Below are 72,089 nucleotides of genomic sequence, written 5' to 3'. Positions count from 1 at the left end.
TACAACAGGCTGTTCAGTACAAAGGCTTGGAGTGGAAAATACCAGTTATTCCCCTTTAAAATGCAACACTTCAAGTCTCTATACTCACTTTCTGGTTTGACTGTCAGCAGTGCTCCATTTGTGAAGTGTTCCCCACCTTTACTGACGAATGCCCAAACGTTTCCTGCCTTTATTCAAATTTTAATAAAAACAATTCAATCCAATGAAAATTCACCAAATGAGGAATATAAATCCTCCTGCACTGGCACTCAATTTTTGTAATTCATCAGCAAACAACAGGGTTTTGCTAAACATTTCAGCTTCCAGACAGAAAACTCAGAAGTGTCCTAGAGTGATAAGTCCCTCAATTTGCTCTTCTATATACTTATTTCAAGTATTTACTCATCAGCATTCAACTCAGCATCACAGGAAGCACTGGAAAACACATTAGAGAAGTAAAAAAGCAGGAGTGGCAAATAGAAAGAAAAAATTGTTTCGTGACTAAATTGTGCTTCTCTTTTTCTCTAACTGTGCTCTCTCATATGAATCAGAAGAGTCCCTCAGCACTGGTTTCAATTCTTCATATACTTTTATCTGTTTATATTTCCTTTTTCATTGATAAGGTTTCTGAAAATTCAGTAATATAATAGGTCTTTTTCTTATGAAAAAGATCACTTTCTGATTGATACATATTACAGTTTCCTCCTTTATGTATTACAGATCTTTCCTCTGGAGGACAGATTCGTTAAAGAATCTGCTCAGAAAACAATGGCTGTGGCTGAAAAATGGGCTGTTCCTTGCTTTAGGAGTAGAAGAGTGCTAATCACAAAAATAATATTTATAATAAAAACTGAAAAAGTATGGCTGCCTGGAGATCTATTTCATTATGACATGCCAAACAGATGGTAATGGTATGGTAATCGTAACACTCCTTGTCCAAATACTCCAAATATTCATGCATCTCACTAGTTGATTACTCTAAACAGAACATTTATGGTAATTTGTACATAAAACTAATGGATGATGCACTGGACTAGGAGGTGAACTGGATCAAGAAGTGTTTATTCATACCAACCATCATCTAGGCAAAGGACATAGTTGTTCTGTATTTCCTGAGCAGTAATGGGGATATGATGTCCTACTTTTGGTCTGCGTTCTGTAGACCACTGTCAGGCAGGGCTGAGCCATATTGGCTGTTTGGAGAGCACCAAGAACAAAGTGGGTGTTCCTCTAAGAGGAATCTAATGAATCTAATGAATGAATGATAAAAGCACGAGCAGTACAAGCTTGCTACTGAATTTTATGTTTGCCAATTAAAACTGTATTTTGGGGGGAAAGAAATGGAAAATATCTCTTTTTGCAGCTTAAAAGGAACAAAAAAAATGAAATAAGGCTACTCTACTCATCTCTCTTGAAGGAAAAATCACTTCTTTCACTCCCGTATCCTGTTGCTTATTAATGTAAGTAATTTGCATAGCAGCTGTTGTTCTATAGCCAGTCCTTTTTAGTCCAACTCAGGAAAGCTGCTGTCAGCTCTCAGCTTCATATGCAATAAAAGGATTTTTCATGAGGTCAAGGCAGAGACTCACATCAGGACGTATGTGTGCTTTCTGTGGATGAGTACTCACACTGTATTCATAGCACTGCCAGTTTTTATTGCTTCAATGAGTTTCCTCTTCTTTAAGACACATCTGCATGCAACCGATAATGAAATAAAACTTCCTCCAAAATAATTTCATGATGCTGTTTTATCTAACAAGAAAATTTAATTTTAAAAAAAAAGGCAAATGAAAATCCCACTTTTGCATTGCAGATAGAGAAAATGTTTGCTTGCTGATTTCTCAATAAAATTGCTAGTGTTTTTCTTTGAGCTTCATCTTCCTTTCAGTGGCCCCTTCAGTTGCAGAAAGCCATTCAGGTATGATACTGGACACAATATCAGGCATTGTGAGCTGCAAGTTAAAAAGTGGATTTATTCCAAACCTGTGGACACATCCAGCAGACTGCTTTGACCAGTGCTTCTTATTCTGCAGAAAGACATCTTCCAAATTTTACAGCTTCCATTTTCTTGGACATTTCCCCTTTCCTTCCATGTCCTGGAGAGGCAAATATGAAGCCTTCTCTTCCTACAGATTCTGGTACTTCTCTTGGAAAGAAATTCTTACCTTCATCACCACCACAGCCTGATGAAAGGAATAGTCAATTCCAGCTCCCAAATGGGATCCCACTCACTATCCCTGCAGCCAAGAATGGAAGGAAAAATGGCACATATTTTTCTTGAGAAGCAAAAAGAAATGATGAAATACTTCAACAACCAGAAGGAAAAGGATATTGAGACAAAGAGGTGGGAGTGATGAACGGCACAGTACAGCAGACATCTCAAACCTGCATGGCTGCTTCATACTGCAGGCCCAGCATGTGCTTGGTGCTTCTTGTGAAATATGAAATGTCTTGGGATCTCTTATTGCTGAAGAGTCTGTCTGCCGAGGGGAAAAGACTGGTTTGCTTCTCACAGCTCTGTGCATTACCTGAGGTGCCAATTGAGAATAAGAACTGGCCATTCAGAATCCGCTCTGCTCAGAGCTGCACAGCACCCATGTCTGAGAGGCATGCTTTTCTGCTGCATGGAGCAAAGCTGAGCAGGAGACAAAGAGGAATGTGCAAGACATGGTGAATCGGGAACACACATGAAGCAGGCACCTTCACTACGTGCTATAGTATAGGTACACATTATTCTCCTTGACTCCCAGTTTCCCAGTGATGAAAGAAAATAATCAGAAAATCAGAAGTTTCTGAAACTACGTTTCATTGATGCATTTATTTTTAATACATAAAATATAGATGAAATCAGAATATATGAAAATTGTATTAAGTTTCATTATTTTATTTATTTTTAATAGGTAAAATGCAGAGTGAGAAGTTTTCTGTCTTCTCTGGATTACACAGGTCACCTTCAGTTTTGCACAAGGCCGTCCTGGCTCCTCAGTTTATTTGGCACTGCTGTTATCATTGCTTGCTTGACTCAGCTATTCTATTTTTGGAGTCTTTTGGAGTCTTTTGGAGTGCAAATCTTTGCTTATACAATCTACCTGAACTTGGAGGCACAGAAGGTCATCCACTCTCATGCAAGGAGAAAGTACAGAAGATTTCAGATGTGGAAAACAAGGAAATTCATTACCAAACTGTAACTGTTATGTAAAGAAGAGAAAACACTGTATAATGAATTCATAATCATTACATTAATGGACCATGCTTCAACCAGTGTATCTATCCAGAGGTAGCTGAAAGCATCATTTGACCTAGCACTCGTATTTCCATGGGAATGAAAAACACCGTAAAATATTCTCTCCTCTCGTGCACTAAGTGTGGTTGTGGAGCTCTTGGAGGCAGAGAAAGGGCACAGAGGATCAAGAGGATGATGAGCAGCTCAGATCAAAGCCTGGCTGCCAGCCTCCAGCTTCCATTACAGATGCAGAACAGAGGCATCCCCTACCAATTAGCCACTTCCACAAGGCAGATTAATTATTATTCTCCTGAGCTTAGAGGCTAGAAAAGGTGTATACAGGTGCATCATGGGTCAGAAGCATCCTGTTACGGTTTCAAGTTCCCAGGAAAGACAGTACTCTTTGACCTCTGAGTTCAGATTACTCTTTCCATAAATTCAGCCTCCAGCTATCAACACTGACATGTACACTTTGGAGAAAGTATAATGGCAAAATCACTACTATGCTAGGCAACTTGTTGTCTGGAGGAAAACACATTGCTTCTTGTCTTCTAATATAGTCACACTGTACCTAAAAGTGTAACAACTGACTACTCTAAATGTATTAAAACTCTATTAGACATTAAAATTGTCCTGCCCCTTTCAGAGTGTAGAGTTCAAAAAAACATTCTCCTCCTCAGCTGAAGGAAAAGGTTGATCATGCTTCTTTTTATTTTTATAAAAGTGGATGTCATCAATTTCAACACATTTTGTGGAGTGTAGAGGAGGGAAGTAGGGGTCAAGAAACAATCCATCATTTGGGACAGAAGAAATATTAAACATTTTAGATGTGCAGGACAGTACAATATTCTGCAATTCTTACTGCCTCGATACAGAAACTGAAATAATTTGAGACCAAATGTAGCAATGACATGTCTTTGTGTGGGCAGGAAGAGTACTCCTTCTGAGGGACAACACAGAGACTCATAGGGATGCTGTATATCACCTATATGCTGGATATTGAGCTGCCCTGTAAAAAACACAGTTCCACATTTATCAGGTGAGTCAAACCTTAAGCAAAGCCTTTGTCTAAATATCAGTTGGAAAGCATTGCAAAGGGCAGTCAAAAATGGAGAAAGCAAACAAATACAACTTTTGATCATCTGACATGATGTTTGATCTGGCTGAGCAGTCTGGATAGCCTGCTTGCAGTTGGAGAGAAATGGAAGCTTTTGTTAAAGAGAACGGCATCATCCTACCTGCAGAACTTCAACATCATCAAAAATGTACCCCTGCTCCTTCTCGTATTTTGCTTTTCTAAGTAGCAGATGATTAAAACCTCCTCCTCTTTTCAATGAGGTCTGAGTGGGATGCTGCAGAAGTTGCTGAACACTGCTTGACTGATGCGTACCCCCTCACTGGGGATAACTGGCTGTTGGCTCATAGGTGGTGGACTTGCTTGCTTCAAAATAAGGAAAATCTGTTGAGATTTTGAACATCAAAAATGTTAATATTTCATTTTATCAAGTACCTGCTTTGCCTATAGCAATGAACTACATTTATTCACCAGGATGGCATTAAGCAAACTACAGTGTGTCCTGCAGACACTGAGCTCCTTGGCCTCCTGCAAAGGGACTTCCTCCACTCCAGCACAGCAGCCAGTGAGCCCTTAGGTTGAGCATGCTAATTGCAAGAGCCATGGATGGCATCTCAGGGTTTGCAGTGGGAATTTCTTAGTCCAGGAGAGGGGGAACATAGGAGTCGTCAAGGATCTGCCTCCAGAACCACTGCATTTCAAAGGAGGCTGAAATCCACCGATTTTATCCATTGAAAATGGAGCCAGGCACTTCTCAGTGACATTCAATGATAAGACAAGGGGCAACGGGTGCAAGCTACAACACAGGAGGTTTCACATAAATATGAGAAAAAAACTTCTTCACAGTAAGGGTAACAGAACACTGGAACAAGCTGCCCAGAGAGGTCTTGGGGTCTCCTTCTCTGGAGACATTCAAAACCCACCTGGATGTGCTCCTGTGTGACCTCATCTAGGTGTTCCTGCTCCAGCAGTGGGATTGGACCAGATGACCTTCCGAGATCTCTTCCAATCCTTGACATTCTGTGATTCTGCGATTCCCCACATACGTTTCACCAGAAAATTGCTGAAAGTAGCATTTCTATGAAGTATCCCACCTTGGAAACTCCTACCCAAACTGCACCTCCTAATGAAAGCTGATGTTTCAGTTGAGTTCTGGCCAGCTCCTGTTCAGCTTTAGCAATTTCTGGGTCAGTCTGGTGTCTAAGAGTCCAAGGCAACAGGGACAAAGTCCTCACCCTCAATCAGCCTGACCTGTTTGCTAGTTTATTTGTTACTTTTTTGCTTAATAACCCAATACAATCCATTATTCCTGGGAGGAAAAGCAAAAAACCTGAAAGTAGGATAGGAAATGCTTCTAATTTGTTCATGAAACACTTTGTCTAACAGATCAAACTACCCTAATCTGAGGCTCTGCTGTCTCCAATATCCAATGGCATATTTGGTTTATTTGCATGCTCAAGCACTGCAGCTGTCCTTTATTTCTATGTTTTTGGAGACAAGGAGTCACCTGTAACCCTTGGACATTTTGGATAAAGGTTCTGCAGTGTTTATCTATACAATAAGACCAAAGAGAAAAGAGATTACAGAGGGAAGAGGCCCATCTATTGGCCAGAAGAGAAAATGAAAATTAGACCAAACATTTTCTGAATCTTAAGAACATCCTATACACTATGAAAAAATATAAGCAAAAGAAAAATATCAGAAATCACCTGAATGACAATCAAATCTGATGGGAGGTGGGGTCAGTAGAGGCTTTGCCTGTACTGATGTAATCACAGAATTGTCACAGAATTGTAGGGGCTAGAAGGGATCTCTGGGGATCATTAAGTTCACCTCCCTGCTAAAGCAGTTTCCCTACAGTAAGTTGAATAAGAGTGACATCAGTGTTGAAGTGCATCACTTCATGTCAATGTGTATCACAGTGATTTCATGTTTTAATAACCTCAGCAGTTCTGCTTAACCCTGGCAGTGCACAGCTGCTGAGATATCACACTGAGCTATGATGCCCTGCTCCAGTGCACCACCGATTGGCAAGATCTTTTTCATCCAGAGATCTTCATGGTTAAACTGAAGGACAAAGGAGAGAGATTTTGTGTTTGAATTTTTTATCTATATTGATTAAGGATAATAATTGCAGAGTTCAGTCATTTTTCAACTTCATGTTTGTATATCAAGGCCAAGAAGCAAAATCTGAGATATTGAGTAAGGGACCATCTTTGCTGTCATTTCATTTATTGTGCATGCATCTGGGATTGTTACTACAGGAAATACTCTATAGGAACAGTCACATTTTGTATTCTGTTGTTTACCTTGAAGTTTAATTTAGGAAATTTTGTTTAGAGCAGAGCCATGATCTTATGCACCTCCTCATCATTCTGACCCTCAAGTAAGTTGCTTTCAGTAGCTTGATGATACAAGTAAAATCTATTAATCCATAGTGTATTCTGCAAGACTTAGTAGAGAGAAATCTTTGTTTTCTGTGTAAATGCCTTTATTTGAGTGAGTAAAACTCTTTAGTTTGAGCAGGTTGTTTCTGGGTTTAAACCAGAGCAGTAATTCCTAGGGTGGGCTATTCTGTATACTGTTACCTTTCTCTGCCTCCAGCTAGCTCTCCAGAAAGTTCTCTGTGTAAGAACATACAAGGTCAGTCTACAACATAAAACAGAAGTCTAGAGAAAAGCACAAAACAGAACCATCATACATGTTATGTCTTAGAGCTCTTCTACACTCATTTGTCCCTTATTTGTAGCGAAGTCACACGGTTTCTGTGCATTTAGTAAACCCCAGTGGATTTCTCTTCTATGTAGCTGTCAAATTATTCCATGTAAACTTTGAGCATCCATAACAGCTTGTTGCAAGTGGTGCACATAAGTCTCTACTTTCAGAGTGGTTTTGTTTTTGCTTCGTGAAAAGAGATTAAAAGTAAAATTATTTCATCTCTATACAGTGCATAAATTCTTCTGCCCCTACAACCAGATGAAAGCCCTGGGGTGTAGTTGTAGTGCTCTAGTAGAGTTCATTGCAATTACAAAGTTCCATTCTGGCATAATCTTCCTTTCATTTCAGACAAAAGAAACAACCACAAACATTTGCCAAAATAAAACCATTCAAACAAACAAACAAAAAAAAAAAAACAAAAAACCAACCACCCAACGAATATGGAGCAGGTAAAGTAAATTGAAATGTAGAATGCTGTGTGTATTGTGTGAGAGAATGGAAATAGAGGAAGAAAACAAATGCCACTGAAATGCCATCTGGCCATCTGCTGACCCTCAATGGGAAGCAGTTAGGCCTATGGCAGAAGAGAAGGATAAGAAGGAAAAAGACCTGGAGAAGCCCACTGCATATCACTGTGTGTTGTAACCTAGTTGCCTTTTACAGACCTTGAACATGGCTCTGCCTTGCAGAGGAGTGCCTGTTGCAGACAGTGCCCATCAGCTGCAGAATGCATCCAAAGATCCTGTTTTACACAAGGGATCTGCATTGCCAGGGAGACCAGATACGTGATATGGAGGAGAACTGAAGTAAACTGTTTATTTTCCATCCATGAGAAACACAGCAGGATAAGTCAGTTTCTAACACTTACCTGAACAGTAAACTTGGTCACAAAAATGCAGTTGAAACATTTTTCTTTGCAAAAATTGCTCATTCACCAAAATCTGAACATGTTATTGTGATGGTGAAGAAATCCTCCAGCTCCTAAAGTGTTTTCTTTTAGAAAAATTATAAAACAGGGCTCACAGCAGCCTGCTTAGTGCTGCCTAGTACAGTGATGCTCAGAACAGGAGGTTGTGCATTATGGATCTCTGACCTCTTCCTAAGCAGCAAGGAACAAAATGTTTTCAAAGATAATGTAACAGAAATGCGTATGCAGAAGAATGCCTTAAAAGGACCTAAATATGTATGTAAACAGAGGGTTGACCTCTAGTTTTCCATGAAAATTGCCACAGCTGTTTCCTCCAGAAGGCTTATTAAAATTGCATTTTTCTTGGAGAAAGATTACGCTTGCTCTTATCCTGATCATATGGTATCAGGTGACATAAGTTGATACAAAATGCAATGTTTGGATCAATATCATGATAATAATGCTGAGAGAGCTGGAAAAAAGAAAAAAAAAAAGAAAAAAGAAAGGATAACAGCATCACTCCCCACAGAAATGTTGATCCAGTGACCATCTGTCTTACTTCAGTTAAGTGCTTCACCACTGAAGCTTGGCATTAGACAAGTCAGCCCGTAAATTAAATAACTGAAGTCACACTACAATTTTTGGCTACAGTGGTCTATATTTTTAAGCTGTCAACATATAAAATGTCATATGTATTTCTTTTTGGGTAGACAGTGAGCACGTGCCAAATCCTGCCTACTCATCTTCAGCACAAGCATAGACATGTAGTAACTATAGCCTCGGTTTCTATTAGACACTCAAATTGAAATAAATACTCTTCAGAGTTTAAAAGCGTGCATTAAATACATTTTAAAATGTTTGCTTACTGGCTGGGATGAACAATGTCTGACTAAAGACGTGCAATATTCATGCTGAAATACAAAAAGGTGTCAGTGAGAAACAAAGTCACGAGGCATGCTGGAGTGCTGTGTCCACATTCTGCACTCAGACAGCAACAAAGGCAAGAGAACCCATTAAGTACTTTAAAATATCACAATAAGAGGTTCATTTTTACAGGCCATTAGGATGCCATTAGCCTCATCTCTTTGTTTCCAGGCTGCCCTCAGACTGAAAAGCAAATGTCTAATTGGATGCTTTCATTAGAACAAAAAAAAATAATAGTAATGTAATTTTAACAAAGACAACACAGTGGATGGCTGCCCACTCAACTGGAAGGCTGACGAGAAGCTCACATGACATTCAAACGTGTTTCAGACAGATTTAAAGCATATGCTGCACAGAGTAATATTTTGCACAAACAAACATTGCAGTGATGTGACGAAGGTTCTATTGTTGATTTTAGAGTAGTGGTAACTGTCAACATGTTTTACACTCTCATTGTCAGCGTAAGGAAGCTAATTCTAAATACAGGAGATAAGTTTACGTTATTTTCCTAGATGAAAACATTTCCATGTTGATCAGTTCAGTGCCACCAGAGAATGGCCTAAATCACATGCGAAAATAAAAGATTAAAAGCTTGCTGCTGGAGACACCAAAGTCTGAGGCTCTGGTCCAGCAAAGAACATAAGCAGTTGATTAAAAAGGAGATCACGTTTAAGCCTTCTCATCTTCAGCAACCAGCACAGGTCTGTGCCTGGTGGGATCCAAGTGTGCTTCTGCAGTTCAGCACACACATAAAGCCCTCATTTGCAAAGCTTGGGGAGTCCCTTCCCACGAGTCTTATGCAACTGTGCAGAAGTCCTTGCTGCCAAGCCTTCTGTGCTATTCTTACCCCACACTAGTAGATGTTAACCAGCTACCCAAGCATCACCTGCATCTTCATGTGCTGTGAACATATGTGATTAGACTTAATGGTGAGCTTGTTAACAGATAGAGAGGGGATTTTGTGTGTTATCAAAGTGTGGCTGTGGCAAGATCTCAGAGACCAAGCATGAGACTTAAAGTAAGTTGGCGGTACATATAGGTAGCAGGAATATTTACAGCTGTACACGCCAAAACTTATTCTGGAAAGGACAGAAATGCTATGCTTCACAGCTTGATCTGTCACTTGGAAGGCTAACATGCCATTTTTGTAAGGGAACAGATTTCCCTCTCTAGACAAGCAGGAGGTGTGATCCTTCCTTTGGAAGCCCTGGACCTTGCTGCAGGCAGACAGGAACAGCTCTGAGCATGGGCTGATACCTCTGCTCCTGAGGATAGGCTGTGTGTCATGTTAGAGAAAGCATGGATGGGCCCAGACTCCTAAAACTGCTCTCATGCTACAGAAACAGTGTTTGTAGGAACAGGTGAAGACTTTTGTGGAATAATAATAGAACATGGTAATGAATGAGTAAGAAGATGGGGGCAAAGATACATTCAGAATCAGATAGCAAAATACCAGGAAAAAAATCCAGAAACTAACTGAGCTCCCTGGATAAAAACAAGAACATGACTCAGCATCAGCAGCAAAAATCCTTGTGTCTTGCAAATGAAAAACATGCTAAACCCTCCATTAATGTGATATAGTGTCTGCATTTATCCGGTAAATATATTTCTACTTTCGATAGCCATAATAATTTATATAGAGTTATTCCCATGTATTTCTGTATTTATGATAGAATGTAGGTACTCCAGCTCTGTCTAGAGAGCAGTAAGAGTATTGAGAAGACTTTGAAAGAAGTAAAAAACAAGCAGGCATCCAGAGAACAGGGAAAAAGAGATGTATTATTTTAAAATGTGTCAGATGTTATGAAACCAGCACTTGCAGATTATGACATCTCGTGGCATACCCGGGTAACTACAAAACTCTTTATTATTTTTTTATTATTCTTTGTTTGTTTCATTTTCAAGAAGAACTTGGAATCAGTGTTGACTCAAAGAGCAAAATCCTTATTAGAAAATCTATAGTGGGAAATTTTAAGATTAAAAATACAGCTGAATATCATTCATTCTGGGAAAGAAATATTAGGTTACTGCTCCCACGCCTGTGATTCCTGCACAAAATATCTTTAACTGCAGAACAAAATATTTTAAACAAAAGAATTGGTAAGCTATCACATCTATAAATCTAGTATTTCCTAAATTTACATCTTTTGATCATAAAATCTGAGCTCTGCAAGTAGGAGTCTATACAACACTGTTCTCAGAGCATAGTATTTTAATCTCATAGATCTTCTAATTGCAAGCATCACATTATATTTTGAACATTTGTAAGTCACTTTCCATCCTTGTCTGTGACATAAGCCCTGCAGAGAAGGACTTCGGGGTTCTGGTGGACAAAAATTCAAGAGCATGCACATGCAGCCTGGAAGGTCAACGGCATCAGGAAAGGGGTGGCCAGTCAGGCAAGAGAGGGGATTTTTCCCATTTTCTCAGACCTTGTGAGGTCCCATTTGGAGTACTGCATCCGGGCCTAGGACCCCAGCATGAGAAGGACATGGAACTGTTGGAATGGATCCAGAAGAGATCCATGGAACCATGGAACTGTGGATCCACCAGTGGAACCATGAAGATGATGAGAAAGCTGGAGCAACTTTCCTATGAAGAAAGGCTGGCGGAGCTGGGCTGGTTGAGCTTGGAGAAGGGAAGGCTCTGGGGTGACCTCATTATGGCCTTACAGTAATTAAAGCGGGCTCATAAACAGGAGGGAAATTGACTGTTTACACTGTCTGATAGTGATAGGACAAGAAGGAATGTTTTTAAACTCAGGGTAAATTTAATTCATATATTAAGAAGACATTTTTTTACTTAGAGGGAGGTGAAGCACTGGAACAAGCTGCACAGAGAAGCAGTGAGTGCCCTGAAAGTGTTTGAGGCCAGGCTGGATGGAGCCCTGGGCGGCCTGACCCAGTGAGTGACAGTCCTGTCAGTGGCAGGAAGTTGGAACTAGGTGATCTGTAATGGTCTTTCCAACTGAAGCCATTCTATGATTCTATCTATGATTAAGGCTCTGATTCAGGCAGGACTTCATGTCCAGTCTGTCACTGTCCCTGACAACCATGGCTGCCTTTCAGCTCTGAACATACAGAACCAGTTCAAGGCTTCCAACTTTGCCAGTGTCTTCTTACGTGGTCCAGCATAGCAGACATATATCTTATTTATTTGTAATAAACTCTTATGTTACACTTTGTCATTATCAAGCCATTCTTCTGCCTACTATCACCCAAAATTAAACTGGTGCTCCACTTTAAGATTGTGCTTAAATACTTTACTGAACTGGCAATTTATGTTTCTTGCTCTTGAAAATGTGAAAACAATGTAAGTAATTATTGCCCTCAGTATAGCATAAATGTATTTGTTCACAATTCCTTTAATTTCTAAGAGATTTTCAGTTTTCATTATTATTCATTGATTCTCCAGTTTTGCCTTTCTTAGGCATTCATAAAAAATACTTCATTATTATCCATGAAGCACAGTTCATTAGCATAGCTGCTCTATTGAGTCAATTGTTTCTTCATTAGCAACAGCTCCTCAGAAAATTCAGGCCTTTTATGTTTTTTTTAAATTACTTGTACCTTTTCATTTCCTCAGTTGTGTTTCTGAAAGATTTCATTTTTTTCTACAGCTGTTTACATTTATGAATATCTTCGTAAGCTCTGCTCTTCCAATTTGTGATGTATTTTTCTTTCAACTGCATTAGCTGTTCATAAAAACAAAATGCCATAAGAAGAATTGGTTTGTAGGCTCCATCCTGTACTTAAGAGTGCAAATCAATTAACTCTCTTTATTCCTTCAAGCAGGAAAGGAACATTTGTGTTTTAGCATGCTACATTAACAAAGACGTATCTAAAAGCTGTGCACTTCCATGCTGCTCCACTTGGATGACTGCTGTAACCTTCCTGAGGTCTGAATGTGTGCAGTTTGTGTAAAGCACAGGGGCTGCATTTTGGAAACAGCATAAAAAAATATATCAAATTGAAAGAGTAGAGAACAAATTTAAAAAGGTCTTTTCTACGCTTGGGGGTTGCCTTTCACCTTGTTAAATGGTGACCCACATGACACTTTCAGTCCACTCCTAGGCCACCCTTCCCAACAGGATGTGGGGTCACAGAGACTTCTGCTCCATGGCCAGCTGGCAAGCTAGGATCTCCAGGACCTGATGTGTGCTCATTGGACCCACGCTGGCCTCTCAGCAGCTTCAACAAACCCTAAGTTTGTTCTCCAACATGCCTGCCACCTTGTTGTACCATTTGAGTACGAATGAAAATACTATTTTCCTGACTCTAAATCCCAGACTGGAAGCAACTTCCTTTCTTTCTAGAGCTGCTGACCCTAAGAACAGAGCCTAAAAAATGTTTCAAGGGTATTTTTTAATCCTACCACTCTTCCGATATTTTTATAGGCTCATTTTCTGGAATGGAGAATATTTCTTATGGGACAGATGGTTCAAAAATGTTAGACTTATATAAAACAAGGAAGACAGATTTGTTGAACCTTCCCTCTATATGCAGCTCACTGTATAAAGCACAGTTACAGCTCTGCATATCCTCAGGTACAAGACTGCTTCTCCTTTCTGGGTAATACAGTAGCATGCAGACTTGAAATATATGCCTCAAGCCAAGGACAGTCAAGACCTCAAGACTTGCCTTCATCCAGACTATAGACATGCCTACATCCATACCTACCTCTGTTATGATGCAGTCATCCTCCAGGCTAAGAGCTAAGAAAGTGTATAACATGAGCCATTCGCTACCATTGCAAACTCAAGCCAAGGTGAGAAAAAAAAAGTCAGCTAGCTAGCTTTCAAGAAGAGCTCCTGAATGAATGGAAAGAGAGAGAGTTTGTTGATGTGGAAACCTATAATTTCAACATAAACCTACAATTAACAGATGAAATAACAAGATGAGAAAGATCGCAAAAGCTGTGATCAGTTATAACTGTGAGACAGTTTTTAATATCTCAGTATTAGAGGTGAAAGGGTAAAAACAGTGACAAGGGAGGTGTTAAAACAAATTCCTCCAAGCTGGTGTTAGAGGGCTTAATGGAAATGTGAGAAATGAATCAATGGTAATCTGTTGCAGGGGAATGTTTCTGTATCAGTGCTACGTTGCTGCTATAAAAAGGAGCTTCATGTGATTTTCATCTGTGCACATTCAAATGAGAGCTGCTGCCATGAAAATTTACAATCAGAATAGGTGGCAGAAAGAGTGCAAAACATGTAAAGAGGGGAGGCACAGAGACAAAAAATGCAATCACAATACAAATGCAGACGTTGCACAATGGCATTTGCATCTGAGGATACAGCAGAACACTAAATATTGCCAATCAGGAAACAACCATTTGGACACAGATTTGGTAACATTTTAATTCTCAGATAAATCCATATATGAGATGATCCAGGAAAAGCAGAGAATGAGATTCTCCGGATATTATTTTACACAGTGGAAAGAATTCTTCCACTGTGACTTTCTGTCTTTCTGGGGCTTTTCTTGGCTAGCAAAGGCTAGGTAGCTGTTCCAGAGCTTCTATACATTGTGTGTCTTATTAGTTTTGGTTTGGATGGCACTTCAGTCCTAGCACTAAATCTTATTTCCTTCAAGAGAAACTTCTAGATAAGCATATCCAAAAATAGATGGCACAAATTACTAGGGCAAGCTCATAGTTTACATCTATAAGTATCAAGCTCAGTTCCTCAAGAGATCAAATGTAGATTGATGTAGAATTTGTCTGCTATTTACTGTTAAATGCATTTCTGTTCTTGAATTCTAATATTCCATTAATGGATCTGGGCATGCAGCTAGGCAAGCAGTGTTACATGGAAGAGGTCAAACTAACTGACCTAATTTTTCTGTCTCACCTAAGCTGAGCTGGTGGTGTTCACAACAGCTTCACTTATGGTACCTGACATTATCTGTATTTCTTAACACACTGAGACTGTGGAAGGGATTTCCATGGTACAATGGGGGAAAAGAAGGAATCAGTTCATTTGTATGTAAATAAAGTAAATATGACAAAGACTAGCTAGAGTTGCCATCTGTTGCACAGCTTTTTCACATGGATACTGCCACCGCATGGGGTTAACGTAATGCACCTCTTGGTGTTTTATCATTATTGGTCTACTCACATTTCCAAAAGTAATGACAGATTTGAGGCACTGTAAAACTTGTAATAATCTTTTTTTTTCCCTCTTGATTATATAGTAGCATACCAGTGAGAGCCAGGGAAAAGAACATGTTTGAGAACATTCTAAGTAAAATAAAAAACAGGAGTTCAATGACAAGTTGTATTTTATTTCTGATCTTTTCATTCTTTAACTGCACCTTTTTAATATTCTTCCTCTATTTAGTAAAATGTGAAAGGTCAGAGACTCCCTCACCAGGAAAAAAAACTGGATTGCTGATCTCTTCATCATTATTTTTAGCTTTAGGAAATTACAGGAAGGGAAAGCCATGGGAAAAAAGAATAACTGCCTTCCTCACTGTCTGTGCAGATGCTGATCATAAGGAAAGAAAGGCAGTATTTGCTACATAGCTGGTACCATTCCCCAACTTCAGACCCATAGATGCAAAAATGAAGATGATTTTTTAAGTGTGGAGGGTATTTTTCATCAGAATCTTATATTACGAGAAGTTAAACCTTGAGGCCTAAATACATCATTCTCTTTCACATCATTTAAGCTAGCTGAATCCTTTCTAATGCTCAGTAAATAACAACGTATTTTGCTGGACAGAGTATGCTGCAAGGAGATATTCTGCATCAAGCATGGATTTAAAAGTATTTCTCTGTTGACGAGTTCAGTTTTCAATACACTGTATTGAACTGTGAAATCACTTTTCTTCCTTGTCACTCAATATTTTTCACCTATGTACACATTTTCTAATTGCACAGTTTGTGCTGAAGCTGCCCTCACTTCAACAATTTAGGTCTATGTACTGCAAAATGCTTATCTCCATCAAGTTGACGATGGCTGGGTGAGGTCATGGAGGTAGTGATGGGACCAGCTGAGAAGAGCATTGGCCCCTGCACAGTCTGAAATGTTGCCTCATCAACCGCTCACCTCTACACAGTCCAGGCAGCCTGAGCAGAAAAATGGTTCATTTGAGCTAAAGAGGTCAGGATGTGATAAGATTGAACTAAAGAGGTTGGAATATGATGAGTATCGTCCCTGGCTAAAACCTGAGAGAATTACAGCTTCTTTAGCCAGTGTTAGTTATATCTGGAGTTAATGAACCTTAGTGAATCACTGATCCTTGGAAACAGAAGAGGTTTTCCAGCAAACATCACAACTGTGGACAGGCATGTTGAACATCACGCGGCTTGTACGAAAGATTAACCGTACTCACACCCCATATAACCATTAAAACTTCATAGGCTGGAATGTGATAGAGTTCTCTAGTCTGTATTGACTTTGTCTCCTTTTTCTCTGACGTGACAGTAATTCATTCCCTGTGCCACTGACAGTCCAACAGTTGAAACCAACCTGGAAGGTGAATAGATACTTGTGCCTGCACTACAGCTCATGGCCCAGATAATCTCTCTCAGAGGTAAATGAAGTGAAATATCACATCACTCATCCTTTCTCATGCTAAATTCCTCCTAATGAAAAATGTCAAAATGCACAATCTTTCCATCAGTGCATCTTAAGCCACAGCTAATTATAGAGTCTGAAAGGTTACTTGGGGAATTACAGTGATGAGTTTAGCCAGTGAATGAAGTATCTTGAAATTATTAAAAAAGAACAATAAACCATAAAAACAACAACAGTGAAAAAAAAAACAAAAAACACTCTTCTGTCCTTCAGGACTAACATTTCTGTATGAATATTTTATACAGAATATTTCAATGCAGTAAATATCTTAGAGAAACATCCTTTATATTTCTTTTCTCTCTTGTAAGAATAATTCACCTTGGCCTTCCCAGGACAGAGTACTGAATAATGTATTCAAAGCCTGATACATCTTCTATTCTTTTTATTATCTCTAATTAGGAAAAGTACAATTGTAGCTGCCTTTGGAGTCAAATTCTGCTTACTGTCTCTAAATTTTGAGCCACATTACACTACCACCTACAGACACCAAGGACACAAGGGCCTCCCTATGCCGTGTGCCAGACTGATAACGTGGGTCCTCTCCAGAGGGTAGAAACCCTTCCCTCATTGAAATCTGTTGGAGTTTTGTTACTCATTGCAGTAAATCTCAGACCTTCTCCATGAAAATCAAAATGGTCAAAGGATTTGAAAAAGGACTGCATCAACCAAGCACATTTTGAGCATTTCCATCTTAAAGTCTCCTGATCCACTCAGTGACATCCTCTCTCTCATATGGCATTTTACCCATATTTTTAACTGTCAGCTTGGGTATGTATCACCAGCCCTGCTGCAAACCTCCTCCCTTAAAACCAGACGAAAAGCAGTTTCCTCCAAAGGGGTTATCTAAGGTGCCTTTTCTCCTAAGCAACTATGTTAGGAACTGCTTCAGGGTTTTCTCATACAAAATTGGAGTTTTACGAATTACTCTCTGAGTTAGTCAGCAGACAAACATTTTTCCATGCCACTTAGATTATATTTCCCTGACCTTAGTTTTTTTGTTTTGTTTTGTTTTGTGTTTTTCTCGTTTTGCATGCAGCATTTCAAGATAATCAGTTTTATTTGTTTATTTCTTTGTGGTTTTGTTTTGTTTTTTTTGCTGGTTTATGCAGAATTGTCTAAGTCACATTTCAGCGTTGGTGAAATGTTGAACAGGTGCAAGCTGTGGTCCATCTGCCAAATGCATAGTTTATGTTGGGCAGAGACAGAGGAATGATAGTACTATTTTTCTTCTTTCCAATGTGGCTGAGGCTGGGATGCTTAGGTCTGGGCATGCGTTTTATTGACTGTGCCAGTCATGCTTTGATATTTTCTAATTTTAACAAAAATAAAAATAAAACCAGAAGTTTGCTATTCTGAGTGATCCTGCAGAGTGACAAGGCAACTGAAAAATGTATTGAAAAATTCATGTATTTTTAGTTGCCGGAGAGAGTGAATATGCAGAACCTGATCTCCCCAACACCATTTGAATCCAAAGAACTACCTTTCCTTCTCTGTGAAAAAGTAAAACCAGAGCCGTGTGGCAAAGGTAGCTGAGGATGAAAGCATTTGTGACATGTAAGAGGCCAAATGTTCCCACTTAAGAACCATACAGAAAAAATTTTCAGCACGTTGTTCCCAGCAAGACTGTACACGTGTGTTTTGCACATTTTCTTCCAGAACATATATTGAAGTGGGCTTGGCACTTTGCTCATCTGTAACTGATGTATCAGTTTATGATGTGAAGATGCACAATGGCACTCTAGCAGATGGGACTAAGAATACCGTGCCAGAAATTTAGCATGTAAAATAAGTTTGAATAAGACAACTTTATCATTTGAAGGCAAATATGTATCTCTCAGTACTCCCTGCTCAATTAACACTAAAATCAAAGGATGGTGCCTCATACTCAGTCCTAAGGTGGCTAATGCTATTTAGCAACTTCCAGATCTTTCAAGATTTTTTTCTATTGCGTTGTACAAAAAGACCTGTCATTAAACTCCTCCACTACACTTCGTTTTTAACTTCACTGAGTATTGATTCAGTTAAATGTCACATAACAGTTATGTGACAATTCAGTAAACTTGCAGCAAACTCTGGATACTTGTTTAGGTTTTTGACTTGGCTTTCTTTACCTGTCTCTGTTTAATAGAATAAATAACTCCAGATGCAAGACACTCCTGAAAATTATCTTAGGTGAGAGTTTAGTTAGTAGGTGAATTCTCAGAAGAAGCTAAAACCATCTCAAGTCTCTCACTTAAAGGGAACAAATAATTTACCCAGATATGGAAAATAATTTTTAGCTGTGACTTGTCTTGCTCTCTTGCTGATTTTATAAAAAGAAGAAAGTATTGTTTGCTTTTGTCTGACAATTATCTATGTTAAAAATGTGTTTCTCACCCCAAAATATTTAACTCTGTTGCTTTTGTCTGAAGAATTACCTATATTTATGCTAACCAAACTCAGACTTAATTTCGCGTTGAAAAATAATTTTAATGCATCAACACATAAATTTATTTAGCCGAAACCTGTTTTACAGAGAGAATTGTTTTTTAACCTTCTTAAAAAATAAATAAAACAGGGGTACTGGAGCTAACCTCGTCTCCTTTTAGAAATGACAGCAGAGCATGCATTTAGATACCATACCGTCAATCTGAAGGCTTCCAGTAGAGATGCTAAGAATATTCTCTTGGTGTCAGTGACAATACATATGAATTACCAGTATATATCTGACTTTGATAAAAAAAGAATTTCATTACCAATTAATTCTATTATAGCACCATTCCATTTCTTGTCAGTGAATTACCTATTACCAACTTGAAGCCATGTCATTTTTCAGGGAGAATCTATTTATAAGTGCACATAAAGCAAACTAATTGAAAATGTAATTAGATACCAGCTTCTTAAATAAATGAGTAGGCAGTGCTTCTCATACCTTTTCCAAATAGACCCACATTACCATTTTGGCTGTGACATTCAATACTGATGCTGTATCATCGTCTGTCAAAAGGTATTATCTCAGCCTCCACAGGCACTTGCATGAGGGAGAACACCAGGGTTGTATGGCTCCTCAGGAGTGGCAGCGATTCGAGATGATGGATGAAAGTGATGGAGTTGAGCTGATGCTGGCTGGGAAGCCATCAAAGAGCACTGCCACTTCCCAGAGCAATGTCCTCACCTCTGGTCCCAGCCAGATTGACCTGATGCACTGCAGCCCTGGCTGGGGCTGCCCATTTGCCTCATGGCTTTGTCAATGTAAGGAAATGTATTCAATACATTCAGCCTTCCTTGTTATATGCTTACATTTCTAACATTTCCATTGCCTGTATAAAAATACTGAACATTTAATGATGTAAAAAAAGTCTATTTATAACAGGTTGACTTCTTTCAATCAGCTGCTCTTAGCTAGAACTAAAGTCCATCATTAGCTGTGGAAATCTGCTGCCTTCTGAAAGGGCTACTCGAGGTTTAAGTGTGGCCATGGTGTCCAAAACATCATAAGTACCTCTCACTTTTCCATAAGTGGTGTAGTGGTGCTGCTTAAGCAGCTATTTATTCCAAAACTGGAAAGTGAGTCCACGGACACCATGTGCTGTTGCTGCAGTATCCCTGACCACAGTGTCAACCCACTGCCACGTCCAATCATGCAGAGATTACATGGGTCATCATGCAGAAACTAAAAAGTGGCATGGGCATAACGTCTCGTTCACCCCAGTATGACTTGCTCAGTGATACTCTTTCTGATGTCTATCTGTGTATAATCAAAGATGCAGAAATAATTGTAGCATATGTGCAAAAGGCAGCACCATCCAGAATGCCTTGTATGTTCAGCTGTTCCTTTGTTTTGTGCATATAAACTTCTGGGCATGTATATAGACTTCTGCTCATACAAACTTCCTCTACACTTCAATTATTTTCCTACCTATAGTTCTCTTCCTACCCAGCTAAATGGACATTAATTTCATTGACTGCCTATCCTGGTGTAGAGCAGAACTGCAGATTTCCTCTGCAGCTCAAGTGCACACAGCTCTCAAGGCAGCACTGCAAGCTGCATCCCGTGCCCAGCATGGAGCATGCTGTACTTCTCAAGGCATCGATTTCTGTTCCTGGCAGAAGCTGAGGCTGTAACCATAAACAAAACCAGAGATAAGGCTGCTATGTACAACGGGGACAGTGGAGCCAAGAAAAAGCTACCTGAAATCCTCCTGGCATTCCTATGCCTTCATCTTCTTTATTTACTCTAAACTCTGTGGAGTACCTAACAGGTATGGGGAAAAGAGGTTTAGAGTCTGCATGCACTCAGGAGCCTCTAGACTTTTAGGAGAAAGTAGTTTCTAGTGTTCCAGTAGAGAGCTGTTAGAGCAGAGCCCTATTTCAGAGAGTCTATGGAAATAAGACTCAAAGTTTCAAAATAGTCTATTTGTTCTCATATGTACCACTATAGAGAAATGAGCAGATAGGCCCAACAATCTGCATTTTGCCAGAGAAACCTCTGATTTCACTGTGATATCTTAGGACTGCTCTTTACGGTGCAGACATTGTCCCCACAAAATGCAAGGTAAGCAGCTACTGGTAGGCACCTTTTCATACCAAGACCTTGTGCTGCACATAGCAGAAGGAAACATGCTGGTGGAAGAATCTTTGAGTCAATGGATGGAATTTCAGAATTAGAAGAAAGGTAGAAGTACCAACATTTGAACAGTTCTACTGCTTAGAGTGAATGTCAGCAGCACAAGTTCAATTTCTCATTCTGAGCTCATTCAGAGCACCCAGTAACCAAAAAATAAAATTTTCACTGTGAAAAATATACTTGTCATTGCTGAACTGGAAGCTGGCAATAACAACGCTAGCAGATGTTTAAAAAGACAAAAAAAAAAAAAAGGAAAAGTCATTCTGTCGTCTCTATGATTAATTTGCTAGCTGAAAAAAATGTCAACATTAAATTTTCTGTATAAAGAAAAAATGAGCCATTCCAATACTAAATGGTGCTGTTGACATATCTCCTTAGGAGGAATAACAGACTTTTTCAGATCATAGGCATGAGTGCCATTGTAAAGATTAATGAGAATGAGGACAAGTACATCAAAATCAAAATTTGTTTGAATCACTAGTTACTTGACAAACAGCAAATATGTAGATTTAGGCTGATGTATCTCAGTGGAGATAGTGAAATAACTGAATTTATACCAGTACAGAAATGGTAGAGGTGAATTACCATTATTCCTTTAGTCATTGATTTGTGTTTTTTTAATCTTGCTCTTGCCTGATTTTTCTTACAAAAGCATAACCTTCAAGTTATTGTATTGAGTTGGCAATGGGACTGGAATGATCACATACCACTGAAATATGCATATGTACTTTTTGGGGGGGAGACTAGAACAGCAAAACAGAATGATCTTTTGTGAACTAGACTGAGGTTATCAGATGGTTGGAGCTCTGAAAGTAAGGGTAAAAGTGGAAAGGACATTCCTATCTACAACATATTGATTCCAACATCATCACCCAAATTGCTTTCTTCTGCCACTATTCCCATCCTCCCCTTCTCCCATCATCTCATTTTGTTCCAAATGAAGTGTCTGCAGCTAGCACAACAGACGTTATCTTGGATGAACTTCTGTGCCATTAGACAAGCTCAGGTTTGGTTTTTGAAGGCGAAGATTTTTGCTTTATAGGATCACCATTGCCATAGACCCAGCAGACTATATTTTGTAAGTGGACAGTGCTTTTGCTAGCCATGCAGATCTGCAGAAGGTCATTTCTCCACAGCATGCACAAGTGCTACTGGCTATGTAGCACACCTTCTCAAATGTTCTGTTTTTCCAGTTCTTTGCACCTCTGATGATGCTCAAGGAGAATTTCACACCTGGCCCTGGCTCCTGATTGACATCACATGTTGTACTTTGTTATGCATTAAAAGTGCTTTTTTTTTCCATTTGAAATTTATCATCTATGAGAAGATAGTGACAGTTAACATATATACTCTGTGTTTTTGTTTTCATTTTTTTATTTTATTTTTTTAACATAAGAGACCAGCATGACAGCTTGCTGGATGACTGAGGCTGTTATTTCCACATAATTGGAAAATCACTTTGCTCCATTGAATAAAGCAATGTTTACATATTCCAATTTTAAAATTCCATACTGCAGGATGCCTAGCTAACAATCTAAAAGCCCTTGACCAAAATTTAAGAGCACAGTAAAGAAATGCTTCAGCCAAACAAAAGGCACAGGTAGGTTTTTTTCATAGCTCTTTAAACCTTCAGCTAGATTCATTCCCCTCCCCTAGGTATGATTTTTTTTTTTTTTATGAAATAAAACAATAAATTTCAAACAAGAGTGGATTTTTGGTGTGTGCACGTGCGTGAATGTGTGTTTTGTTTGTTTTTCCCCTACCTGTTTGATCAAGGACATAATTTAGGATTCTTCAAGGAAAAAGTGATCTTTGCTGTGCGAGGAGGCTATGAGCTCATTCAGGCACTCCGTCACCCTGTCAGGGGATGCTGTTGAGGCCTCAGGCATGTCTCAGTCTCTTGCATCACTGGTCAAATGAACCTTTTGGTTTCACAGCCTCCAAATCTCCTCCAGCTACTCAGACAATGATAATCATTTTGACACATGATTATCAGAATTTGCCTTTATTTTAAGTAGATCTCCAGTATGAATATGATCTTTAAAGTTACTTAAATCTGTTTCCTGAAACCTCTGACGTTGAAACATTTTTATCAAATCAAGGTAGGCTTTCTGGTTGAGATTCAGTGCCATTTTAGATGCTTTAGGATGTGACACCTGGCCGTTGTTCTAGACTACTGGAGTTTTGCTGTTAAATCTACCATCCTGACATGGATACCTCAGATGCTCTTCAGCACCTACAACAATACAAGGTACCTGTATTTAGATACTTGAATAACCATTTCTGTCCTTTCTCTTAACACTATTTTAAAAATCATTTAAACAGGACCAAAACTTGCTTTAACTGTACGTGTCAGTATTACCGTTCTCTTGTTTTGTACAACATCATTTTATTTTCAAAATACCTCTCTCTGTAGGGCAAGACCTTGGTTATAGCTGTCTTTCCTGAAATTTTCTATAAAAAGTTCTTTCTGACAGCTCATGTCACAGACAGTGTCTAAGGGAGCATAGCCCAAAATGAATGATTAGAGGATAGTGGTTTACACTGAAGTTTTTCCAACTCGGAAGTCTGCAAATCCAGTCTTGCCATCTATAAAGATTGAGTGAAACAGGAACATATCTTCAGACAACACACACATAATCCCATGGGCTCAAGATCAGCTTTACTTAGCAGCAATTCTGCACAATGACAAATTAATTTATTCTCAGAAGAAGAATAAGTACACTTTCTACAGAGTAGACTTGAAGAGGAGAATGACTTTTCAATTGGCTAACTCTACTTTCTAATTATTAAGCATTGTTTTGAAGTTAAATTAATTCATCTGAATGTCAGTCTGTTTTTTGATCTTAGAACATACACTGGAGACAGAAGTTAAATAAAGTCATTTTTGCTACAGCCAGAGTTACAAAAACGATATATTAGGATGAGTAGACATTTGGCATTACCTCCAAACTAGTAGAAAATGAAGTGTTTGCATTTCTAGAAAGGTATGAATCATCCTTGCAATAGTGCATGCTTAAGATTTATGGCAATTTTCATGATATAACACTACGTATTCCAACCTACATTTGTAATTCATGCTTCCCAAGAATAATTTTCAGAATTTTCTTGCATAATCTTGTCTAAAACAAGCTGCAAGATGCTTGTATATATTCAATATATCTTGATTAAATCTCTATTTGTTCGTATTTATAGAAAAATTCAAAAGAATTTTCTTCATGACCTTGGAAGTAAATTTTATGTAGTATTAGTACATCATAATATGTATTCGTAATTAAAAGCTGTAATATTCAATTTTGTTCACAGGAAAACCAAATCAACAGCTAAAAATGTAAATGTAAAAAATACCATTAAGCCGAAGTGCAATTTGGTATAGGAGAAGATATTTCATATGAAATTTAATTTCTAGGCCTATATCCAAAAGTCACCTTAAACACATGGGTAGAGTGAAATTATACAGACCCTGACAGATATGCATGTCTGAGAACACCTTCCCCACCTGACAATCTCCACTGTTTAATGGTTATACCTCCAAAACTATGTTTCTACATCTGCACACAATATTCTTGCAGTCATTTTTGTTATAATAGCAAATAATGCAAATTTATAGTTGCATATGACTGAGAGTGTTGGCCACTGTTCTTATTAGCTGCCTCTGTGCCATGCAGAATATGAATGAATATAAACTGAGAGAGCAAGGTAGTCAGGAAGTTGCTCTTTTTTCACCCACCCATCTTTTAGATTGGAATGTGAATGATGACATGGATCTGGAAAACAAACCGTACACTTCTCCTGAGGAATTCACAGTCTCTACAAATGAACAACTGGCAGTGATGAAGAGCTCTTGCTAAACAAGATGTATTCACTATATTTAATTTTATTTTAAGAGTCCAGAGGAACTGACACACATCCCTTTCACAACCAAGCTTGTCTCTTACTCAAAGCAATTCTTCATATGCTGGATCTGAACAGACCAAGTTTAGCAGAAAGGTCTTCCCATAGTAGTATTTCAGAGAAGTAAAAGCAACCTTCATTCTGCTCTGTAAAGTCATATTCAACTTCAGCATATGAAGGAAAAATGGAAGAACTAGAAAAAAATAACAGGGAAAACCAGTGAGACTTCAAGAAGAGAAAATAAGATATGTGAAAAAGAAACAACCCAGTTCCACATCAGGCATGCACGTTTTGGAGCCTTACTGACAAAGAAGTCTAATACTGCTTAAATAAGATTGTCACAGTAATCCCATTGAAAATCAATGACAACTACTTGCTTAGTGTGGAAGTAATCTAAATGCAGCTGTCTTCATTGAGAATGCCAGTCTGTGTCAGAGACCAACATGAGCAACCATTCCTGTCAACAGAGTTTAGTGCAAAATAACACAAATGTCCACCTTTGATCCGATGGATCTCTGTGAACTATGTTGATTTGATCTCCCCAGCTATAGTGTTATCCAAGGCAGCTGGTTCAAATGTGGACATTCATGTTGTGTTTCTCCATATTCAGTCAGATGAATGCCAAATCTGACTCCACTGGATCCACTTGAATAATTGCAATGAAACAGATTACTTTTGATGTTGAGTCTTATAGCTACTCAGGGAAGACAAGAGACTTAGAAATGCATAATGAGAAATTTGGAGTAGGAAAATGAAGACTTGGCAGCAGCATTCTGAACAGAGTGAACATACATAAGAAGGAAAAAACATCTGGAGTCCAGTAGAGAACCTTGTACTAATCCATAGATTACATTTAACATTCTAAATAGACATAAGGTTATTTTTCAAACTCATAGAAAGTTAGGAATAAAATTAAACCTTTTCCTGAACACTTCTTGTCCTGACTTCTGAAGTATGTTTCTAAATTTATACTTTGCCATATATGTTGTAATCATTAAGTTATTTAACTAATAGTGTTAGAGCAAAGTAAAGAAATAACTTCATAATAAGCTAAATATGAGAACCACTGTCTTTTCTCCCTGTCCCAGCTTCTGGCCATTTTCAGAAGTGATTCACTCTGAGCCCAGATGTTGCCTCATGTAGCAATGTCAGCATCCTTTACTCACATTGAATCAGTTATCACCTGTTCCCAGCGGGAGACATATGTTCTCTACGCCTTTGGTTTCACACTTGCAGAGCTATCTTTCACTTGTTTCTCCTTCAGCATAAAAAGTGTATCATTTCTGTTTAACTATAAATTGTCTTCCTATTCCATGATCTCAAGATCTATCAAAGCATTATTAAAAAAGTGTTACAGAACACATACGAGGAAGGGAGAGAATGGGATAGATTTGTATCAGTGGAAAATACCCTCTCAGATTGAAGCTGGTGAGTTTCAAAAGACAAGAAAGATATATGGAGATGTAGAGAGATATAGGGATACATAGAGAAATATATGGATATAGAAGATATATATCTGTTCTGAAATAAATTTAATAAAATCTTTCATGGTCATAAGAACCATTTGATCTCTCCTGTTATATAAAAAAAATGTGAATGCAAATGCTCCCGATGTAAAATATATGAAGAAAACTAGGCAAAAAGCAGATTAGTAGTTAAAAAGAGAGTGCATAAAAAATGCAGTCTCCAAGACTGCAAAGCAATGCAAGCCTAAGCCTAAGTCAAATAGCCCATATTTTCTCTTTCAACACCTCACTAGGCAGTGTAATTATACACTTTTCCTTCTGATGACCAAATAGCAAAAGAGGTGATAACATTGTAAAAAGACAGATAGCTAAATTCCTATATGATGTGCACCGAAACAGAGAGATACTCATTTCCTTGTTCCCTCTTCAAAATTATCCTAATTATTTGATTAGGTGGAAAGAATGCATCATCCATAATGCACAATTTTGTTTTTTTCATCTGATGGCATTAACAACAAATTAATTAAACTAATGATAGATGTATTAAATATTCCTTTCTCACTTAAATTTATTTTTATACATCCATGGTCTATGTTCTTTATTAATCTTTTGGAAGTACAGCCATGGGTATTTTCCTCTCTGTGGAATTATGTCTTTGAAACGAAGACATTGTTGGTCTCTCTGTTCATTTCTTATTTTCCATGTTAATTAAAAATTTGTCCAGATGGCACTGCACAAATGTCTTCCATGCAGATTTCTGGCTTTCAAATGCAGCTTTCCACCTCAAAAATACAGCATTTCCATCTGCATGAGAAAATAACTATATCTGGTTCATTTTCTGTATAATATTGTGTGTAGGAGAAATGATGTCACTTGGAGTAAAAGCAGGGGAGAATAGGAGACATATCCCATCTTCCGTGAAAATCTTCACATAACTATTCATGTGTATGTTTTATACATGTATATACATATACATAGATGTCTCAGAAGTAAGAGCAATAGAAAATTTCTTATTACCTTAATATAATGTCTACTTAATATCCTCAGCCAGGTAACCATATAACATAACATATAATAGTAGAATCATAAAATTATTTGAGTTGGAATGGACCTTTACAGGTTACTGTAGCCCAACTGCCCTGCAAGGAACAGGGACATCTACAGCTAGATCTGGTTGCTCAGAGCACCATCCAGCCTGACCCTGAATATCTTCAGGGATGGGGCATCCATTAAGTCTCTGGGCAAACTGTTCCAATGACTCAACACCCTTATTATTAAAAAAAAAAAATGATGTATCTGTATATCCAGTCTAAATCTTCCCTCTTTTAGTTGGAAACCATTGCCTCTTGTCCTATCACAACAGACCCCACTAATAAATCTGTCCTGTTCTTTCTTATATCCCCACCTTAGATTCTGCAAGGCTGCTATCAGGTCTCCCTACAGCCTTCTCTTCTAGCTGAACAGCCCCAGCTCTCACAGCCTGCCCTCCTAAGAGGAAGTGTTCCACTTCTCGGATAATTTTTGCTGCCCTACTCTGGATGTGCACCAACAGGTCCAGAGTAGCACTGACATATTTCTCATCTCTTGAGGGAAATAATAAAAAAAAAAAAAATCCCACACAGAATTTGCCAGAAGACCAGATGCCTTAGCAGGTTTGATTTCCCCTTTCATGAATACTCTGAGAAAGTGTACGAGCAAATACATCTTTATTCATGGAAAGACAACATGGTAGTGCACTGAGCTCATGGTACGAACAAATCCCCCTGCCTTGCTTACCAACCTCCTGATGCCCCTCATGCAGGGGATGGCACCTTTGAACAGCGATCCTGCATCATCACACTCTAGGAGGCCTCACACCGATGTATTCCTAACCACAGAGACTGCTCCGTGTCACTGTCTTGCACTGCAGTCCCTGTCAGTGTGGAAAGGGCCTTGTAACAGAGATCTGTTGGGCCAGGAACTTTCAGCTTAAAATTGCTTTTTTCTTTTTGAGAGTCAGCCTTCCTGCAAAACCTACCTGCCTATTGTTTCTCCCTAGACATTATGAGAGGTCATTATTCAACGTAAACGAAGGCCCCTGAGGATCTTCTGTCTGCTTTTCCCCAGTAGCGAGACAGAGACCTCTTTGAATGGACAGATAAACATGCATGTGTAGCTGTTACAAACAAATATTGATTCTCCATAAATAATGTATCACAAGCTCTTCAAGTGTCCCAGTACGCAACTGCCATTTTCAGGGTGTGCCTGCAGTCCTGTCTGCATGTGTGGGATTCTACCATCATTGCAATTCTGTTACATGCATAACACAGTAACCAGATGAAGATACACTGATGCATCAAGAACAGAAAAGTGTAAACCATTTTCTTTAGAAGCATCTCTGTCTTAAGACTTCTGCTTGTGAAGGAACCAATACAGCATGCTATGCCTATTTGAAAATATGGTTTTGAAACACTCTGCAATTAAAAGGAGCAGAAGAGCTGCTGTAATATATTTAATATTTCATATTTCCTCCCATGCCTCCTAATGGAAGTAAAATAAAACCATCTGGCCAGGTTTCATTTTCCTCTGTCAATAACAGGTATTTTCACTAAGCTCAGTCTTAACAAGTGGTGTTACTTCCTTTAATTTTCCAGCCAAGGAGAACAGCAAATAGAAAGTCCTTGGGAACATGAGCAGTGGCTATGTGACAAGAAAAAGAACATTAACAGCCTTAACCATATCTGATGATGTTTACCACTCTGTGGGTGTTTGATCTGCAATATCTGCTACTGTTATCAAAAGAAGTCTTATCTAAAAAACCTCAATTTGCATTCTCCAAATTCAGAGGACAGGCTGGAAGAGTTGGCTGTTCAAAGGGATGAAATATTTTTCCCTCTAGTTTCACTCTCACCACACCTACCTGGAAAGCAAAGAGGATCAAATCTTTGCATAGACTTCAGAGGTAAAAACACCAAGATAGATGGTTTAGCTCATACCCATGGTCCCATGAAGGACTGATCCTTGCATTTTGATCCTTTCCAGTGCTTTGTTCAATCTGTTTTTCTAAACTTGAACAAGAAAAGTTACCAAGTCTATCAGACTTGGCAAGGACTATGTTGCTGTCTTGTATTTCCCCTTCTGTTCATCCAACCCACATTTTAGGTTGTTGTGTTCCACCATTCATCCCCATTCCTTGCAGAAAACATTTTATAAGGCTTTTTACCACTGGAGGATGGGAAATGGCAATGAGAAGTCCCAGTCTATTTTGATTACAAAAATACAACTGATTTTAATGGGGTCAGGACAAAACATGCGGGTAAGGCTTTGCTCCACACATGAGCTCATCATTATCCTTAGCTTAAGGAACTGGGAGAGACACAAAGAGAAAGAGAAGGAAAGCTCTGATTTGTGCTCTCTTGAATCTGGGCTGTTCTGGGAAGTGGAGAGGCCTCATACTCTTTAAGGCACAAATGTTACCATCAGCCTGCATGGACCATAGCAAATGCTCCAAATCCCCACAGACATACCTTTCTGGTATAATATACTTTGATGCTATGATTTATGAGTTTAGTAGAGCTCTAAGGCTCTCTTCCTCCATGCCAATGGCTCTCCTTCAAGTTGGGCATGTAGATTTTATTTCTCTCATTAGCTACCCCTTGTCCATCTTAGATGGCTAGAACAAGGGGATGAGTTACAAGGTTTGAGTCTCTATACTTTCATCTTGATTATGGTGCCAACACATTGTCTGGCTTGTAAAAAATTAGGCAAACTCCTCTTGTTTCAGCTTCTTCACTTATAAAATAAGAGAATAATGATCTCAGATTTTTAAGAATTTTAAACACATGGACATAAAGTGTTACCAAGATAAGATCGCTTTATTCTTCTTTCAAATTTGTGTGTGTGTTTTTAATAGAGGCTCATTCAATAAATCATCAGTATTGCCTCTATAATGTGAACCCATTTGCATTGTTGTTAAAAATACTCTTCAGCAGTTTTGCTGATAATAGCAAATCTCTGCCTACTATCCTGATACTTTCTATAAAACCCCATTCTGTCACCAGCAATACATATTTTACTGAAGGCTGTGTGTCCTTGTCTTGTCAGAAACTGCAGCCTTTGCTTTCTTCTCTCATCCATAGTTTTATGTGTACCATAACAGCCATGAGTAATTTTTGTTTCCAGATCTAGCGTAAAGAAAAATCACTAGTTTATGGGACAAGCTATTATTTCCTCCTATTATGTTGCACTCCCTTTTTTTTTTCTTACTGCATTATTGTCTGCCCTTTAAATCCCTTCCTTAAAAGCTGCTCAGTGATTTTCTATGCAGCCTCTAATTTTCAGGTTGGCTTCACAGAATCACAGAATTGTACGGGTTGAAAGGGACCTTCAGAAATGTTAGAGCCCAACAGCGCTGATAAAGCAGGTTCCCTGTTATGGGTTGCACAGAAAAAGCATCCAGCAGGTCTTGAATACCTCCAGATAAGTCTCCACCAGCTCCCTGAGCAGCCCATTCCAGTGCTCTGTAACTCTAGCAGTAAAGAAGTTCCTGCTTCCCTAAAAGACAGTCTCTCATCTTATTTTCCTTTACATGCCTCCATCCCATAAAATATTTCACTGTATATCATAGAATCATAGAATATCCTGCACTTGAAGGGACTCTACTTGACTCTACAAATGATAAGAAAATGACTCAAAACAATGACTCTACTTGACATCTGATGGGCTATAAGTCCCAGATCTAATGTGTTGTTACTGGAGGTGAATTACTTTTTCCTTGTAAGAAAGCATGAAGGTATTGAGAAGAACCAGTAAGAAAAGCATTTGAAAAGGCAACAGGAAGCAGTAGCATACATAAGCGCTCAGGGTTGCAGCCTCTGACCAGTGGGGTGGCCAGGAAAGAAATGTCCTTAATGCCCCAGTTGTGGCCACAGTTGGAAATGAATGAAGGTGTGAGTGACAGCACAGTGTTGTTTCTCCATCAGTGGGAAGATATTCTGGGGACATACCTGTAGAAGCTCCTTCAGGAGACATCCTTCAGCTCAGCTCTCAGCTGTATGTAGGCATACAGTGATTGCTGGAGGCATCTCTACTCCCTTAGTGTTCAACCATTGAGGCAATCTACAGTGGTGTCAATATGATCAACAATAGTCAGCCTGTCTACTTCAAAAAACTTCACACACACCAGAATTTTGCTCGGGTACATTCCACTGTGCAACCTGAGCCCAGGCTGCTGAGAAAGAGCTGTGAGAAATCCTTGAGATGCTGGAGAGAGGTCAGTTGAGGGGTACTGAGACAGGGATTCTGAGTTGCCCGAGGATTCATGAGAGAAAATGGAGGAGTACGAGGGGAGAAGCAGTGAGGCTGCTCAGATCAGTGTCACAGCCTGGGTGAGTCAGAGCATAGCTCCAGCCATTGGATGGACAGCATAACTGCAAGATGGCAGTTCAGCAACATGTGGATCTGGCCCATCCCCTGTCAGTGCCCACAAGACCGGCAAAGGCTCTGCGTTTGCCACATGGAGAAGATGAGTTTACCCTGACAGCTTGTTAAATCCTACCTGTCTTTCATGTGTGTTAGCCCAGAAGTAATTGCTTTGCATTTCTAAGTTGCATTCCTCACTTTTGCAGAGTCTCTGTAGCTAAAAACATCCAAAGAAGCTGATTCAATGGGGCCACCAAAACCAAGCGTTGTTTTCCAAGTGGTCAGCAGTCCCACTCTTACACCCCTGCTCTTCCATATGACTTTACTCTGTCCTAATGCAGGGGATTAACTTTTTTTATTCTTGCTCAGGAGCTGTACTTATCCAAACTGTGATTTCACATACCCAGACATAGAAAGCAGAAGCATTCAGCAAGGATTTAATCTCCACTTGATGATTGTGGTGCATCATTATCACACATATTCAGTTTCTTTGTCTCTCCGTAAATTTATTTACTTATTGTGTCTGTTATTAATGCACAATGGATATGCATTAGTGAAGGAACCAAAGTAGAATTAAATTGGTTTTCTATCTACATTTGCTTTATAAATCAATAAATCTGTGACAGTAATGTGTTTAAAGCGCACATAATTGCTAGATATTTCTTTGCATGGACAGATATCCAAATATTTGCTTGCTATCCTCAGAATACTTATATTTTCTAAGCAATATATTACTTTTTTAAAAAAAATTTCAATTTACATAGAAGCTTAACTTCGCCTCTTCACTCACTTCTATTACCTTTGTTATTCTTCACAGACCCATACTCAGATCCATATATTTCCTTTATAGGTTTTAAATTTTCCTGCAGCCCCTTGTTACTGGCTCCCTAGCCAAATTATTTTACTCAGCAACATGATCTATTCAAGTGAAAATGGGAAGTTTATGCAATAGTCTCTCTAGACTTCTCTGAATATATTACTGTCTGGCTGTTCTGGCCGCAGCATGCCTTATCTCAGGAACTATGCAGCCTCACAACTTTTGTACTGGGACCACTGGAAACACACCGTTCTGTGAATAGGTGAGATGAGGAACTAAAGATCCTGCAAGGAAATCCTGAAGGATTTATTGTACAGGTCATGAAGCTGAAAGTTAGGGATACAAAGGAAAAAATGTGATCGGAGGAATGCTTCTTGGAGAAACCTGTCCAGCACTGGAAAAGTCCCTGGACTTGTAAGACTAAGCAGATTACTTTTAAATTCATTCTTCATCACCCCATGATGGAATGCACCACTCAGAAAACTACTTCTATTTTTTCCTGTTTTCTCTGATTTATTCAGGACTGATGTGGCCCCTCAGCTACAGATACATTGCTCGAGTGAACCCACTTTTAGATCCTCACAAGCCTTCTTCCAGTCTTATACTGAGCACAGCTTATTCAGAACAGAAAAGTCATATCTATCTAGTATAGATACTCATCTACAGTTGAGTCCACTGAAAGAGAGCTTCCAAGCAGTTCTTGAGCATGGTTTAGATTTAATCTCATATTAAACAGGTGAGACACCTTTATCAGTTCTACTGTCACATCCCATACCATCACTGTGTTGCTACCATAGCAAAGTTCAGACTCTGAAAGGACTTTATGATGTAGTAGGCTGCAACAGAGAGAACGAGGCTCATCAACTCTGACAGTCTACTCCAGTCTTTTATTCCTGTCCCACTGTATGTCCATCAATCTGTTTTTCAGCTCTATGTGGCCATTTTTTTCCGTGACAAATGTTCTTACTTCCTGCCCTTGCTTGATTAATCTTTTCACCAGCTGTATTTGTGTTTGCAGAGTATGTGTTGCTATGCATTCATCTTTCCACCTCCACACCTCCGAGCTTTGGCAACTCTCACTTACATTCTTTAAACAAAAATGCTATTAACTCTTTGCATCCAAAATAAGAAATGTCAGTGTTATGGAATATGACTAGACAAGGATTTTGCTATAAAGCCTGTGCACCACAGGTGGGAAATGAGACAGCATCACATGGGAAGACTTAAAAGAATGCCAACATTTGGACTGACAGAATCATGGCTTGCTCTCTGTTCCTCGCTTTGTGGAACTGTAATTATTAGCAACAAATTAATATACATGCCCAACACAAGCTGGTATATAATAGGGAGGAGTGTGGGTGGCCAAGCAGCAAGATGCCTGTGTGTGAGTAAATAACAAGTAGCTATGGTCCCAGCAAGTGCTTGAGAATACTGCTATAGCTCCTGGGGCTCTGAAGGATCACTGATATGGCCAGTTGCTGTGCATTGATAACAATTTCCTGCCTCTGTATCCACTGTCAGAAAGAAGCTGCCCCCCTCTCCCCCCCCCTCCCCCCCAAGGCCTCTGTGAATAGTACTGAAGCCCAGGAGAGGGCTCACACTCTCCCAGGCTGCAATGCCAGGCTGAACAGTGAGGTTTTTCCTGTCAGTCACTTAATTAAGACTTGTCTATATGAGCTGGCAGGTGCAGCTTGCTGCGTGTTCCTATCCCGCTGCTTCCGGAATGGAAATACACAGTAGTCTTATAGACTGTGCTTGTTTCTGCTCTAAAGTATTTGAACAATTTATAGGTACACTTGTTTGTTTCTTTGATTAGGTTTTATTTCCTTCTTTGTACTTATTTCAAAGAGGGTATTGTTACAAAAAGCTCCAAGGACAGCATGTGCTGTTTTCCCCATTCCATAATTTTCTTCTTACAATTTTTCTTCAAAGAACAAACAATACAGCATTCAGTGCATTGAAAGTGCAGTTTGCTAATGGAAATGTTGCCTGGAGCTGCTTCCAAACCATTCTCCTGACCAGCCCCAAGCAGTAAGCAGTCTCAGATAGGCATGGGGGACAGATTCATCCATGGGAGTCCTCTGACATTACCATGTCCTGGCAAGCAGTTTTGACATTTTTGAGCATCAGCTGGATCAAAGCGTTGACTTTTTGCCTAATGCAGTGTTTCAGAACTGCCAATGAGTCCTTACACAGAACTGCCCTGTTTCTGACGCTGGGATAGCTCAAGACACTCTGTCTTTTTTTTTTTTTTTTTTTTTGGCTCTTTCCCAGCTTTCTTTTACTCAGTGCTCCTGCTTTTCTACCTGATAGCCAGGCAGGTGCTGTTCCCTTTTAATCCATCTTCCTTTCAGCTCCACACCCAAGTTCCTCCCTTCACACCCCTCAGAGCCTGGTATTTTCCCAACAGCACAATATCCATCCACAATATATCTCTTCTTCCTGCTCCACAATTTATTTTCATAACCCAGTTTATTCCTTCAGAGGAAGCACAAGCAAGAAAATTCAGTAAAGGCTCATGGCAATTGCTTATTCCTTTTACGATGCCTGCTTGGCAGCTGTGGTTTTAGCAGTCATTTATGCCTGCACACAAAGTGAGGAGCTGCGGGTGGCGAGCCTGCCAGCATGGAGCGATCTGCTGAGATTTCCCTGCAAGTCTCACAGCTGCGAGAACGCTTCCTGAAGTCTCAGCTTTGGGAATTGTGAGATCGTTTGACAAGGTGATTTGATTACTCCATACAGCACAGCGATAGCTGTTATGGCTCTGGGGGAGAAAGCGCGTGCGATGACCAAGCTACACATCCCGACAGCCTCGCGCGGCTCGCCCTATTGCCGCGCGTCTCCCGCCCCGTTTCGGGGGCCGCCCGGCTGAGCCTCAACCCGCGCCACGGGCGGGGCCAGCCCGGCCCCCGGGGCAGGCGGCGCAGTCCCAGCGCTGCCGCAGCGGCCCGGCCCCCGCCACCCGCCCTCGGACTACAACTCCCAGAGTGCCGCCGCCGCCCGCCGGCACAGCCCGCCTGCCCGCCCGCCTCGGCGCTGCCCGGCGCGGCTCGGCGCTGCCGCTCGTCTGAGCGCGGGGCGCTGGCCGTGGCCGCAGGTAGGTGTGCGGGGCGGGCGGCGATGCGGTTGCCGAAGGGTGGGAGCCGGGGCAGGAGGAGGTGTGCTGGGTGTGAGCGCGTGTGTGCCGGCTGCGTGGGTGCGGGTGCAAGCTCCGCACCGGCGGGGCACACACTTGTGCGCGTGTCCAGCCGCTCCCCGCGAGCGCGTTACGTGCAGCGACCGCTGGGGTCCCGGGAAGAGCGGTGGGAGCTGCGTCCGTACCGTACCCAGCGCCTCGGTGCCATCGGTGCACATGTGTCGTCTGCGTGTGCAACACGTTCGCGGGGCTGCGCTTCTCCCTAATTTCACGGGGAGTTCGGCCTCGGGTTGTCCGGGGGGCTACGGAACAGGGGGGGAATAACGAATTAATTGCAGATGAGAAGTAATATCCGTCTTTGAGTCATCAGTCGTTGAGGCATAATTTCATTCCGAAAGCTCTTAATCAAAGTGGAGATCTGCTATGGGAAAGCACCGCTCTTCCCATGGGATTATCAGATTTCCACCGGAGAATACAGATCCTGGATTACAGAGCTGTGTGGGATTTGTGTGATTCTTTCTAATTAGTCTCCCTTTCTGAGTTTAAAATTCTTAATTTGAAGGGAAGGAAGTTACTTGCTTCTAAAGGAAAATAGCTATCTTTTTTTTTTTTTCCCTCTGTCATTTTACATAGTTATTCCTATGCTCTGCAGATGATTTACTGCCTTAATTGGATATTGGTGTCAAAGGTTGATTAGAGTCCCTAATAGATTTTGGATCTGCAAGAGGATTACGGCTTTAAGTTCGTGGTTAAAACAATCGTGTTTGTCACCTCCTCTTGAGCAGCAGAGAGGACGAGCAATGTATTACATTTCTGTTATCTGCTCTTTGCTTCATTAATGTATTGTCAGGAGGTTGTCGGGTTTGCCTTTGTTGTTGTTTTTTCCCTCTGCTATTTCATTTGCAGACCGAAAAGAAATGAACGTCAGAGGGGATTTGTTTAATCATTTAGCAGCTGACACAAGCCATGTCCCTAACAAAACAGTGGTGAAAGAGTAGAAGATTTTTTGGATTCTGCAGCTCGAGCACCATGAGACTGCTCTGGGGAGCCAGGGGCAGCGCTTGCTGAAGGATGCGGTAGCCCAGTGGCCGGGGCTCACCGAGTGGAGATCGATGGCTTGCATGGAGCTTCTCTACCTGGCCGAAGAGAGCAGGCAGGGTGCCCTGGGCCCTGCTGCCGGCTGGAGCCTGCCCACCCCTCACTATGAGCAGCAGCAGCAACAGCAGCAGCATGAGACAGGAGTGGTGGACTCCAGAGCGGCAGCAGCCGTGGCAGCCCTGCGCTGTGAACGGCACTGCAAGCCCTCACAGAGGGGCTCCATGGCTGAGCCCACCCCAGCACCCCTGTCCTCCTGCTCGAGCAGCTCACCACAGGAGCACCCCATACCCCCCAGCAACTCCCAGCCTTGCCACCTGCCTGAGCACTTTCCAGGGGAAGGGGATGGAGGGAAGAAGAAACCCTGCTGTTGTATCCAGGAACTCGAGACATCCTTCTCCTGTGTGGATGAAAATGTAAACCTGGAGCATACAAGAAGTCCCTCCAGTCCAACAGGCTACCAGGATGCTCCTCAGCAGCGCTCCTGCCGCGAGCTGCCTCCCGAGTGGGTGCACGACTCTCCGTCCCTGGTCTCCGAGGAGGATGAAACTGCCTCAGAGGCAGCGGGTGGGAAATCCTTGGACTATGGATTCATCAGTGCCATTTTGTTCCTAGTCAGTGGGATTTTGCTGGTGATCATTTCCTACGTGGTACCCAGAGACGTGACTGTGGATCCCAACACCGTGGCTGCCCGGGAGATGGAGAGACTGGAGAATGAGAGCGCCAGGATTGGGGCTCACCTGGACCGCTGTGTTATTGCTGGGCTGTGTCTCCTAACCCTGGGGGGAGTGGTGCTCTCCAGCCTGCTGATGATGTCCATGTGGAAAGGGGAGCTGTATCGGAGGAGCAGATTTGCGTCCTCCAAGGAGTCTGCAAAGCTCTACGGGTCGTTCAATTTCAGAATGAAGTCTGGTGCAAACGATAATATGCTTGAGCTGTCATTAGTTGAGGAAGATGTGCTTGCCATAGATAATTAGTGTGGTCATGATTTTTAAAGCAGCGTTTCCACAAAAAAAAAGTATGTTTCATTAAAGGAAATAGATGTGGCTAAAGATAGCTGGTGATGCAGTTTGTTTTTCTGACAAGAACGGTCTTTCTGTGAGCTCTCTAATCAAATGTTTGCATTATATGAACACTTATTGTAAAGGGAGAACATGCCAGAGCAAATGCAATTGGTATAAAATAATGAAAACCGCAGAATAAAAAGAGATTTTTGACAAGTAGATTCCTTAGATAACTCCTTTATCCTAACATAAAGCGTTCCTTTGGTGTCTTGCCTACATAATTTTCTTATTACTTTCATATATAGAACAGGAACGACCTTGACACGTTGGAAGCTTGTTGCAGCCTACAGAAGGATTATTAACTGTCTGCTTGGTGTCATGTTAAGAAACAAGGCTGATATTTAATTAAAAGAGATTTTTTTTTAATAATTAGATTCTAAGCCAGTCCCTTGTTTTGTATGAGTGAGACCTGTGGGCAAAAAAGACCGCTTATTCATGGCTTACCACAAATCTCCCATATTTTCAAGCAGTGCTGCAATTAGTGGTGGTTATTTAAAATATAAAAATAAGAGGCAAAGGGCAAAGAACCATATGGCTCATGGTGGTATTGCTGAAAGACAAAAGGCTCTTTCAGCTTGAGGTCAGTGGTTCCATTTCAGTTCAGATTAGTAATGATTGATACTCACTAACTTCTGATAGCTATAGTGGCCCATATAAAGGAAGTTCAGTTCCCAGTGGACAGATGTCTTTGTATGAAAACTGCCATCACTTGAATTAACTGACCTCCTGTTAGGAGTCTCAAAAGATCCAAGGAGTAAAAAAGTATGGGGATGCAGAAACTGAACACATCTCCTTCAGTACAGATGCCAGAAGAAATTCAAGTTCTGCCTCAGAGTTTGCTTATAGTGGGCCTGTCTGCATCACACAAATCCTTTTGAAACTTCAGTTTCATGTCACTAGGCTGCTGGCCTTCTCATTACCAGAAACAAAAGGTCAGGATGGAGCTTTAGAGGCTCATTCAATATAAACCAAATTCTTTACAAAAAATAAGTTGTCAGGAAACACAAAGCGGGGGGGTCATCAAGCAGTTGGACTGGCTGGCATGGGACTGACTTAACGTAGGGGATGATCAAGGGTACAAGGCACTATCAATTGCCATTGTGCAGCACAGTAGCCCAAAATTTCTATTACTGATGTGTTCAGAATCAGCCAATTTCTGTGGAGCATTAAAGTTGTGATCTTGTGATGGTGGGAAAAACAGCAAAGGTTGCTGTATGCGCTGCTGACCTTTTGTCGTGATTGATTGCTAATATATCACGCCATAGCCAAATGCGAGTGAAGAGCTGTGTCTGTAAGGAACTTGCCTGCAGAACTGTGATAGAAACACTTGGTTTGTTGTCAGCTATGGGTTAAATCTCAAATATAAGAAATATCTAATATTTGAAGAATGAGATTTTTTACTATTGTGAGATAACACCTGAGAAGAATCTTGGGAAGGAGTGAAGGGGCAAGGGGCAAGGTATAGAATAACTAGAAGTCCTCCTGCAAAGGCGGTGCTGGGACTCACTGCTTCTGACATTGATGCATCCCAGCTAGAGCTCCCAGCCTGTCTGCTTTCCTTTTCAGTCTGCTGTGACTGGTGGAGATCATGACCGCTGCCTTATTCTTCTTTGGAGGACAGTTCGACATGAGGCCTGGAGCACCCTGGCTGCCAAAGGGGGCTCTCAGTGGCTGGTATAACAGAGAAGTGAAGGGAAAAGCTGTATTTTATACCCAAATGAGAATGTTTATGGTCCATTTCAGCTCACACTACATGTAGCGGGGGATCTGCATATCTTCTCTGTTCTGTGTTTTAAAGTCCCTCTTGCTCTCTTCTCTGGCTGCTCATGGCAGAAGGCACACGCAGCTCCTGTGCCTGGCACCCTCCTGTGCTCAGTCCCTTGGGCTCAGCGGGCATGGCTGCCCTCTGCAGAGAGCTGGAGAACCTGCACCGCTCTGCCTTCATGCCTTTGGTCGCTGTAAATAGCGTAATGTTGTACTCAGACTTTAACTTTGACCCTGCAAAAGAGATGCTACTTAGCCGTTACTCGTTCTAGCTGCTGCATTAGTTGTGTTACTTGGTAACTAAAGGAGCAGCCTTGTTTGATGGTACTGCTGCCTAACAGATGTTATTTGCAGCTGTGTCATGATACAGAGCGTGTCTGAGGGCAGGAACTAGCAGTGGCCAGCAGTCACCTTGGGAGAGCTTACATCCCTCCGGGTGTATCGTCAAGGAGATTGAATTGGTGAGGCCAATGGACTGAATTCTGATAAACCACTGGAAAAGGGTGCCCAGAGAGGTGGTGGAAGCCCTCATCTTTGGAGGTATTCAAAGTCAGGCAGGACAGGGCTCTGAGCAACCTGATCTAGCTGCAGGAGTCCCAGTTCATTGCAAGGGAGTGAGGCTAGATGGCTTTTAAAGATCCCTTCCATCTCAAAAAGTTCCATGATTCTAACAATTTCTAAGGTGAAAAAGAGGAATAACTTACTTATGTAAGGAGAACCTTCAGCCCACTGAGATCAGTGAGAGCAGGGAATGAAATTGCTCAAGAAGCAAGACTTGGAGAAGAAAGGCTGATTGCTAGCTGTCTTCTGCCTTGTGTGTACAAGGACACAACCCAGGTTATGTCCTCCAGAAGCACAGGGGAGGCCCTGCCAAGCAGGAGGGCAGACTGCACCTGGATAGGGGCAGCAGCTGGCACAAGGCAGGGGATAGACATCACGAGGGGCAAAAACCCTTTCATCACCCCTAATGGGAAGCCATGTGCTCTGTGTTCATGTACACTGCAAAAGCTGGTGGATTTTGTGAGCCATTATTTTTATTTTTTAATGATACACATGCATAAAATTGGAGTACATTCCATAATTGCAGGAAGATGACAGCTAACACTGTAAGGATCACAGATTTCTTGTAGGAACCATGGCATGCTTTAATGCTGGTTATTAGCACTAGAAAAGAGCATGTTCCCCAGACTGCCAGTATATTATTATCAAGCGAGAAGTTTTCTGACACTTTGTAAAATGCCTGTCACAGATCATAAGCTTGCAGTACTTAAATGAACCCTCAAATATTCCCTGAGCATTTTAAGGAAACATAAGTCAACCTAATAATCTAAATGTACACTGCAGAAGTGTGAGGAATAAAAAAAAAAATAAATGACAGAAGTAACACAATCTCTTCATCTTGTTGTTCGTGTGTGCTACTAAAGAAGTGAAGGCAGACTTTTAGAGAATGGAATGCAAGAGTTTAGCAGATGAACAATCTCAGGACATTTCTCTGATCACCAAACAAGACACCTGTGCAAATGGCAGGGGTGTGTGGGTTGGGTGTGTGATGTAAAACCTTGGGACTCTCAGGTTCTAATAATGTGCAGTGTGAGAGAAACCCAAACACTTGCTATCTGGGTCTTGGTTGTAGGAAATGAACATAATTGTCTGCTTCCTGGTAGACAACTGTTCTCATCGCTTTGGTCTCAAATGGCTGTACCATGGGCTGAGGCCAACGGTGATTAATTGCCTGTTCCTATAACCCAGTCATTTGATTTCCCCTGCTCAGAAGCTAAATGCTGTAAGGATGCAAGTGTGAGGATATTTTTTTTAATTACCTGGGCTTAAACTTGTTGCATGTATCTATGGAGGGCTCCCTTCTTGGAGAATGTAAATTTGGGGCATCTGAGGTGGGTTTCAGGTACCACCTGTAGCACTCTGGAAACGGTTATTCATATCAAGGAGGAACATTTTATTCCTGGCCGACCCTCACAGCAAAATGTGACACTTGCCCATCTTCTACCTCATAACGTGTTAGCTGGGGTGCCAGGGCATGTGGCTGGGCTCTGCCAGACCTCTGCCTCCCTGGGGAGGGGTAAGGAGGCCTCAGCCGGGGCTCCTCCCTGTGTCCCCACTGCTCCAGCAGCTCCCGGTGACCTTTTTTATTTATTTATCTCAATCAGAAATCTGTGACAGAGGCTGGGCCATCTGGGAGCTGCCAAACACCTGATAGGGGCTGTGCCCGCAGCGAGACCTGCAGCAATGGTAGGACCCCATCCTCACTGCCAGCCCAAAGCCCAGTCTGCAGCAGGGAACCCCAGGCTCTCTCCAAGGATGCTATGCTGGGTCGTCGCTGTTTTTGATACGTTTACAGTTTTTTAATCTTTGTAATTCTTTTGAAAATCTATCTGTAATGAATAACGAGTTTACTGACTGTGAAAGCAACAGCTATAATCTTGTAAAAACCCTTTTTCTCCCACAAAAGGGTGAAACGTCACAGTTCATCGTGAGCTTTTCAATCATGCATTTAATACCTTATTATAATTGCAGCAGTGTTCTGTAAAGATTAAAAAATAAACGCGTGTAAAGCTGAGCTGTGTCGCTGTTGTTATCTTTGCCCCTCACTGAGCTACTGATTGCAGACAGAAAGTGCCACACGTGCAGGCTTAAAATTTGTCCCACTCAAGTTTGCATTTCCAGAAAAGCAGAGAAGCAGCGGGCAGCCGTGGCTGTGTGAGCAGATGGCTGTGGGGTGCTGTCGTGTGAGGTGGGTGTCAAGCCCCTGCTCACTGTCACCACACACAACTCAGTGCTGAGGCCGTCTCCACACCCCAGCCTTGCCATGGTTTGCTCTTGGTTTGTGCATTTGTTTTCCCAAAAAACCCAGTTCTGAGCATGCCAGCACAGCACCTCATCCCCCCTTACCAGCCTGTGTTTCCACCCAATCAAGGTACAAATGTATGGTTTTGAAGGTCATGCCTTGCAGTGTCATTTTTCATACACTGAATGAAGGGGGCCAGACCTCTTCCTACTGCTATCATGTTAACCAAGGCATGCAAGGCAGTGTCACTCCAGAGTCTCAATTCAGTTTGGAGCAGGCGCTGTCTGCGTCTGTCTGAGTGTCCACAGCACCTGGTATATTAGGGCCCCGCTTCCCCAGTTGGGTTTCAGGCTGTTGTTGCTACAGCAGTAATAAATGCATCCCCAGGGGAAGTAAATTGACTGCAGTAAATTGCCCTCATGCCAGATATAGCCTATGGTGTATTACCAGTGGTTATTAAGAGGTTAAGAGAGTAGGTATATTTATAGTTATGACTATCTATGAGCTTAAAGATCTGGGAGGCTTTCTAACTGAAAGCAACCACTGTATTGTTACTAATTTTTACAGGATTCTTTTTAAGCTTATATTTTTACATGTGGAAGGACTCATCATCATATATTGTATGCACAGGGACTTTTTTTCCCTTGTATGTAAGTCTTGACGAGAGTCCTTAGACTGCAGAGTTCTCTGATTTTCTTACTGGTTTAAATTCAATTGTGGCTGTTACACCTTTGCATAAAATCAGACAAAACAATCTGATTAATATTTGTTTGTATAAACATCAGTGTTTCCTACTTTATGGAAACACAGCCAAATAATGCATTTTTATTAGATTGAAATGCAATTACAGCTAAAATATTTTTGCAGACTTGCTGTATTAAAGGCTCGTAGCAATTCTTCTAATTTACATGCAGAATTCTACACTTTCACAAATGGTAAAAATTCTGAGGTATTATTATATAATATTATTAATATTATATATTAACTGAGCTGCACTTTGTGTAGCAATTGGTCATCTTTTTGAAAAATGACTTTGCAATCCAGAACATTTGTATTTGTTCTTCACTTACAGACCAGCTCTGAAAGCGCTTCCATGTGAATGTATGCAGCTGCTTGAGAAGTGAGATCTCCTCTGGCATGATGCATAATGTTTACATAAAGCCTCCTGCACCTTGATAGCAAAGCAGTATATAGGATAGATTCATACTGACCATTTTACAGATGAAGTGGCTTGCCTCTTTTGCCCAGAGAGCCAGCTAGACAGCTGAGAACAGACACCAAGGCCTCTTAAGTCATAGCTGAGCACTGTGAGATGGAACTTAATCATTACAAAACCCTTGAAATAAATAAATACGTAAAGGATGGCAAATATATGCATATATATATATATAATTTTTTTTAAGAATGCCGTTGAAAAATTGTTTTGTACTAACCATTCACGTACAAAATACTTTAAAAATAAGTAGCAAAATCAGTAGTTAAATTTTGTTCATATTTGCAGAAATTCTGGGGACACTTTGCACATATAAGGCATTTGTATTATAGTAAGCTTTTTTCAATGTTTCAAAAAATCAATAGGCTTCTGTTCAAATGATAAAACATATCTTTATACCAGCACAAAAAGCTTCTCTTTTCCAATAATAGCCTCTGCTTTGACAGATGTGTTTGCAGTAAAATTTAGCTATTGTTGAATAAAACATTTCCAGAAGCAAAATTGATTAAGTCCCATTTGTAAAGAAAAAAAAATCAATTCTTCCCATTAGAAGTATCTAAAAGATGTTGATCAGCTAGAAATGTAAATAAAGTCCTTTAATCACTAGTCTCCAGCTGCAGCATATCCATCTACAGGAGTTTGTTTTCTGTCTCTTTCTATCTTTATAAGATAAATTTCCTTCAAATCTAGCGTGAAGCAGTTTCCGACACAATAGCCAGAGTAACTGTGCTCAAACGTAAATAATAGCAAGTAGCTATCCTGACATTTTGGTGTTGCATTTCAAAAGGATTCATGCAATAAATGTACATTTGATAACAGTATATCCAGCTGGGAACAAAAATATATTCACTGAATATCAGAGTAGTGGAAAGTACATGACTATTTTCAATTTCTATGTATTAGCTTCTGATTGCATGCAACAAAGACAGCACTTTCAAGATCTCTTGATTAGTAATTGTTAAGGGCTGTTAAGGGTCAAGGAGGGCTATTAACACAGAGATGCAAAGCCTCTAACTCTGTAAGTCCCCAAGCGTTTGATTTCTAAATTGCTGAGACAATATGCTGGTGCATGGCTGTCTTAGACTTTGTTTTAGATACAGCAGGATGTAGCAGGCTACTATCTGAGATAATGTCGTGATAGATGGGACTTTGATTTGATCCAGACTGACCTCATGTTCTCAGAAGTGTATGCGTTGCTTATAGTGAGAATACCAATTAGTTGCGTTAGCATCCCAAGGAAGGAATGCAAATCAATAAGTCACAGCTTACCTTTGTTTTTCCCTTCTTACAGGATTGGTAGCAATGGCTGGAAGAGCTCTTGAGAGGTCATTTTCCAGTCTTCTGGAACTTCATTCACCTCCATCAGCCCTCAGAGATAATTGCTCATGGCTACAAGATTGCTTTATTGCTTTACCCAATTCCCCAGGCACTACGGGGTGAATTTTTTAAGGCTTACGTGAGTTACCTGCGTAGTCTCTTTTTCTGTTCTCTGCTAGCCTGAGTTCTTATAAGTTCTAAAGTCAGCATATAGTCTGACTTGTTTTAGACTTTTTAATGATGTACAGAAAAAAATATTAGAGCTGAACCACTTCAGCCTTCTGAGCATCATTTTCAGTTGTTTCCTTCTCTCTTCACAAAGCAGAAAAACAGGGTTTTTTTTCTCTTTCTTCTGTAAATATAGAGCACTTCCACATCACCTTTTCTTTCTCTTTTAGCAAGATCTTATTGGCTCTCCTCGTCCGTTGTCCCCACAAACATTGCACAATACTCTTGTACTCAGTATTATTTATTTGTCCTAATTTCTCCACTTGGAAATTTTTGAAATTTCAGGCCATTCTAATGATGAGCCAAACCTATATTTACAATGTTTATTTTTCCTTCACATTTTCACATTTCATATACTCATCTTGTGCCCTTAATTTTGGTTAGGGATTTGCTAAATTTCCTGAGTGTCTGTCTCCTTTAAGGTTCTATTTAATGGGAGTGAACTAACGAATTCTTTGAATTTACTGAACTTCCTTGTTCCTTAGGTGTTCTGTCTCCAGGCAGAAATAGTGTGCTGTACCAGCTCTATGTTGTGTTTTTTTTCTGTAAGAGATCCAGCCTGGAAGCAGCCTGCTTACTGGGTTCCCCAGTCCAGCACACATCTCCATTTGTTCCTCACCAGTCTTTACTTTGATTCAGGCAGCAATGGTCTGTGATAGAGATTTTGTGGCACTCTTCCCGATTAAGCTAAAGCATGTTGCTAAGGAAACTACTACGGACTTACCTATGATATCAAATGGGAGCACATAGCTATTGAGACTGGAAGTATCTTCACTTAAACTTCACAGGATATTGAAACCAATCTGAGCAATGAGACAAGTTAGAGACAAAAATCGATATTGGACAGTACTGAAATGTCTGTGTTCAGCTGCTGTTTTAAGTGGTTTGTACAGACCTTTCAAATTAGGTTGCCAACGAACAGAGGAAACGCAGCTTTTAAAAAGTCAGAGAATTATTAATAGTGTGCTTGACCTCCAGATCTGCACAGCCTACCAAAAGAGCGTCATTTGTCATATGCCTAATGCCTTATGCCCAATTATGCAGCCTCTGCTGGGAAGCAGTTGCTCAAAGGAGAAAAAGGTTGCAGAGAGTGAGGGTCAAAGATTTAGGTCTATGATGGACTGTGGGAGGGAAGGAGAGAGACCTACTCATAGTCAACCCCTGAACAAGAAGAGAGGGGTGCAGGAATTGTTACCTCATACATCATTCACATGCTAATGATATTTCTTTTCTCAGTGTCAGAGAAGAACATTGACTATGCTGAGTTTGCACTTTCAGCTATTGAGTAGGGATAGAGAAGTATGGAAAGAAGCAAATGTTAGATCTCTTCATGAGGAAACAAACATTGCAGTGGCATCCAAGAAGCAATCTGGGGTCCAGAACTTCTGGCTGGGCTCCTAAATGTTCTGGTCTGTTCTGTGGCATCTGTGCACAGAAAAGCAGCCCAAACCTTTTATTAACTTTAGCCACTGTCTATGTAATCTAACATGACAATCCATCTCTCTTATTGCTGTTGTTTAGTCAGGTTTGGACAATACCTTATCATCTGTGAGAAAAAGAAGACATAGTGCAGACAGCAAGTTGTAGGTAAAATTAGTCTGTCTGGGAAGGGGAGAAAGATGCCACATATTGGGCTGAACAAATCTTTGCATTGATTTCTAGAAGCACAATCCTTCTAGGAGCACCACAAATGCATGTCTTTATTTAGCACTCTGATTCAAGGACCTGTCACAATTTCTCTGGTCCAGACAGCTCCCTCTTTGCTCATGTCTGGGGTGGCTCTTGGTCATAAATTATTGTTGCTTGTGCTATTCTTGCTTTAGTCTTTGGTGCCAACTCCACAGTTTTTCATAAGTTTCACATACACATGCATGCCAACAAAACCACTTGAACACAACTTGGTGGCAGTGAATGGTGTCCAGCTGACACATGGCACCACTGTGGCTCCAGGGGTACATATGAGATCCTGGGTAATGGAATGCATTTCTATTTTTATAAATAATTTTCACTATCATTTTAAATATCTATAGAGGTCTCCTTTGAATAGTTTCATCTAGAAGCCCCAGTCTTACCTATCAATGGACACTTGTGTTGAGTGCTCCACAGCCCAACAAAGAACTGGTACCTCCTCTTTGGCTGTCCTTTGCATAGGAAGAAAGACAGAATTACTTCATACATCCTCTCTAGTGCAGGTGGGATTAAGCCTGCCTTTTGGCAGTGTTGGAGATAATTTGGGATAAAATTTGAGGCCAGTAGTAAGTTGCTGCTCTACACAGAGCAAGATGAAAGAAAAGGAGCTGTGACTCAGAGAGATAAACAGCTCCTGGGGATACTCCACAGCATAGTGGTAATAACTCAGGGCTCAAAACCACTGTAAACAGAACAGTTTTTAGTGTCTTCTTTTTTTACAAGGTTGAAGGTTAGAATTCAGGCTGTGGAGAACTGGCATGGAAAGTTTATACAATATTTAATATTAATCCTTCACTGAAAATGCCCCACATCCCATTGAAAAGTGCTCCAACACATGCAACAAGCTTACATAAATAACTACAGTCATTTATTTACACACAAGATGAACCAGTGCATTACAATTTGGGTGGTCAGTAATCAGACATCACAAGGTGCATGTATATCACAACTCCATGAGAAAGGGCATCCCCCTTTAGCTTGAGCTGAAGCTGTTGTCATGGGATCCCCAAGCTAATTGTGACGTTCATCCAAGAAATGAATGTTATGTATGATAATGTTTGGTTTAGTTCCTGTTTTAATGAAGTTATTTTAAGCATATGCATTCACCCATGCCTCTTTTTTATCTTGGTAAGCAGAAGGGTGTAAAAATAAGGAAAATGTTTTCCATTGCTTTTTTGTCAGAAGAAAATGTATGGGATGTAAAAGAAGAAATAGGGAGGGTGGTGAATGTCTTGTCAACAAGCAGGTAGGAATATGCATTCCAGAATTTAATTCTAGCAATAATTATTGAGGAAACAGATTTGACATTTCATATAGTCAACTTAATTTAAGCTGTTGTAATACTGAGGCTAATCAAAAAAGTTAATCCAAACAAACAAAATCAAATATGTGCTCTTAACAATAAAAAGGCAAGTCACAGTGTATCTATTTATTAAACCTACTAGTTAGTTATTCTTTAAAGTAATTAACAGATTTTTCATCACAAATAAAATCCTGAGTGTGATAGCAGTGTCTTCTTTTGATGAGACATCCTAGATGTCCTCAATGTGTTCACAGTCCTTATCCATTTCTATTTTAGTGGAGTGGATGGTGAGTTATCAGCAGCTTCTTAGGCTAAAATGTATGTTTCTCGCAATGGTAATGGCAAAGACTTCTTTGAATTTACTGCTTAGGACAGACCTTAAATTCTCTCTCACATCATTGTGTCATCTTTCAAAATAAAAATTGATTTTGCAGTTAATTTGAGGACACTCTGTGTTCTCTGTGTTTCCTGACGTACTCCCAAGCCTTAGGCAGTGGCTTTATGAAGAGCTGAACAAATCCAGCAGCTTTGTGATGCTCCAAAGAGGGGTCCATTTTCTCTTTACTCTCTTCCACTCCATCTCCAGTTGTCTCAGCCATGCAGTCCCTCTCTATCTTCCTTGCCAATTCTGATGTTTGTCACACTTTATGGCCACTTCCTCTCCTCTCGGCTTGTTTCAGAACAAGATCCATACACAGGAGTTCCTTACGATGCAGTGCTCCTGGGAACTTGCTCTCTGGGACACAACTGTGTGTAAGTGGGTACTCAGACTCCTGCTTGAGCTGTGCAAGCATTTGAGCTAACCAGACATAGAGCCATTTCTGCTGCGGAGAATGTGCATGGCACATTGCCTGAGCAATACACTTTGCCTCTCATCATATTAACCCAGCTATGTGGTTTGTGGAGTGGAAGAGCCTCATGCATGGTTAATCTAGGATTGGTCAAAGGGAGCGTGACCTGAATGTGTCTGCCTCTGTATCCCTATGTCCTGAACCTTCGTGTTGATTGACCTCAGTGCTTTGTTAGCTCCATCTGTACCCTTACCCCTCTCCTACTTCAGCTTCCACTCTCCTGTGAATTCTCTCTTGTTACTTCACAGTCTCTTTGCTATCATGAGCTGCATGCAAACACGGTGCTCATTGTTCTGCTATCTCAATAAAGTATGTGTATTCCATTTTGTTTATTAGCTAATTAAACTAATTCTCAAAAACCTTCAAAATGTCTTCTGCTCTTCTGCAGTGAAGCTAATTTATCTTTCAGTGCTAGCAGTAGGAAAATGGTCCATATGCCCTGCAGAGGAGTTTGATCTTCATATACTCTTACAAGATCCAAAGTGTTTCAAAATAATTATCTACAAGTTAAATTTAGATGTTCGGTAACCTTTAGCCGAATAATCTGCAGCAAAAGAAGCATATGGAAACTATAGGCATTGTCTGATCTTATCCCTCAAATAGACAGATAAATAATTTGCCAAAAAGAGATGGCTTTAGAAGTTAAGGAATTGCTTTCTTTGCTCAGAAACATGTCCCAGTGGTTATTCCCTTCCCTAGAGTTGATCACTGTATAATACTCAGTGTGTCAGCCTGCTTTCAGAGTTTAGTAAAAATTGTTGGTAGAGAAGAAGCCATTTCATACAACCAAAGGTGAAGGCTGGAGGGCATCTCTGGAGCTCGTGTAGCCAGAGCATGTTGCCCATAGCTTGTCCTGTTGGGTTTCAAGCATTGCCACAGATGGAGACTTCTAGTCTCTCTGGGCAATATGTTTCAGACCACTTGCACAGTAGAAAAGGTCTTTCTGGTTATTAAGCAGAATTTCCCTATTTCAGTTTGTGCCTCTCACTTCTTGCTCTGTCAGCTGACAGCACTGAGAAGAGCCACCTCATCTTCTTTTTACCCAACAGGCATTTAGACATATAAAGAGATCCCTCTGAGTCTTCTCTCCTTCAGGCTGCACAGTCCCAGCTCTCCCCATGCAGCATGCGACTATGATAAAACCAGAGCATCATACTTCCAGCAGTCATGCAGCAAGGAGCACAGTTACACCTTGTAACACCTTCTGCCAGAGTCTAGAGACCTCTGCCTCTGCAGATAAAAAGGGAAATACTCTATCAAGGCAGATGTCTCTTAAAGAAAAGAGTGTTTGTCCTCAACATAAGCAGGTACTGTATGGTGCTCTAGAAGGAGTTCAGTTATTTCTTCCCTCTAACAAAAGAATATTTTTCTTAGCTTTTGTCAGATTGAAATGAAAATACATGAAATGAGAAGCTGAAGCCTTTTGCACAAGCATGTTAAAATTAAATTTTATTATTTTGTGAATTATTCTTTGTCTATAGTCATCTAAACCTAGTCATGAGCTGCAGTCTTTGCAATCGACATATCATCACACCACTATTAATCATCACCAACTCAGTTCAACATCTATCTGGTGTGTTTTGGTCTCATTTTTGTGTGGGCTTGATTCATGAGCACCAGAAATAAAATGCAGATATTGAGCACTTTAGCTTTTTTTTTTTTTCACTGAAGAAAACAGCTTCTAAATTAATAGTCAGATATCTAAGGCATGTATCAGTTCATACTACGCATTAGCAAAAGCATGTCATTATTTTGCCACTTGCTTAGCTCACAAATGATGTCATGCATTTCTTGTGTTTTACAGTGCAGGAGGTTGCTACATGATAAAATCCCTCTCTCCTCCAAAGTTTTTTAAATATCACAGCTTTCCTCCCCTCCCCCCTTTATTTTTTCTTTTTGCCAGAGGAGACTCTCAGACTTTTCTAGATTAATAACAGATTTCTGACCTAAGATTAAAAAAAAAACCCTGTAAATAATAAAAATCTATATCCTCCAGCTAGATCGTTAGCACAAATTAAAAATGCAAACAGCTTGTAATTAGCTGCAGAGGTTTCTTCTCTGGCCCTAAAACAATGGGAGCTTTGCCAAAAGCCGTGCCCGCATTCTGCGAAATTCTCCAAAAGGAAGAAATAATTCTTCCATAGCTGTGAAAATAGACATAGCAGGAATGAAATTTGAGGTTGCAGTTGCAATTGATCTTACTGATGTGGCAAACCAACTCATGCCTGCTTGGCGGGACAGGATTTCCCTGCGGTGTCATTTCTGCTGGCCCCTTCTCTTCCCTCCTGCTGTAGCATCTCCCAGAGGGCCTCACTGTGCCAAGTGGTCTCCTGAGCACCAGCACAGAGGGAGTGCAGCTAACAGCACATTTACCTCTCATTGCTAATAAAGATCTTCCAAAGATGTGTTCCTGCTTCTTTATGCTGTCTGATGTCTAACAAGGTGCGAGCTGTTGCTAGGCTTTTACCTCTGCTGCAGCACTTAAAAGGTCCTTGTCTCCTATTCAGTTGCTAATTTTCACTAAGTTTAACAATATATATGGCATTTCTGCCCCCTCTAAATTAGATTCATTGGGTAATGGGGTTAATATTCATGGAGAAAGGATATCCAATGGACATGTGCATATGAACACATACACACAGTCAAAGTCCATGAGCCTCATTTCACTTTGTGGAAGTGGCCTACTAGAAAGACACTAACACTAGGACAAACCAGGCATTTTTAAATGTGTATGTGATTTGGTTACATTTACAGTTCTAACAGTTGTGGGTTTCAATGTCAGTAACCATTCTTGGTTGCTGAATGTGATTGTAATAAACAAGACTTAATTTTCTATGTGCGTGCTTTCAGCATTTCCCATTCTTACAGATTATTTGATCTGTTAATAAATCACCATTAAAATTATACCTGTGCAGGCAGGAGGAAAGTATGGATTAAACAAGGTCTAAACCTTACAGTAGTCACTCTTGGGAAATTTATAGGCACATTAATTACTGCCTTTTGCCTCTAAGTTCTTCTGCACTTTCATGCTACGTACCTACATAAAAAGACACCGAGAACAACTTCATATTGTCCTACACTGAAGGAGGGAACTGAGGCACACTGTTACCCACAATTCAATCAAAAATTACACTTTGATCTTTGATCAAGCAAAGGAAAATGTAGGGTTGTGATCTGGTCTTCTGAAGCAACGTCGGTTTCCTGTGAAGCAAATCAGCGCCAGGTCAACCCAAGCCTTTGTCACGATAGCAAAGCTCCTGTACAGGATGTTCTCACTCCAGTCTAAAAATACGTATTGGCAAACAGAAATTGATAGTAGAGAGTTACAGCATTTAGCAGATGGATTTGTAGCCTGACCAGCAGCTGGTATTTTAAGCAAGTGGGAGTCATTAACTATGTGAACACTTTGCTTAGCATTTTTCTTCTCTGGAAATTTTAAAATTATGAATGATGGTTTTAATAGTGATATTAGCAATAGCTCTGCTTACAATTATAACAGATGACTTGTGCGCTGTGCAGCACAGGAGAGCAGAGAGGTGATAACAGTCTCTTGTGACACTGGATGCAGTGGCTGATTGCAATTGCTCTTTGCTGAAGCCTCCATATGCTTTCCTGGCCTGAATTAGAGCTGCTGGACCTTGTGCAAATCCCATACTGTGACCACTTTCCTTCACCTTCCAAAGAACAGCCTGAGCATGCCTTCCCTCCTCCTGTGTACTGCCAAAGTAGCCAGACTGAGCTCAGGGAGTGGAGAATTTCCTCCAGCCTACATTATGCAAGCTCTCGCTTCTCAGAAGAAAAGGGGAAGAGAGGCCATTCTCCAAGGAGCTGCCTCTGGATCACGGTGTCCCCCAGTTACCTTGGAGCCAGGACTCCCATGTATCGCACTTACTTGGGCCTGTGGCTAATGAGGTAAATTAGCCCTCTATGAATAAAATATTTGTCAGGCAAAGCAGAGCAGCACACGTTCCCCTGAAATGCTTGTGTGTATGCATGCCAGGAAAGGCGATCTCTGGGCACTGAGCATGCACAGAGAGGGGTTACAAAAGGCCAATTATTTGTGCAAGCAAGGCAGGAGGGTGCCATGTCCCATAAAACAAATTGCTACTGTTCCTGCTCCTGAGAGCAAGCATCAGGAGAGGCTGCTATTGAGTGCCCAGACTATCTTGCACTCTCTGCGGATAAATGGCTGTTATAGAATAGACTGTTTCAGTATCTCTGGAATGCAATGTCAGGTTAGTGGGAACAGGTAAATGGACCTTATTTACTTAATCAGACTCTGCATTGTTGGATTTTGTTTTTCTTCCAGTGGGTGATCAGGTTTTTATAAGGTCAAGTGGCATTTGACTCCAAACATCCGATCTGTTACAGAATGGACAGGACTGAATTAGCCTAATATCAGCTCAGGAAAAGATGCATTGAATACAGACATCTTTTTGTACAGAAAAAATGGGCTTCTATACTGCCTATGCTGCAGTTTCATATCAGTTATTTCTTCTTACAAAGGGCAGAGTTTGAATGACAGATGTGCCTCGTTTTATTAAGCACAGTATTGTATAGCATTACTTATTGTCTCTTAGATCACTTCAGTGACTGGCATTTTCTACTCCTCTTGCAGCAGTGCAGTAGAAAGGAGAGCCACAGACAGCACAGAAGCTTTTCCAAACTCCTCCATTATTCTGTACAAGTGTTCATTGCAAAAGCATAAAATGTGTGTTTTCTCCATATGCTTAGTGTGAAATGCAGAAAAGATGAACAGAGCCTCTTGGCTGAGATATATCAAAAACAGGTTCATCTTCTACTTGACAAATGGATGATCCAGTTTCCATAGTTCCAAACTTCTCCGGGTTTTTCCAAGCAAGCACAGAGAAGCAGAGCCTTCTGCTGAGCCTCTCACTCTCTTTTTCTGTGAGAGTTATCCTGATGCAGCCCTTTTCCCCCATGCTGTAGATGCATCAATGCATAGACACCAAGTTCAGACCTAAGTGGATGCTCACCACGCTGCTCATCTTACCTGCTTCCAAGCATCAGTGGTTCCTCTGCACAGATTCACATATACATATCAAATGCTGCCTTTGAGGTGCTTTTTCTGAGCACTAGGCTGATTCCTACCTTTGTGCATTAGTACATTTGATGAATTTCCTTGGGGAAATGAAAGCTGAAAGTTACTGCTTGGAGCAGCCTGAGAGACAAATTAGGAGTTGGAATCAATTCTCAATAGATTATTGGAGAATCGTGAGATGCAAATGTACCTTAGATGAGGAAAAGTCCCACAAGACAGTTACCAGCACTGAAGTTACATGATATTAGGTAGCCTAAAGAACTATTTTTCACAGCTTAAGGGGAAGTATATAATCAAATTAATCTTTTCAGCTCAAGTGGTTCTAATGTTATATACCATCTTTATGCCTAGGAAACAAGTCTCACTTATTTGGGATACCAAATTGGCCAGTTACCTGACAAAGCCCCTACAAGCCCTGTTATGGTACTGGTGAGATGCAAACAAAGAAGGAGACACAAGAGCCCTAAGGTAAACACTGACAAAAGAAAGATTAAATAATACATTTTTTTAAGACAAAACATATGTATGATGGAAGGAGGTGCTGGAGATGAATAGGGAGTTAGTTGTTAATAGATAAATGGCTTATCTTATGTCTAAAAGGATTTTTTTCTTGAATGCCACCAATTACATATTAGACAGTCCCAGCTTAATAATTGTAACAGAACTGGCTATAGTAAACACACCAACAAAGCATTAATAGATATGCAAAATTAAATCTCTTAGCTAGATTCATTACTCCTGCTATTGTATCAGGTAAGAAAGTAATCGGATTCATAATGAACTGCAGTTCTGCACTTTGAACAATGAGAATGAAACAAAACAGTGTTTCTGAAGTGTTATAACAGGAAATCATCACCTCATTGTGTATTCAGAAAGCAGTGATTCTGGCGATGTGATGGAAAAAAAAAGAATAAAGTATAAAATGACTTGTAAAAGAAAATACTCCATGTGAATTCCCAATTTTTAAGTTTTCCTTATGGTGTATATTAATTCACGGAATTATTTGTGTGGTGCACAAATGTGCTCACACCTTTCTGAAGTCTATTTTTTAACCTTGGTAAATCCTATCTTCTCTAATAACAGAGCAAAAACATCTTAGCCTGTCTACTATGCTTTTTCAAAAATTAGGATGAATCTCTTTAACCCTTTTCTGGTATCCAGATGGTTTTCAGTGATATTCCCTGCTGCCTTTCAAAAATAATGATAGAGAGTTCTTTTTACTTCACTGATGTGCTTCTCCTTTAAATATTTGTAATTTTTTCCTTTGCCTCTCACTGACTTGAGTTTAATCAACAGTTTATAAGTTACCAGTTTATAAGTCTTCCTGAGTACTTTGGCATATTCTTCAGACAGGTCTCTTGTCCAGTGTGGTCAATATTTTCATAATTTATAAAAATATCTTAGATCAGATCTATAAAGTGAAAGAAGCACCTGATTGTCTACTTTAATCTACAGGCCATCTAGTACCTGAAAAGAACTGGGCATCTGAGAGTGAGACAATCAGAAGTTTAAAACCATCTTGTCAGACATTCCCAAGAGGCCTCAATCCCACCCCTTAATTTTAAGAATTTTAGCTTGAGGATTTTTTTGGGATGTATTTTCATTTTCACCCATGTTTCATGTCAGGAATCCAATGGTTTCTTCTGTGCCTCCACCATTGTTGCTGTGAAAAAAAACAGCTGTAAGCACACAGCCCTCCTTTCCTATCATTCATGACTGCTATGATCAATAAATATATGCACTGCTTGTAATATCTTATGTTGAAATTGAATACTGATGTCCTCTATGCTGAGAGGTCAATGAAGGCCATTTAAGCGCCCAAGTCATAACCGTGTTGCTTCCTTTTTATTCCACTGAAGGCTTTCCTCCTTCTTTTCTTTCTATTTTACTCTTTCCTCCCACTTCCACATGCAGTAATCCAGTGCATTTGGGAAGCAGCTGCAAAATGCATGGATCATACCTCTCCTGCTGTGTTTGACAGGGGCTGCTGCCTCTCATGGAGGAAAAGAGTGTCAGAAAACTGGTCAGTAATATCTTGCTCCTGTACATTCTTTGTATCTTTTTACAGTTTAGGTGTGTTTAAGTTACCTCAGATGAAATCAGGATACAGTTCAGGCTACATGGCATTGATCCCATATTAATAACTGTCTATCAAATCTTTATTTCTGCATAAAGATTTTATTGGGTAACTTTATGTAACACAGTTTTAAACATTTTACTTGATGATCTTTTAAATTTGATTAAAGAAGTAATTGTTCTTCTATAAGCAATTTAATCAAATGGCAAATAGGAAAAAAATATATTCCACCCCTTCTTGACTAAATTCTGCCCTCGTTTATCTTTTCTCATTCCTTTCTACCTTTCAGCCTATAATAAGAACTCTCTAAAAATGTCACTGTTGCATATTAAGAAGGAAGAAGATAAAAATGCTCAGATGCAGAGAAAGATGTTACATTAAAGACAAAACCCCAAACAAAAAGAGAAGGGGACATCAAACACAAATTGCTTCCCAAACAAATAAATCTTATGTGTTCCATGGACATTGCTCCCTCTAATGGGAAATTAGTGTTAAAGTTGCATGTAGAGTCTGACTAATACAATCCAGAAACGTCTGTGGATGCAGCTCACACCACCTTCTGGAGGTTTCTGATTTTGTTTGTTTGCACTTGGAAAGAGGTTACCATGAGATACACAGGTAATGAGAATATGAATGCTGTAGAAGGGAAAGAGAGGTTGAATAGAGCAGGACTCACTGACAGTAGTTAAGAGAAGAGAAATGTTGCGTGAAGATGAGACAAACAACACCCACAGGTAATGGGAGCCTAGTGAGGAAGGCACAGATGTGAATGTCTGCAGAAGTGATTGCACAAGAGTAAAGCTAAATTTCAGCTAGTGCCAAGAGAAAATGTAAAAGAGAGAAAGAAGTGCACCAGACCCAGGGCTTTGGAGCTTTGATGCATAGTATCATGATGATCTGGGGGTGTTGGTTGATACTCAGCTAAACATGAGCCAGCAGTGTGCCTGGGTAGCCAAGAAGGCCAATTGCATTCTGGTCTGTGTAAGAAACAAATCTGCAGGATTAGGGAGGTGATCCCTCTGTACTCAGCACTGGTGAGGCCGCACCTCAAATATTGTATTCAGTATTGAACCTCTCACTACAAGAAAGACATTGAGGCCCTGGAGAGTGCCCAGAGAAGTTCAGCAAAGATGGTGAGGGGTCTGAAGCACATATCTTATGAGGAGAAACTGAGGGATCTGGGATTATTTAGTCTGGAGAAGTGGAGGCTCAGATGAGACCTTATCACTCTCTACAACTGCCTGAAAGGAGGTTTGTGGCATGGTAAGGGTCAGCCTCTTCTCCCACATAATTAGCAATAGGACTAGAGGGAATGGCCTCAAACTGCACTAGAGAAGGTTCAGGTTGGAGATTAGGAAAAAATTTGTTGTCTGAAAGAGGGATTAGGTGCTGGAATGAGATGCCCAGGGAAGTGGTTGAGTTACCATCCCCAAAGGTTCTAGAAAAGTTTAGATGTTGCTTGAAGGAACATAGTTTAGAAGGGAAGCAGTGGTGGTAGGTGGACAGTTGGACTAGACGATGTTGGAAGTCTTTTTCAACCTTAATGACTCTATGCTGTACCTACTTCTGTTTATTTTCTGTTTCAAGTTGCAAATCAGCTGGGAGCCTGAGGTATTCATGTGAAATCATCAGTTATTATTGGCCTTCAGGAAAGAACATTAACTGAAGGGATTTGGTTTTCTTGTTCCTCTAATTCTGTTTTTGCTGGGAAAGATCTTAATGCATCACTGGATCTCACCTCTGATTCATCCTTTCCAGACTGATCTTCAGAGGAAGAAAGCACTAAAACCAAGCTCGGGAACTGTGGGCTGAGACTAACAGTTACCACAATTACCATCCACTGCCTGCAAAACTGGAAAAACAGAACCTCAGCTTTCTTCCATATTGCCTTGGCTGTTTTCCATTCAATGCAATACATTTTGTCAGATTTTGCTGTGGGAAGTGACAACACAAATCTTGCTGTTGGGAACATATTGGCTGCCACACTGATATTCCATCACTTAAGAAAAGGGTTAAAAAAATTAATTTAGCATTGTAATCCACAGAGAAATTTTATTCCAAAGTCCTCTGACGTCAGTGGAATGAATCCCACCATCGTCATTGAGTACTGGCTTAAGGCCTTAATAAATATAGTATTTATAAAGGAATCATTGTACATAGTGGGTGCAAAAAAAGAGGTCTCAATAATTCAGTAACCACAACTGAGAAAGGAGTAGAGACAAAGAATAAGGCAACAGCTGCTAGAGGTGAAGGCTTAAAAATCATGGATACTAGTCCAAAGTGAGGCATGGAAGGGAATTTGAAAGACATGAAAGTTAGGTCGAAATTGGTCCAGTATCATCTATTCCTAGACGAAAGCAAGAAAATTGTTATAATCTAATGTGTCTTTTATTCCTTGAAGCACTGTTGCCTTTGCAAGTTTCTTTTTCTTTGGCTGATATTCATCACTTCTTCTCCTGACCACAGCTGCACTATACACACAGTTAGAATAACATCATAATTTACATAATCAGTCCAAGAAGAGTTCTTCCAGCCCTTCACAGTGACAGACACATCTAAACGTGCTGGTGCTGCAGCCCCTCTTTTGTACAGAAAAACAGCCCACAAAGAGGTGAGATAGCAGTTCTGTGAGTGCTGGGGTGTAACATTCCCTGCATCTGACAGCTCCTGGACTCTGTTTAATAAGATTTCTTTGTGTGTATCTAGTACACTGCATCCTCACATCAAGATGTAAAAGGAATTGCCACTGTCACCTTTTGTGAAGCCTGCTCAAGGGTTTTGGACAATTTTCAGAATTTTACCAATTTTGCCTAACCTAGGACATCATTTTAAAGCGTTGTTGTTGTTTTTATTTTACTAAAATTAGACCATAAACAGTAAATTTGTATGACAGCTTGTCTAGCTAGCTCTTCTATTGTAAACTGGATCCATGATCTTGTTATGGCCTGGTTTCCTCCCAGAGTTATCCATCAGATAAAACTGCAGTGGAGGTGCTTCAGACATCATAAGTTTAGAGAACCAAGTTCATAATTGTCACCAATGTTCACGGGTCATAGAAGAATCACCTCCTCACCTCCTCTTTGTCTGCACGTATGTATTTCATACAATATATGCGTCAGGACGAGTTCATCTCCTAGATTATGTGGCTCTTCGAGCAGAAAGTCAGGAGGAGTAGCTCTGATTTTGTAGGCATGAAAAGTGCTGCGTTTCACTTGAGGCCTCTGAGCAGCCACCAGGTGGCCTCTGAACAGCATATCTCCGTTCTCTCTCATGCTGCCAAGCGAGAAGCGATGCTTGAATGAAACGGTGCCTACACCTGGGGCTGCTTTTCAAGCACTGCAGCAGAACATTGAGAGATGTGGCAGTGCTGCCCTTATGTTGGTCCAAGGAGCATTCACTTTTATTATGTATTTACACTTTCTATCATCTTTTGCAATTTTCTGCAGACTGCGTCATTCTGACAGTTTCCAGCAGGGAGCAGCATTTGTTCATTTGTGAAAGATAAGAGGCTCCAGCGTGAAAGGATCAAGTGCAGAAGCTGGAACGGAGACTCAGAAATTCCCTGTATTAAACACAAATATGTCTGGGGATGGGTGGTCAACCAGAACTGTGAAGGGTGCTGTAGGGGTTAAAGAATTGGCTCTAGGCCTCTCTTGTTCTCTTTATCTGTGTAATGCCTCTACAAGTACAGCTTAGTATTTGAGGTGAGAGGTTGGGTGCTCAGAGGCAGTGCTGGCAGAGATCTGGATCAAAACGTTCATATTTGGGGAACCATTTTCATCAAAAAGTTTGGAGTGTGCTCCCTTGTTCAGAATAGTTGCTTCAAGGACTGGAAATCCAGAATAAGCCCTTGCTAATGACGTGTGTATATTACCAGCACCCAAATATTAAGGCTTTTTTTTTTTTTTCTTAGAAGACGAGTAAGGTTCTTCATCTACCTAGAACACTGGCTATTTTAAAAGTTTTCCATATTAAAAATATCTTTCTAAGAAACTATTTCTTTCAATGAAATCTTAACTTTAAAGCCAAAGACTCAGTTCAACACTTTAAATTGTTACATCTTTCAAATCAGCCTTCCATAGAGGCAGAGACAGTCACAGATTATTTTATTCCTTGGAAACTATAGCAGAAAAAAACTGTTCCCTATACTAACAAATTTCAACTGAAAACAATATTGTAATATTTGTTGCCAACCTGGTGTTCCTGGAACATCTGCCTGTTTCTTCTCACAGCTACATGTAGTACAATATGTTTTTACCTTGTCTACTTTTCAAAGCAGGTGTGAATGAACTCTCCACAGCAAACAGTAACAGACACTCCTTTTCAATACTGACAGCATTGGTGGTACTGTTACAATGCTTCCCACCTGTCCTGGTGTCATCCCACCCACTCCTGCTCTGCAGCAGCCTCCTGCTGCTGCCCTGCTGAGAAGCAGCTGCATCCCACCAGTGGGCTCTCAGAGTGGTGAAACAGTTCATGCTGAGATAAATAATTGCTATAATCTATGTAGACATATCCATACTGGCTGCAGTCCACCAAGCTAGATCACAAGACCATTGAAGCTAAAAGAGTATTTGCTTATGTGAGGGCTCTACAAGATCCTGGGGCTCTCAGTGGGTATCTAATAGCTGAATCTTCACACCTTGGGCTTCCAATCCCACAGTTAAATAGAGGAAAGTAAGTCCTATCCTACCTCTCACTGTAATGCTATGTAACTCTCTAATACCCTGGCCTTCCCTCCAGTCAGAAATGTGCATAGCCACAAATTACATACAACTGATTTTTACAGACATATTTTACTTTCGTCATACTTATGCTCTTCATGTTGGGGCTAAATATTCCTTTCAATAAAATTGTTAAGGTCATTCAATTGTCTGAAATATGCGTTCTCACATCTTCATTTGCATAGATTTATTTTTTTAAGTACAAACTTTGTGTAAACTTAACTTTCCATGTGCTGGATTCATAATGCTTGGCTCTGAGTTAATAACAACATTCCCCTAACATTTTTTAATTCTCAAATTACTATATTCTTTTAGGAGTAACTCCAGATTAACATATCTTTATTTCCTGGCATCTCTTAAGTGTTTTTAGATAATTAATACTGCCTTTATGTCTGAAAAGCCCAAATCCAATACCAACATTATGTTTTCATTGATTTGAAAATTAGTCGTCTTACTGTTATGGGAAAAACATGGGAGCAGCACAGGAATCTTTGAGTACTCATAGTGTCCAAGCCTACAGCTTGGGAACTCACTGGGGAAGTGTCAATGTCTTCATACCTTGTAACCTTCTGCAAATATTGTTTTCAGTGATCAATCCATTTTCTTCTGAACTCATGCCAACCTTGATCCTATGGCCTCCTGTGGGGAGGAATCCTGCAGCTCTCCAACACCCTGGGCAAGGTGTTGCCTCCCTTTGTCTGTCCTGGACCAACCTCACACTAGCTCCATTTGATATCTCTAGCTATTACAGTGGGAAAGGTGGCAAAATGCATGCACCAACTCCATTCCACTGCCTTTATAGTGATCCACTACCCACCTCAGGGGTTTCCTTGTTGTTCTGGACACTCAGCTGCTTCTTCATGAGAGTCTCTCCCTGTGATGACCTTTACCACCAGGCACATATAGTAGGAAGTCAAGGACACTGACTCCACTTGGGGCCAGAGCTATGACCTTGACACCAAGGATCTGCCCCTCTGTTCAAAGCAGACTCAAGATGGCAGCTCTCGAGGAACCATTCAAGCCCTGCTGTTCAAGCTGCACAAAATCCCAAGTTTCTTTGTCTGCAGCACATGCTGGAGCTTGGTGTGGTAATAGCTGAACTCCAGTTAAATGAACCGCAGCCTAGCCGCAGCAGCACGGATCTCAGCAGAGGGTAATTTACCCTGCCTCTTAGCAGGGATCCTAAAATGCCATGACAGGTCCAGGCAATCTGTCAGAAAGCAGCCTGATGAGCCAGCAGGCTCTCTCTGGATGCTAATACATTACAAACAATAGACTCATTATATGCAAATTAGCACGAGAGGTGGTGATTGGCCACTGCATTACAGAGCCAAATGCTCCACTGAAAAGTTAGCTGAGATCTTTGCTTGAACTACCCCAAAATGCCAAAGCTTACAGCATTAAGTTCCCGCAGCATGCATCTTTGTTGAACAACAACTGGGTTTCCTCAGACAGCCTGCACACAGGTCTCCTGAATGCTGCCCATACGGAAAGCTGGAACCAATGCTCAGTGAGCAAAACCCATGGGGAAAACAATAACAGACTGATTCAGACACTGAGGTTCTGAAACAGTACTGGTTTAGATTAATTTTAGTTCCCAACTCCATTACAGGTTTACTCGTTGAATGTCAGAAAATCCATCTGAATCCAAGGAGTGAATTCTGTATTTGTGGAACACACATACTGCTGTTTTTTACACATCGCACACCAGGCTGAGCTCTAGGAGCACGGCTGCAGTTGGACGCTGCATGAGGACCTTGGTTCAAAGCTAAACACAGAGCTACAGCCAACTGCTTACTGTTTTCTCCAGCGATATTTGACTGTGGGAAGGTTGTGCGCCTTCTGATGCCAGTGTGCAAAGCTGATCTTAATTAAAATGTTCCATTGAAAATGTTTCATAAGATAGGAATACAAGACCGATGTCAGTCTGACAAAACTCACTGTGCTGCCTGAAATCTGGCAGGTCGGGAGATGCTGCTGCCTCTGCACTGCAGCCAAGAGGATTCCTGGGCACACATTTTGCCTTCTCAAAGGTGTTTTTTCCTTTTTAAAATTTTTATTCTTTTCAAGCACACCATGTCAAATACGTTTCTGGTGCTTCTTGGCAGATAAGAAGCCTGTAGTGTCCCAATGGCCCTGATTTGTTCATGATAACATTGTGGAAGATAAGTAAACATTGACTTCCACAAATGTGGTGGTAAATTGAGCACTTTTACAATCGAGTTGATAGCGATGTCTCTCATTACACACATCTATTTCTGAAAATTCAACCACCGTTCAGCAGAAGTTAACTCAGCAACTCACCTCTCCCATTTACTTCTCAGAGAAAAAAAAAAAAAAGAAAAGCTTCATATCCTTCTTCCCTGTGAAGGAGAATTTGACATAACTGAGCGGCTCAAGGCATCTATGGCGAAGGCACACATAGGTGTGCATGGAGCTTACCTGTGTTTCTGTTATGTTCTCACTGTTCTCATTTTTGAGTTTTCTACATAAGAAAAAGCACACAGGATCCCAACTACCAGTGCTGTTTCATTAATGATGAGCATACCATACGGTGCACAGAACACTTTGCAAGCTTTTCCTAATTAAAGGCAGTACTAAACAGCTATTTCAGCTGCAACCATAGGATAGGGGAATGTGACTCAACCTACATAAAAAAATTATTTTGCACTTACATTGTGCTCCCCTTCCAAGGATTTTACTGTGTTTTCCAAAAGAATGATTTTAGCTTCACAATATCCCTATGTGCTTACTGAAGGAACAATTTCCTCTCACTCACTGATGGAAACATTGACAAAGAGGCTGTAGGCCTCATAATCATGTGTTTAAAGTACAGAAATATGCATGCAAAATGTAGGCATAGAGATGAAAACGATTCTTAATTTCACCAACTACACATGCAGATAACCAGCTAAACACATTATGGTGACTTTAATCCAAATCCAAATCCAGTTGTTGTGGGCAAGATATGCATTAAAAAAAATCTGCATGCAGGTCACTCTGAAAGTAATGCCTCCTATTTAATTCCTTGAAAACAACAACAGATGCAAAGAGCACAATAACACTGTTTGATAGAGAAAATTGTCAGTTACGGAACATTATTTTTCAGTGCAGTCACCACATTTGGTGTGCATTTTCACCAGCAATGGAAAAGAGCCTGCATGCTGTGCTCATGAAAATCTTCATGGTAATCTGGAATGTGACTTGTCTCTCCTGTCACTGTTGCCACTGCTGAAATGCACCACCCACCACTTCACTGTGCTCACATCCACTCTTTGGTCTCCATACATGTTTAGCAAGTATCAATGAATGTCAGTGGGTTCAATGATTTCTACATGGAGGAATTCAATTCCATGCCTTTGCTTCATATGCACTTCTACGTCAGATGCCATTTTGTCAGTCTGCTTCTCTGCTGCCATCTGTCACAAAGCAGCAAAATACAATGGAATATTGGTTGGAAGGTTCAACCTCTACTGGCATACCACCATCATCTACCTCTGATGTTATGGGCCAACATAATAACATAGGAGGCACTACATTCAGAGCAGCCCTCATGTATTTGAAACCCTTATACACCAGAACTTCAAGCTTTAAGGTCATGAAGGAAACTTGCAAGTTTATATGGTGATGCTTTGCAGGTATCTTCACCCACCCTACCTGTTTTCTAACAGAAAATGTTTCCTTTCTAACCAGCGACATGAGCATTCTTGAATCTATCAAAGAAAGCCTTTACCAGACATTTCTGGTGATGCTGTTGCTGAGTATGGTGAGGATCTTCAGAAAGAAGAGGGAGCAGGCACACTGAGAAGCCACACACTCTGGTGGACCCAAATCAAAATTAGGGAATTGCACAAGCTGAAAACATGGATTCCTTTGCAAAGTTTTGTAAAATAATTTCTTTTTCATATAATGCAATGGGTTCTCTTCCTTTTTTTCCTGCACATTTTTATGATATTCTGAGTAATTTCCCATCTAAAATTCTTTTTCTTCCCTCCACAGGCCACCATCCCCAGAAGTATCATATTCAGCCTTCCTCCGACTGGAGTTTTGAATGATTATTTTGGAGTCTGGCTTTGTCTCCCCTGAGTCTCATATCTAGGGATCAGCGAACTGGCTCATATAACTTACAAACCAACCTGAACCATAATTTAGGACTAAGGAAATGTTTGGAGGTTAAAAAAAAATCAGTGTGCTTTTCACATTCGTACACCTCTTTACTTCCACCTCCTAGAATCAGCTGAAATGCCAAATGGTGCCAGGTGACCTGGTGCCTCAGGAATTTGCATGAAGTTTGGAAAGCTCTAGAGGTTTACAAAACAGCTAATTTCTTGGCTTGTTTCTACACCAAACTGCCAGTTGTTAATGACTGTCATTGAGGGTTGTTGTGTTGTTTTTTTTTTTTCTCATTTTCTTTCATTCAGTTATATGATAACATCTAATTCATTTAATGTTTGGAAACATACGAGTCAGGGGCCAGTTGCATTAGGACAATCAGAAAGAAGTAATAAATCCAAGGAAATGAATGAAAAGGAGAACTCTGTTCTTGACTTCCAAACCTGGTGGATGTAAACTCACGCTGCTCCATACCTCTGAATAGACATGGATGCCTCCCAGAATCAGTGGCTGTATTTTGCCATATTGCTGTTTATTTTGCCTGATTTACCTGGTAAGTAACAAACATTGATCACTTTAGAGTCAGTTATGTGAAGACACAGACTCCTCTCCAAAGGGGAAAGAAGGGTGGAGAATCAGCAGAGTGGTTTTGTGAGTTTTGTTAGTTTTGCAATTGCAAGGTGGCCTTGAATATTTCATTAGATATATTCTAGTTAACAGTGACACTAAAATGCTCTCATTACAGTACAGGAGATCTCTTCATGCCATAGACTGGACCCACTCCAAGAACTCCATGTCTTTCTTTATGCTGGGGACCCCAAGCCTGGACACAGTACTCCACATGGGGCCTCATGAGGGCAGAGCAGTAGCATCTGCTATAGCATTATTGTTTGTTTGTTTGTTTTTTTAACAAAAGCTCATCTGTTCACATATCGTATTGTATACACCAAGTTAACAAAACTAGTTTGGAATATATTGCAGAGTTGGTATGATACTGTTGAAATGACAGATGTGCCAATGGTTGAACTAGATATCCAAAGGGATAACATCAAAACCTGCATGTCAACTGGCATTCATTTCAAACACAATGAAACATTGCCCTGCTGCCTGTCTCTGCCTTTGCAATCATACTAAAAATTGAGGAAAAAACAAACAAAACCAAAAACAATTAATGCCCAAGCAATTCTTTAGAATATCCTCTTATTTTAACTAAACATTTAACTACATGGCTGCTTTTGTATCTTCCAGCTCTATTAAAATGCTTTGCTTTCTATACCTTAAGTCATTAAAGTAACTATTAAGTGAAGGCATTTAGCAACACTTTAAAATTTACAAATATTAGTCAAAACTATTAGATATGACCTTGCCAGCAGATACATGATTAATAGTACGTGAATGTTCACCTACATGGAAGTACTCACATTAGCAATCTTTTTTTTTTTTCAAGGGTTGCAGGTCCAGGATCAAGACTGACTTAATATTCATTCTGTGTGACAATTTCATCACCATTTTAGCTACACCATTTGTAAGTGAAGTGTCTTTTCTCTTAATATATTAAAATACAGTGTTGTTTTTTGGCTTTGGTATTTGAGGAAAAATAAGATAGTTCACAGATTTAATAAAACAACTGTAAGACTGAATTGCTTTCCAGGGGAACTCACCCACGTGTCGTCCTACATTTCAGCAGTGTTAATTCAATCAGTTCTACAGTAATTCAAATAGAGCATTATGGTCCACACTGTTGGATCTTCCTTTGAAAGCATTTTTATCCCCATGAAAACTGAATGCCAAAAGCTAACTTAAATTTTCCTGCACCACTATGAAGAAGCAGATCCAATTCCCACTGCAGCTCACAAAGCCATTTCAATTACTCCTCCAGTAAGAACAATTTATTATGACAGTGTCTCACTCTTCATTGACCCCTATTCAATTTATCCTCAGCGAGAGTACCCACACTCCCAATCTCTGTTAAACTACTACTGAAACAATTTCCCTCTCTTCACCTATTCTTATCAATTTCATGATTACTTCTTTCTCAAACCACTTTAAATTGGCCCTCACTGGATCGTGCTGATTGATTTCAGCTCAGTGAGCCAAGATGTAATTCTAAAGTTGATTGGATTTTCAGTCCTCCCAGATTTCCTTCACCCACAATTTGAAGCCTGCTATTGTCAGGAAGGCAAATATTGGGAACATTAAGTTGCTAGCAAATGAAGTAGAAAACTGTGTGCAGTCTTGGATTATTGGAACAGTGGGAGCTGATATTCTTGCATCTTTGCTTTATGGATGTCACGAACAATGTAAGAATAAACTCAGAGCCACTTTGTCATTCACACCTTTGGCAGCTAGTTCCTTTAGGAAAGTGGCTGTTACTGCCAAGGTTTTTTATTGCCAGTGAGTATCACTAAGATAATTACTGGAGGTGCAGAATGTAGGGGAAGAATAGCTACTCTATTACTTGACTGACAAATAGTGCTGTTTTATTTGCAATTAACCAAGGACTGCAAAAGAAGATACCTTGGCTTGATGATTTAGTAATCACTGAATTACTCTGGTGAATTAAATGCTACAAACAACACTCAGCACTAACTGAGCCATAAGCTGGAGAGAGTTTTTGTGGCTAGGAGCTTATTATGACCAATATTAACAAAGAATTTTATATCCTCGAAGTCCAGGGAAAACAAGCTGGTAGGCTTACCGTTACTCATTAATCTATTTCAGTATTATTTCATGGATATCGCCATCAGTGTAATGTTCACAGGTCCTGTGTTCACTTCGAGAACACTGTAGGATGACACTCACACCTAAGGCACTGCAGCTGAAGACATTTACAGAAGCAATGAGACAGGTCTAGAGTGATGCTGCTCCCATGCAGGGGTGTAAGAACAGCTGTCTGGAATCAGAGGAAAGATCTTGTGGCCAAATTTTGTCAACAATCATTGACAAAAGCCAAGAGAAGAATCCAAAGGCAGGTCAAGCATACATATACTGATGATTTTCCAGTCTCCCCTTCCATTCTACAGTCTGCAGCTCAGCAACCTCCTTTCCAGAAATGGGATCTATGCGTACAATAGACCTTGAAGGAGTTCTCTCCCACAGATTGGCTGCTCAAGTTTGAAGTCATGTAAACCTTTTGGCATCCACTACTGACCATACAACTGTGTGTTCTACAGCCTCAATAGCAATGGACGAATAAAAACTTCTTTATTATCTGAACTATCAACTGGTAATTTAATTGGATATTCTGTTTTTAATGGAGAGAGACAGTGAACAACCATTTCCTACTAGCATCTCTTACACCATATATTGTTTTATCTATCTATCAGAAATCCATCTGCCCCATCTCCCTTCATTTACCTCTTTTCTAGGGTGAAGAGTCATAGACCAACTGTTCCTGGTGTTGAAGTTCTTCTACATCCTTGATCAAAAAGCTGTTTTCTTACTCCCCATTTCCTGATCTTGCATTTGGTTTTTGAAAGACAATACATTTTAAATCATTTTCTTCATTTTGATAAACTGGCATTAAAATAATAATGAGAATGAGGTTTCAGTTCCTACTGACAGCTTTACTTTTCCCTTTGACTTCCATGTTCTCCGCATCAAATCTTTGATCTAAATAAACCTTTATTCATTTCCATTTTGACCTAAGGTAGCCAAATGGTTGCCATGCCAAATAAAGAGTGTTGCTTCTCACTGTGCATCTTCCACTAAGTTCAACCATTTATGTTTCCCCTCTCCAAAAGTTCACAAAAGCAATACTGGTCAAGGATCTTTTTAAGAGAAAACATTTAAAATCAAGAGTTGAAATAATGTATTGAAGGCATAAAATATTAAAATAACAAGCAGTTATCACACCTAGTCTCACTACTCTATGCATCACAATGTAAATTTTGTTCTGTTCCCAAGATTTTAGCTAGAAGGAACATTTCTGTAAGCAAAGTTTGGCAGGTAGAGATTGTACTATACACTATGTTGATCTATTCAATCATTCAATAGACTACTCAAACTATTTAAAGTCCAAATTAAATTATGTCAAAGAAAGCATTTTTATGTATTCTTTCACACACTCTGAGAGAACTTTTGTTTCAGCTAAATCATACTCATCTCTTGGATCAAGAACAAACACAGATTCTATAGATCAAAGAGCCAGAATATAATGCCCTCTGAGTAAGATGTGTCACTAAGCGAATGAAAACAACATCTAGCAACAGCTGTGGGTTTTGAATGATGCTCAGGTGAGCCCCAGTGAAGTTCAAACCTGACTACTGTCTGTAGACAACACAACCTAATTGCCTCACTGTGTTTCTCACCAGCCTGAATATGAGAAGGGGTGCAGGGAACAAAGTGTTGATGCACAGCAGTGAGCCTTTGAAGCTGATGATAAATTTTACAATAGTACCATCTGGGTGATGAAAGACTGCAGTCATTCTGCTTCTGCCACACTCACAGACAAATTCAAGCTTTGGCTTAAAAATGGCTGATAAGGAGTAAAATCATAAAATCACTGGGGTTGGGAAAGAGCTCTTAGATCATCCAGTCCAAATATCCACCAATACTGCCTGCTAAACTATGTCCCTGACTACCACATCTCCATGTTTCTTCAACACCTTCAGGAGCAATGACTCCACCACTTCCCTGGGCAACCTGTTCCAGCACCCAACCACTCTTTCAGTAAAGTTTTTCCTAATAAGAAAAGTTAGAAAGGTGAGAGGATGTGTAACAATCAGCTTTTCTTGGTATCCTCAGAAAGGAGAATTTTTGTATTCAGGCTACAGAGTTTCCAAGTTCAGTTTCATCAGCTGAGATTTCTTTCTGTTCTCAGCTAGTGTTTTGAGGCTCCCAGAGGATACAAGACATCCAGGGATAGCACCTAATGTGAAATAATTTGTCTTTGCAGTCCACAAGGAACTCAGTGTTCCAAATCTGAAAGCCGTTCCTGTCAATTTAATATGATATTCTTCCAAGTGTGAAGCCTTATGAATACCATTGGTGAAGGCATGTAAGTAGAACTAAGCCTTAAAAGATAATGAAAATGAAATATTTGAATGTAAAGCCAAATCACACTATCCCAACTACCATTCCTTTTTCTGATATCAAGCAGGTCTGAGCGGCTATCAGTCCTAATGGCAGCCATCTGCACTGGCTGGCCAAATGGCCACTGATTTTTCAATTAGCCAGAATCCTAAGCCAACAACAGCGCTGGCTGTTCTCAGGGGAGATCTCTTCTTTTCAGACTTGGCACTGATTCTCTCTTCCTCTACTACAAGGATTACAAAAGTGAAATAGAGTGGAAAACATCAGATCACCAAGGTCATGTGATGCATGAGGCTATTAGGGCAATTAGATGAACAGTTACTGAATTTTATCTGTTTTGCTTCATAAAATAAAATTTTAAGTAGGCTCATCTATCTCACCACACCTGATTACTCTGGAGATCTGACTTGCAGAAAACATTCAGAACGGCAAGAAAACTGCACATATGGGCATCAAATTACTTGTAAACACATTTTGTCTAGTCTATACAATACAAGACTGAAAGAACAGGACCTAACTTCAATAAGGGTAAGGATCATTTGACCTAAGAAAATCTATCAAATGATTAGGAGTTTAGTTTAAGCCAACTCTCCATACTCATTCTGTAACCAAGGAAAAGAGCCAGACACCTCCAATAAAATATAATTCCCTCGTAAATTAAAATAAATGAGAAGAATCTGCAGATTTCTTTCTTTCTCCATCGCCAACAGAGCAACTACAGATGTTTAGTTCAGATACCTAGCATTTTGATGACTGAAATGATCCCACATCCACTGACTGAGCTATGGCATTTAGCATTTCATTTTGATTCACATAAAGAACTCACACTGGAAGACTCAACTGGAATTAAATCAAGTGAGATCTGCAGTAACTGTACCCATCCTTAAAAAGGACCCAGGCTTCATGCTGCACAGCTCCACAAATTCTTTACTTATACCAAAACTCTTGCAGACAGGAAAACCAAACTCATATGGGGCTGTATTAAAATGTGTAGCTCACAGGTTGAGGGGAGTGTCTGTTCCTGTCAATTCCGAAGGGGAAGCTCATCTCAAGTGCTGTGTCCTACTTTGGCCTCCCTCATACAAGCAACACATTGACAAACTGGAGGAATTCCAGGAGAGGGCTATGGAGGTTATTAAGGGGCTACAGCAAGGAGGGACATACAAGAAGAGGTTGAGAGAACTGGGATTTTTGAGTCTTAGGAAGGCTAAGAGAAGACATAATTGCTGCTCACAGCTACATCATGAAGGCATTCAGAGAAGATTGTCCGATCTCTTCTCAGTGGTGCATGGTAGAAGAATGAGACACAAGAGGCACAAATAACAACAAGGGAAATCCAAAATTGTTATAAGGAAAAAAATTTCCTAATGGAAGTTGTCTTGAACTGGAACAAGCCGTCTAGAGAGGCTGAGCTGTCCATCCTTGGAAACATTAATATTCAACAGAACCAGTCTCTGAGCAACAGGACTAAGTTGGCTTTGCTCAAAGTAGGAGGTTGGACTGGATTATCTCCAAGCATCCCACGTAACCTATATCATTCTATGTTCCTATGACTTTATGCAACAGTTTTCCAAAATAAATAAATAAACAAAAAAAATTATGGTTTATAAAGAACAATATGGAATGTGATACTGACATGACTGGGTGATATACAAATTCAAGATACAGATTAAGGCTTGGACATATGGGTAGAATTGATCTCACCTAACCTTAACTGTCCAAAATGTCAATGTGAAATCTTATAACAGATGCTATATTTCCCTCTGTAATTAAAAGAGACAGACAGACAGACCTCTTGGATGGAAACTGTCTGAGCCATTTAAAAAACTAAGTGACATTTTCTCTGTATGTCAGTCTTCCTACCAAGAGATCCTAGAAGACTTGGACTAGATACTGTCTAGTTACTGAGGAGGATAAAACTCATTCCTGTGTCAAACAAAAGAAATACAAATATATTAAAAGAAATATAGAAGTGAGTGATATGAACCGTTAAAAGAAAAATTTTAGGAGAGAGGAGTGTCAAAG

At 40.3% G+C, this 72,089-nt stretch overlaps 1 protein-coding gene across 1 annotated transcript; it reads left to right on the top strand.

Moving 5' to 3' along the window:
- The first annotated feature begins 35,610 nt into the window (after nucleotides 1-35,610).
- TMEM74 (transmembrane protein 74) lies at nucleotides 35,611-42,225 on the top strand. The gene is made up of 2 exons (XM_052704426.1): nucleotides 35,611-35,688; nucleotides 36,634-42,225. The coding sequence occupies exon 2, from the start codon at nucleotides 36,840-36,842 to the stop codon at nucleotides 37,797-37,799; it is 960 nt and encodes a 319-aa protein (XP_052560386.1). The 5' UTR covers nucleotides 35,611-35,688; nucleotides 36,634-36,839; the 3' UTR covers nucleotides 37,800-42,225.
- The last annotated feature ends 29,864 nt before the right edge of the window (nucleotides 42,226-72,089 follow it).

The sequence above is a fragment of the Tympanuchus pallidicinctus genome, unplaced genomic scaffold (genome assembly GCF_026119805.1).
Source record: "Tympanuchus pallidicinctus isolate F22 unplaced genomic scaffold, pur_lepc_1.0 scaffold5, whole genome shotgun sequence".
Classification (NCBI taxonomy): Eukaryota; Metazoa; Chordata; class Aves; order Galliformes; family Phasianidae; genus Tympanuchus; species Tympanuchus pallidicinctus.
This window is presented reverse-complemented; position numbering and strand designations above follow the sequence as displayed.

Excerpts from the sequence above, each read along its gene's own strand:
- TMEM74 (XM_052704426.1), top strand. The coding sequence starts at position 36,840 with ATGGCTTGCATGGAGCTTCTCTACCTGGCCGAAGAGAGCAGGCAGGGT.